Raw genomic sequence first — 71,427 nt, 5'->3', positions numbered from 1 at the left:
TGATCCCAGCGACCCTTGAACAAGTGGGCCACGGCAAAGTCTATACTAAACTCGACCTGTGAAGTGAATATAACCTTGTCCGTATACGTGAAGTTGACGAATGGAAGACAGCCTTTATCACCGCACGAGGGCACTACAAATACCTGGTCATGCCCTACGGCTTTACTAACGCCCCCGCCGTCTTCCAATCCTTTATGAACGAGGTTTTCCAGGATATGATCAACCGCTTTCTCATTGTCTACATTGATGACATCCTGATTTACTCCCATTCCCTGAAGGAACACATACAGCATGTGCAAAAGGTTCTTCAACGGCTCCTTGACCATAACCTTTATGTTGAGACTGAAAAGAGCACCTTCCATGTAACCTCGGTTAACTTCCTCGGTTTCATACCGACACCTGGAGGGGTCAGCATGGATGAGAACACAGTCACTGCCGTCGTAACTGGCCCAAACCCACCACCGTTAAGGAACTCCAATGTTTCATTGGGTTCTCCAACTACTATCGCCGGTTCATTCAGAACTTCAGTTCTACTGCCGCTCCCCTCACTGCCCTTACCAGCCAAAAGACCCGGACCCTTCAATGGACTGATACCGCCCTGACTGCATTCAACAACTTGAAATGCCTCTTCATCTCAGCTCCTGTCCTTCGCCAACCTGATCCGACCATTCCTTTTACCCTGGAGGTGGATGCCTTAAGTAGGAGCAATACTCTCTCAGCGGGTGGGAACACCTCCAAAATCACATCCCTGTGCCTTCTTCTCCAGGAAGTTATCCTCCACTGAGAGAAATTACGATGTGGGGAACAGAACTCCTCGCCATCTCACAGACCCTGGTCCCACATAGCTGTTGACTTCATCACAGACCTTTCTGAATCCTCTGGTAACACCACCATCCTTGTCATAGTAGACTGTTTTTCAAAAATGTGTCATTAGGTTCCTCTTCTTCATTTACCTACAGTTGAAGTCGGGAGTTTACATATACCTTAGCCAAATACATTTAAACTCAGTTTTTCACAATTCCTGACATTTAATCCTAGTAAAAAATCCCTGTCTTAGGTCAGTTAGGATCACCACTATATTTTAAGAATGTGAAATGTCAGAATAATAGTAGAAAGAATCATTTATTTCAGCTTTTATTTCTTTCATCACATTCACAGTGGGTCAGAAGTTTACATACACTCAATTAGATTTTGGTAGCATTGCCTTTAAATTGTTTAACTTGGGTCAAACGTTTCGGGTAGCCTTCCACAAGCTTCCCACAATAAGTTGGGTGAATTTTGGTACATTCCCCCTGACAGAGCTGGTGTAACTGAGTCAGGTTTGTAGGCCTCCTTGTTCGCACACACTTTTTCAGTTCTGCCCACAAATTCTCTATAGGTCTGACGTCGGGGCTTTGTGATGGCCACTCCAATACCTTGACTTTGTCCTTAAGTCATTTTGCTACAACTTTAAAAGTATGCTTGGGGTCATTGTCCATTTGGAAGACCCATTTGCAACCAAGCTTTAACTTCCTGACTGATGTCTTGAGATGTTGCTTCAATATATCCGACAATTGCCATCTATTTTGTGAAGTGCACCAGTCCCTCCTGCAGCAAAGCACCCCCACAACATGATGCTGCCACCCCCGTGCTTCACGGTTGGGATGGTGTTCTTCGGCTTGCAAGTCCCCCCCCCCCCCTTACCTCCCAACATAACAATGGTCATTACGGACAAACAGTTCTATTTTTGTTTCATCAGAGCAGAGGACATTTCTCCAAAAAGCATGATCTTTGTCCTCATCTGCAGTTGCAAACCATATTCTGGCTTTTCTATGGGGTTTTTGGAGCAGTGGCTTCTTCCTTGCAGAGCGGCCTTTCAGGTTATCTTGATATAGGACTCGTTTTACTGTGGATATAGATACTTTTGTACCCGCTTCTTCCAGCATCTTCACAAGGTCCTTTGCTGTTGTTCTGGGATTAATTTGCACTTTTCGCACCATAGTACGTTCATCTCTAGGAGACAGAACGCGTCTCCTTCCTGAGCGGTATAACGGCTGCGTGGTCCCATTGTGTTTATACTTGCATACTATTGTTTGTACAGGTGAACGTAATACCTTCAGGCGTTTCGGAATTGCTGCCAAGGAAGAACCAGACTTGTGAAGGTCTACAATGTTTTTCTGAGGTCTTGGCTGATTTCTTAAGATTTTCCTATGATGTCAAGCAAAGAGGCACTGAGTTTGAAGGTAGGCCTTGAAATACATCCACAGGTCCACCTCCAATTGACTCAAATGATGTCAATAAGCCTATCAGAAGCTTCTAAAGCCATGACATCATTTTCTGGAATTTTCCAAGCTGTTTAAAGGCACAGTCAACTTAGTGTATGTAAACCTCCGACCCACTGGAATTGTGATACATTTAATTATAAGTGAAATAATTTGTCTGTAAATAATTGTTGGAAAATTTACTTGTCATGCACAAAGTAGATCTCCTAACCGACTTTTCAAAACTATAGTTTTAATGACTCCAACCTAAGTGTATGTAAACTTCCAACTTCAACTGTACCTCATTTAGCGTATGTTCCAGCAGGTGTTCCGTCTGTATGAGATTTAGTAGGACATCGTCTCTGACCGGGGGCCCCAGTTTGTCTACCGGGTGTGGCGAGCCTTCTGTGACCAACTGGGGGTCCAAGAAATAGGGAAGTGCCTCTCCACACAACTGGAGTCAGTATATGGCCTGGGCCGAATACGCTCAGAACTCACTCATGCATTCATCCCGCCGCCTTACTCCGTTTCAGTGTATACTTGGTTTCCAACCCCCCATATTTCCCTGAGAGGCGGAGCCTGGTACTGTCCCAGCCGTCGATGACTGGTTTCGGCGTAGTGAGCGGGTATGGGAGACCGCTCACCGGCATCTGCAGGAAGCCTATAATATATAGAAACGCTTTGCTGACAGACGCCCCTGACCTACGCCACTCTTTCACCCCGAACAGCGTGTGTGGCTCTCTACCAGACATCCGCCTTCCCTGCAAAAAGTTCTGTCCTCGATTCATTGGTCCCTTCAAAACAGCAAAGAAGTTGAGCCTACAATCTTTGTAAGAGCTTGTGACAATCAAGAGTGGCACTGTTGTCACGCCCTGGCCATAAAGAGGCTTTTTATTCTCTATTTTGGTTAGGCCAGGGTGTGACTAGGGTGGGCGTTCTATGTTATTTTTTCTATGTTTTTGTATTTCTTTGTTTTTGGCCGGGTATGGTTCTCAATCAGGGACAGCTGTCTGTCGTTGTCTCTGGTAGAGATCCATACTTAGGTAGCTCTTGCCCAAATGGGTTTTGTGGGTAGTTATTTTCTGTTTAGTGTGTTTTGCACCAGACGGAGCTGTTTCGGTTGTTTCTTTTGTTCCTTGTTGTATTTAGTGTTCAGTTTATTAAAATAATGATATATATATATTTTTTTTTTAATTATTTTTTTTTCTGACTGATGGTTTCATAGGCTACACTCGAAATAGCCTATAGACCTACGACAAGTTAGGATAGGCTACCATTCGTCCCATCTCATTTAATAAGACCCACTTCACAGTAGGAAATAGATGCTATTTCAAGTATTTTGCTCTCTGCGATCCGATCTGAAGCACAGTTTAACAGTAGAACAGACAGTTCACCTTTTCCATTAATATTTGTAGGCTACGTCTGAATACTGTAATGTCTTTAGTAGATTATATTTCATTTAAAAACACAATACATGCCAGTGCCTTAACAGTGTACTGTATTCACACCTCTTGAACTTTTCCACTCTTTGTCGTGTTACAAAGTGGGATTCAAATGGATTTAATTGTATTTTTTTGTCCATGTTCTACAGAAAATACTCTAAAGTGGAAGACAAATTCGAATATTTGTAAATCAATAAATAAAAAATAAAACACATATCTTTATTAGATAAGTATTCAACCCCCTGAGTCAATACATATTATAATCACCTTTGTCAGCGATTACAGCTATTAGACTTTCTGGGTAAGTCTCTAAGAGCTTTCCAAACCTGGATTGTGCAACATTTGTCCATTACTCTTTTCAAAATTCTTCAAGCTCTGTTAAATTGATGGTTGATCATTGCTAGACAACCATTTTCAGGTCTTGCCATATATTTTCAAGCCGATTTGAGTCAAAACTGTAACTCTGCCACTCAGGAACATTCCCTGTCTTATTGGTAAGCAACTCCAGTGTAGATTTGGCCTTATGTTTTAGGTTATTGTCTTGCTGAAAGGTGAATTCATCTCCCAGTGTCTGGTGGAAAGCAGACTGAACCAGATTTTCCTCTAGTATTTTGCCTGTGCTTAGCTCCATGCCATTTCTTTTTTATCCTGAAAAACTCCCCAGTCCTTAACAATTACAAGCATACCCATAACATGATGCAGTCACCAGTGGTACTTAGTAATGTGTTGTTGTGGATTTGCCCCAAACATAACACTTTCTATTCAAGACAAAATGTGAATTGCTTTGCCAAATGTTTTGCAGTATTACTTTAGTGCCGTGTTGCAAACAGGATGCATGTTTTGGAATATTTTTATTCTGTGCAGGCTTCCTTTTTTTTCACTCTGTCAATTAGGTTAGCATTGTGGAGTATCTACAATGTTGTCGATCCATCCTCAGTTTTATCCTATCTCAGCCTTTCAACTCTGTAACTGTTTTAAAGTCACCATTGGCCTCATGGTGAAATCCTTGAGCTGTTCCTTCCTCTCCGGCAACTGAGTTAGGAAGGATGCCTGTATCTTTGTAGTGACTGGGTGTATTGCTACACTATCCAAAGTGTAATTAATAACTTTACCATGCTCAAAGGGATATTCAATGTGTTTTTTTACCCATCTACCAATAGGTGCCCTTCTTTGTGAGGCAGTGGAAAACCTCCCTGGTATTTGTGGTTCAATCTGTGTTTAGAATTCACTGCTCGACTGAGGGACCATACAGATGTGTGGGATACAGAGATGAGGTAGTCATTTAACAGTAATGTTAAACACTTATTGCACACAGAGTGAGTCCATGCAACTTATTATGTGACTTGTTAAGCAAATGTTTACTCCTGAACATATTTAGGCTTGCCATAACAATGGGTTGAATACTTATTGACTCAAGACATCTGTTCATTTTTTATTAATTTGTAAAGATTTCAAAAGCATAATTACACTTTAACATGATGGGGCATTGTGTGTAGGCCAGTGACAAAAAAATCTAAATTTAATCCATTTTAAATTCAGGCTGTAACACAACAAAATGTGGAAAAAGTCAAAAGGGGTGAATACATTCTGAGGGCACTGCATATCATAACCATTGCAAAATAAATTCCTTACCTTTTCTGACCATGTTGAGTTCATATTCTCGAAGTAGCCAATAGCCATACAGCAAATTACCATGCACACCTCTTATTTAATTTGGCCTATTATGATTTCAAGTTTCTGCTCTATTCATCTGACAGGGATCATGGTTTATAACATACAGTAGAATTTAACAGGTGAACAGTGTGTAGGCTACCACTGTAAGAGTAAGTAGGCCTGCTGTAGCTTTCATTTTCTTCCGAGTAGACAATGTTTCAGAATTCGCAGGCAGTGCAGCATAGCCTATGAAGATTCAGGAAAAGTGAATGCCAAACATATTGCATTTCAAACTATCTGTTTACAGGTCTTAAACAATTTGCAATTGTTTTTGTCTTTCAGAAGTGGTCAGATACAGCAAATGTCACTGCAAAAGAAAACATTATGTCAACACCTCCATAGACATTTGATCAAATTCGCCATTGCCTTTTCCTTTTGATAATGTCTTGGCTTAATTCCAATAATTCCAAAGTATAACGCAAATAAGGGCGTAATTGTCACCATAAAAGGTGAATGATGGGGGTTTTTCAGAGAGTTATAATGCTCGTTCTTCCACGCAGTTTTACATTCAGGTCTGATTTATAACGGTATGTATGGCATTATAAATCTCAATAATTTTGTGCGTGCGTAGCCTTTTCAGAAAGGGTGCACACAGATATTTTGTGTTAAATTGACGCAACAATTATAAGTGAGGCCCCTGGTGATGCTGGGCCCCAAGTGTGCTCACCACAAAGAATGCTTAATAGTGGTCACCTAATATTATAAGCTTTCTTGTAATCAGACAAGTTCAGTGGAGGTACAGTGAGCTACTGGCAGCTAGTTGCAAGTACGTTACTGTGCATTTTACAATTGCTTCCTGACATCTGGTTGCCAGTTAGGTTGCCAGTAAGTTACTGGCTATTAAGTTACTGTGAATATATAAATGACTTACTGATAGCTGGTTGCTAATTAGGTAAAGCAAAATTCACAGCAAAATCCAGGCAACTAAGTGTCATTAAGTTACTGTGAAATGCACAGTAATCTCTTAACAGTGCAGCTCTTTAATGTCAAATGCTGTTACAAAGATTGCAGAACTGACTGTTAAAAGAGGAACACCTCTTTTAACAGTCATAACCAGATATCACTTAAACTGGTACAACACTTCCACTGACGGTTGGCACAAATACACATATATTACATCACTCCCCAAATTCCTAATGAGCCCCACTGGTACATTGCCCCCCTCTACATTTCAAAGTTCAGTGATGATTGTACCTTATATTTAAAATATTGGGGAGAAACATTTAGCATTATACTAGATTATCCGCACATGTACCCTTTCAGGAACCGGCCAGTACCATGTGAGTTACTATTTTTATCTCTGGTGAGAGCAAAATTGCAATATTATGTTATAATACTTTTATTGCATCAAATGGTTGTTTTATGCAACAGAATGAGGGGTTGTTAGAAGGTTCATCTGTGGGTGTTCTACTGAGGATGGGCCTCCGGAAGATGTACAATGTCTTTGGGGATACCGCATTCCAGAGCATGAGTGAATGTTTCTGTTTTATATGGTACCAGGGAGAGATGACCCCAGGGCTAAACCTTGGTCTCTACACAAAGAAAACTGTTTTTACAGCAGATACTGTCTGTTGTGAATTATAAGTATCTTTCATACAAATCTTAACCTTGTGACCCATCCGTTGTTCGTCATGTAAACTGACAGGGGTGTATCTTGGCTATAGAAGACCTTTGTACTTTTGTCTCGGGGCTCTCAACGAATCATCTGAGGGTGATTTGTCGACCAGCCATCGTTATCGTAGAGCACTCAAACGATTCACTTATTTGTGTGTTGTATTGACCTGCTCCCTTACTAATGAGTGAATAAAGATTTAGTTTAAATATAACTCTGACTGTGTGATAAGTTTGTCTCTCCTCATTTGATAGAAAATAAATTAACCACCACACTCTGAAGGTACCTTATGTGTACATTTTATATTTTGTACCCCAGTGAACAGCACTGTACCCTAACCATATACCCACATTTTGAGAGTGTGTTGAGTAATGGCCTAAAATAGGGATGTGACAAATGGACAGTATTTGTTAACGTTTAAACGTCCATTTTTTAAAATCGGTTTCCTGTTAAAACTATATGAAAAATGTATACATTTCCACGTGAATTCACAACCAGCTATTGTGTTTTTGCTGGTGACCAGCCTTCGCTGTATGTTACAAGCTATTCATTTGCAGTAACAATACAGGTGTTGAGTAAATGAGGGATACAAAGTTGAAATTGAAAGCAGATGCTTCCGCACACGTGTGGTTCCTGAGTTATTTAAGCAATTAACATCCCATCTTTCTTACGGTCATGTATAAAAATGGCCAGTTGCCCATTATTTTGGCTACCATGGCTAGAAGAGGAGGTCTCAGTGACTTTGAAAGAGGGATGTCAAAGCAGCAGAGTGGGTTTAAAGGGTGTGTGTGTGTGTGTCAGTCACCAGATCTCAACCCAATTGAACACTTATGGGAGATTGGTAATAAAGATGTACCAGGTGGCCCTGCTGAAACATGAATGCACTTTGGGAAAATAGTCCTATTCAAGACCATGATTGTAATTGTCAAATTTCCACCCTAATAAGTGTTCAAGATGTCCAGTATTTCTGTGTTCATATTTCAGAAGAACATATAGATTCTTTAGACCAGGGGTTTGTAAACATTTTCAGTATGGGACCCAAATGAGAAATTCAGTGTTTTCCTGGGACCCAAGCTCATGAACACATACCCCCTTTTGGGGGTCCTATGCTATGTTAATATGATATCTGAGTTAGTGACTAACAAAATCAATGTGGGACCCCTGGAGGTCACAGCCCCTGTGCACGTGCCGTGCTTACCCAGTCGGTTCGGTGTTTGTCCATGATAACTATTGTACTTCCGGCGCCGACAGAGATGGCCGCCTCGCTTCGCGTTCCTAGGAAACTATGCAGTGTTTTGTTTTTTACGTGTTATTTCTTACATTAGTACCCCAGGTCATCTTAGGTTTCATTACATACAGTCGAGAAGAACTACTGAATATAAGATCAGCGTCAACTCACCATCAGTACGACCAAGAATATGTTTTTCACGACGCGGATCCTGTGTTCTGCCTTTCACCCAGGACAACGGAGTGGATGCCATGCAGCGACCCAAAAAAACGACTCCGAAAAAGAGGGAAACGAGGCGGTCTTCTGGTCAGACTCCGGAGACGGGCACATCGTGCACCACTCCCTAGCATCCTTCTCGCCAATGTCCAGTCTCTTGACAACAAGGTTGATGAAATCCGAGCAAGGGTAGCATTCCAGAGGGACATCAGAGACTGTAACGTTCTTTGCTTCACGGAAACATGGCTCACTGGAGAGATGCTATCGGGGGCGGTGCAGCCAGCGGGTTTCTCCATGCATCGCGCCGACAGAAACAAACATCTTTCTGGTAAGAAGAGGGGCGGGGGCGTATGCCTTATGACTAACGAGACATGGTGTGATGAAAGAAACATACAGGAACTCAAATCCTTCTGTTCACCTGATTTAGAATTCCTCACAATCAAATGTAGACTGCATTATCTACCAAGAGAATTCTCTTCGATTATAATCACAGCCGTATATATCCCCCCCCAAGCAGACACGTCGATGGCTCTGAACAAACTTTATTTGACTCTTTGCAAACTGGAATCCATTTATCCGGAGGCTGCATTCATTGTTGCTGGGGATTTTAACAAGGCTAATCTGAAAACAAGACTCCCAAAATTTTATCAGCATATCGATTGCGCAACCAGGGGTGGAAAAACCTTGGATCATTGTTACTCTAACTTCCTCGACGCATATAAGGCCCTGCCCCGCCCTCCTTTCGGAAAAGCTGACCACGACTCCATTTTGTTGATCCCTGCCTACAGACAGAAACTAAAACAAGAGGCTCCCACGCTGAGGTCTGTCCAACGCTGGTCCGACCAAGCTGACTCCACACTCCAAGACTGCTTCCATCACGTGGACTGGGACATGTTTCGTATTGCGTCAGATAACAATATTGACGAATACGCTGATTCGGTGTGCGAGTTCATTAGAACGTGCGTTGAAGATGTCGTTCCCATAGCAACGATTAAAACATTCCCTAACCAGAAACCGTGGATTGATGGCAGCATTCGCGTGAAACTGAAAGCGCGAACCACTGCTTTTAATCAGGGCAAGGTGACTGGTAACATGACCGAATACAAACAGTGCAGCTATTCCCTCCGCAAGGCTATCAAACAAGCTAAGCGTCAGTACAGAGACAAAGTAGAATCTCAATTCAACGGCTCAGACACAAGAGGCATGTGGCAGGGTCTACAGTCAATCACGGACTACAAGAAGAAATCCAGCCCAGTCACGAACCAGGATGTCCTGCTCCCAGGCAGACTAAATAACTTTTTTGCCCGCTTTGAGGATAATACAGTGCTACTGACACGGCCTGACACGAAAACATCCGGACTCTCCTTCACTGCAGCCGAGGTGAGTAAGACATTTAAACGTGTTAACCCTCGCAAGGCTGCAGGCCCAGACGGCATCCCCAGCCGCGCCCTCAGAGCATGCGCAGACCAGCTGGCCGGTGTGTTTACGGACATATTCAATCAATCCCTATACCAGTCTGCTGTTCCCACATGCTTCAAGAGGGCCACCATTGTTCCTGTTCCCAAGAAAGCTAAGGTAACTGAGCTAAACGACTACCGCCCCGTAGCACTCATTTCCGTCATCATGAAGTGCTTTGAGAGACTAGTCAAGGACCATATCACCTCCACCCTACCCGACACCCTAGACCCACTCCAATTTGCTTACCGCCCCAATAGGTCCACAGACGATGCAATCTCAACCACACTGCACACTGCCCTAACCCATCTGGACAAGAGGAATACCTATGTGAGAATGCTGTTCATCGACTACAGCTCGGCATTCAACACCATAGTACCCTCCAAGCTCGTCATCAAGCTCGAGACCCTGGGTCTCGACCCCGCCTTGTGCAACTGGGTACTGGACTTCCTGACGGGCCGCCCCCAGGTGGTGAGGGTAGGCAACAACATCTCCACCCCTCTGATCCTCAACACTGGGGCCCCACAAGGGTGCGTTCTGAACCCTCTCCTGTACTCCCTGTTCACCCACGACTGCGTGGCCACGCACGCCTCCAACTCAATCATCAAGTTTGCGGACGACACAACAGTGGTAGGCTTGATTACCAACAACGACGAGACGGCCTACAGTGAGGAGGTGAGGGCCCTCGGAGTGTGGTGTCAGGAAAATAACCTCACACTCAACGTCAACAAAACTAAGGAGATGATTGTGGACTTCAGGAAACAGCAGAGGGAACACCCCCCTATCCACATCGATGAAACAGTAGTGGAGAGGGTAGCAAGTTTTAAGTTCCTCGGCATACACATCACAGACAAACTGAATTGGTCCACTCACACAGACAGCATCGTGAAGAAGGCGCAGCAGCGCCTCTTCAACCTCAGGAGGCTGAAGAAATTTGGTTTGTCACCAAAAGCACACAAACTACCTGCCCTCCAGGACACCTACACCACCCGATGTTACAGGAAGGCCATAAAGATCATCAAGGACATCAACCACCCGAGCCACTGCCTGTTCACCCCGCTATCATCCAGAAGGCGAGGTCAGTACAGGTGCATCAAAGCTGGGACCGAGAGACTGAAAAACAGCTTCTATCTCAAGGCCATCAGACTGTTAAACAGCCACCACTAACATTGAGTGGCTGCTGCCAACATACTGACACTGACACTGACTCAACTCCAGCCACTTTAATAATGGGAATTGATGGGAAATGATGTAAATATATCACTAGCCACTTTAAACAATGCTACCTTATATAATGTTACTTACCCTACATTATTCATCTCATATGCATACGTATATACTGTACTCTATATCATCGACTGCATCCTTATGTAATACATGTATCACTAGCCACTTTAACTATGCCACTTTGTTTACATACTCACCTCATGTATATACTGTACTCGATACCATCTACTGTATCCTGCCTATGCTGCTCTGTACCATCACTCATTCATATATCCTTATGTACATATTCTTTATCCCCTTACACTGTGTATAAGACAGTCGTTTTGGAATTGTTAGTTAGATTACTTGTTGGTTATTACTGCATTGTCGGAACTAGAAGCACAAGCATTTCGCTACACTCGCATTAACATCTGCTAACCATGTGTATGTGACAAATAAAATGTGATTTGACAACTACAAGCTTAGATAGCTGGCAAGACCAATTTACCAATCTAAAAATTGTTAGCTGACATGGTTAATTGAGTGGCTGTCAGTGACTGACATAAGAGAAAACTACTGCTGCACAAGCACAACCATATTCTACCCTACTGTTCTACGTGAAATGTGTGGTCCTTTGTAGCTCAGTTGGTAGAGCATGGTGCTTGTAGTATCATGGTAATGGGTTTGATTCCCGGGACCACCCATATGTAAAATGTATGTACATATGACTGTAAGTTGCTTTGGATAAATGGTATATATTCTAACTCTCAGCAGTCATTTGAGACCCCAACTGTTAGTTTTTTTTAAATGTCTGCGACCCATACTTTAAGAAAGGCTGCGTTAGACATTCCAGAATGGTGATAAAATGAATGCTGAGGGCTATTATTAGAGAGCCACTCTACAACTGATCACTTAACTCAAACAGATCTACAATAGATAAAAAGACTAAATATGTTACAACTTTCCCAGGTCTCCACTTACTAATAAATAGTGAGCGCTCAACTTTCAAGCAATTTCCCCCACTCCTAGGAAGTTCTGACAAGGGCGACAACGTTTGAGGATATTTGAAACCTAAAGTAAAGGACATTAATGTTACGAGTAAAATAGGAAGCCCAGGTTTCGATAGGCGATGACTTATTAATGTGTCGTGAAAGGAGTGTGGATATTTGTCCTGGCAAGGCAGTTTTATGCACTGACTGAAATGGGAGCTGATATTTATGAGGTTACTCCGCTGGTCTCGGGAAGAAATTCCTCATTGTCCAAGCCCGAGTCATGACCAAGTAAAAATGTATCCGACACCGAGACACGCAATATGTGGTCTCGAGACCGGACTCGAGACTGAGAATACTCTGCTACAAGGAAGGCTGGTCAACAACAAAAACACAACGAAGGCTGGTCACAAGCGAAAACACAATTAAGGCTTGGTCACCAGCAGGGGGTGAAGGAGGGGGGTGAAGGAGATTGAAGTGGCAAAAGTCAGGGCAGTCCATTGGATCTCCTTTGCAGAGGCAATCAAGAGAATTTAGAAAGAAAATGATGCTAGTGTTAAAGATATGGTCATGGATGCACCACAGCCATTAGTGAATGTTTGTCAATCAAAAGAACCGGACACTGTGTGTGAAAAATAAGAAAACCAAATACCATTCCATTCACCAATCCCGTCTGTAAAATGTATGTTTTTGAAATTGTAATACTATGTCGAAATTGACACGTTGTTTCTGTGTTTTATTGACACATGGGTAATTTTTTCTATTGATCCAGCAGAAACGTAGCCTGTGCAGCCCACGCCAGTGCGCTCGTTTAGACAGACGGAGTGCCCTGTTTTTGACCCCGGCATTCTCGGCGCCTGTGGCTACATGGAGTGACTTACACAGTATTTATTTTACCCAAGTAAAAAAGCAGAATGAATCGTTGAGACAAACATATGTTGTTGCTCAAAAAAGTCACATTGTTGCTGATCATTCATAATGCAGTCTAGACAAATGATGTAAACACGTTATGCTTTTTGTGTAAATTATTTATTAGTAGACTAGAGACAGCCTACTCATACAGACATCTACTTCAGCACTCGAAAACCTTTCTCCGTATAGGTAGGGTTTTCAGTGGTTACATTCGCCAACGCTTGGTTCCCTGTGAACTACAATTCCGACGCTGTGTTTTAACGTTTAAAAACGTCAATAATTCCCGCTCTTGAAACGTATGCTGATATGCCCCTTATCTTTCATGTCAGCAAGAAATAATCTTTCAAATAAAATAGATACACTAGTGTAGCAGTTTTGCACAGATCCATACAAACTGTGTGTGCCTCCAGTTGACGAACTGCACTTCCTCCCCAGTAACCCTTACACACAGGTGTTCGGAGCACGCTAGATAGCTATACTGAACAAAAATATAAACGCAACATGTGAAGTCATGTACATCAAATATTAATAGGTTAATAGTTAATAGTTTTGCCACACAAAACACACAAATCAGGTAGATTATGTGACGCTGCCTGCTGATATAAGGCTATGGAATCAGGCCTACTCAACACTCAATCAAGTGGCTAAATTGGGCAAGGACATATTCTCGAGGCAAAACCAGAACTACAGGCCTATGTATTTTTCAATCTCTATCACACTTGTTCATTCTATTGAAAGTGTGTGAGTATATCAGATTGATGATCTCCATATTATAACTCTATTGTGTAATGGCTCCCGAGTGGCACAGCAGTCTAAGGCACTGCATCTCAGTGCTTGAGGTGTGAATACACACACCCTGTTTCAAATCCAGGCTGTATCACAACCAGCTGTGATTTGTAGTCACATATGGCAGTGCACAATTGGCCCAGTGTCGTTTGGCTGGCGTAGGCCATCATTGTAAATAAGGATTTGTTCTTAACCGACTTGCCTAGTTAAATAAAAACTGTATCACACCATTATATTAATATAAAAAAATACAGAATGATTGAGTTGTTTTGCATAGCAACCACTAGTCTCCCATATGCAAATGTGTATTACTGTAATTTTGCTTTGCCAAATTCCATGGCTATGAAAGCTCATTTTCCTCTTTGAAATGAGTAACAGAACACTTTTTGAGTAATATTTTTAAAATTATGCCTGGATCCCATTATATACAGTGTACACCAATATTCAGTGTACACTGAGTGTTCAAACCATTATGAACACCTGCTCTTTCCATGACATTGACTGACCAGGTAAATCCAGGTAAAAGCTATGATCCCTTATTGATGTCACTTGTTAAATCCACTTCAATCAGTGTAGATAAAGGGGAGGAGACAGGTTAAAGAATGATTTTTTGAAGCCTTGAGACAATTGAGACATGGATTGTGAATGTGTGCCATTCAGTGGGTGAATGGGCAAGAAGAAAGATTTAAGTGCCTTCGAACGGGGTATGGTAGTAGGTGCCAGGCGCACCGTTTTGTGTCAAGAACTGCAACGATGCTGGGTCTTTCAAGCTCAATAGTTTTCAGTGTGTATCAAGAATGGTCCACCTCCCAAAGGACATTCAGCCAACTTGACACAACTGTGGGAAGCATTGGAATAAACGTGGGCCAGCAACCCAAGTGGAATGCTTTCGACACCTTGTAGAGTCCATGCCCCGACGAATTGCTGCTTTTCTGAGGGCAAAAATTGTGAGGGGGGGGAGGGGGCAACACAGTATTAGGAAGGTGTCCTTAATGTTTTGTACACTCGGTGTATACTGTGTTAATATAGCTATTTGTCTTCTCCAACCCCCACACTTACGCACACGATGAGATTCCTCGAAGCACGCGGTCACAGGCTTTTAGACACTCATTAGCCCATATTAATACAATAAGTGTCAGCTCTAATTACACAGTGTTGTCGCGGATTTTGGGATTGGGACACCCCCTAACTCTATACATGGGGTGCTACACTCTTCCCACACAGCACTGCTTCTCACACAGACACAATATATGGATTTTCTCTCACTGTTGCCTTTGTCTCACACTGACGTACGCACACTGACATTTACACTCACATACACACTCTCTCTCTCTCTCTCTCTCTCTCTCTGTCTGTTTTGCTCTCTCTCTCCCTCAACTCCACAAGCAAGAATCACAGACTGCATACATTCACAGACTGCAATTTGAACACAACCCCCCAAGGTTCCATCATGACATGGACATGCAGAGACATAGACATGACATAGACATGCAGAGACATGCAGAGGACCATCAGCGGTTGGTTCGGGACAGGCAGCTGTTTAAGGAACCTCCCTACCCCACTCTGCGTCCGTTGGGTTGTCTCGTATATAGACAGCACACGCTGAGTTGTTACAAAATCTTAATTAAGGCTCTTAATCCTCCGTGCCGTCGCCTGGCCAATGTTGTGCACTCACGTGAAATACTGCAAAACCCAGCATGAGGGAGTGGGTGTCGAACATGGTTGTCCTCTTCTGCATTGGCATTCAGTTGGGTAGGTGGGTGGAGAGTGTCTTTTGTCGAGACTAGTCTTTAAAAACACAAATAAAATTCAACAGGCTAGGTCCAGTAGAAATGTGTTACTGTTACAGCATTGCCACATTCTAGATCAGTCCAAAACCTTTACTGTTGGTTTAGTTTAGTGCCAGAACAACATTTTATAATGCAGGGATGAAAATGTGGACACAGGTTCTGCAACACTCAGAACCTGTGCCACATTCTGTAAAATATCTGACAGTACACCAGTGAATATCTCCTTACTTGTGTCAGGCTTCTTGACAGCTTGCCACACACATATGTTTGTATGCTGTAGGCGAAACAAGGGTCTTGACTGAAAATGCCCACCCAGCGACATCCTCAGTCAATTGCTCAACTTTTTTTAGTTATCAAAGTTAGTCACTGTCCATGAAGCATTATTTTTGGCTGGTACAAACAAGCATACACCTTTGGTTTGAAATGAATTCATATAGAGATAGGTTGTGATATACTTTTGTAGGACTGCATAAGTAGACTTTACAAATTGGGCAGACATCTTAGAGATATCAGCAAACATTTGATTTCAAGTGTGATATGGGTTTAGGGGACGACCTTGTGGTACTCCACAATCAACTGCTACTGCTATGGGTTTTGAGTATTGACCACTGACACAACAGACTTCTGTCCACCAGTGAGGTAACTTTCAAACCAGGATATGTGTAACACTCTGATCTGTTTCACCTGTCCTCGCTATTGTCCCCACCCCCTCCAGGTATCGCTTGTTTTCCCCAGTGTATTTATCCCTGTGTTTCCTGTCTCTCTGTGCCAGTTCCAAGTCAACCAGTGTTCTTTTCCCGTACTCCTGCCTTTGCTATTCTCTTTTTTTCCTAGTCCACCCGGTTTTGACCCTTGCCTATTCTGGACTCTGTACCTGCCTGCCTTGACCACGAGCCTTTCTGCCACTCTATACCTCCTGGACTACGATCTGGTTTTGACCTTTTACCTGTCCACGACCAGTCTCTTGCCTACTCCTTTTGGATTATTAAACATCAAGACTCCAACCATCTGCCTCCTGTGTCTGCATCTGGGTCTCGCCTTGTCATGATAGTACGAACTGGTCATGACCAACCCAGCAGACTAGGATCAGCTCCTCCACGTTGTCTCCCTGCAGGGAGCCACCATTGAGGAGTTGTTACAGGGCCTTTTGGAAGGGCTCAGTTCCTTAATGGAACGCCACAACCATGGGTTGAAGGTTATTCTGGAGAAAATCAGGGAGTTAGCTCAGAGGCTGCCTGCCACCTCTGGAAAAAAAACAATCACCCATGAATTTTTCCCCCCCTATCTGTGGTGAGTTTGTACAGCCTATCCCGGCTCCCCAACAACCCTGCTTACCACCACCACTGCGATATTCAGGGAATCCTGGTGCCTGCTGGGGTTTTCTTTCTCAGTGCTTGCTTATTTGTGAGCTACAGCAATCTTCGTTTCCTTCAGACCGATCGAAGATGGCATATCATTACGCTAATGTCGGGAAGGGTGTACTCCTGGGCTACGGCAGTTTGGGAACAACAATCTGCAATTTGGAGGAATTTATGGCAGAGGTGACAAAGGTATGAGTCTCCGGTATCCTGGAGAAAGGCGGCCAGTAAACTGCTTGTATTACGTAAACTCCTGTAGTGTGGCAGACTACGCGGTTGCTGTTCGCACGTTGGCTGCCAAGAGTGCCTGGAATCCAGAGTGTCTTTTCGATACTTTTCTGTACGGATTATCTGAGGATGTGAAGGATGAGCTAGGTGCTCGGGAATTACCGGTGGACCTCGACTCCCTAACGATCAAAATCAATGGCCGCTTAAGGGAACGTAGGCGTGAGGAGGTCTGGTCTTGGGCACACTCGTGGACCTGCTATGGCTCGTTCACCTTCGAGGGAATCCAGAAGTTTTCGAAGGCAGCTTTTCAGAGGATTTTTCCCCGAGCTTGGTATTCCCACTCAGCCTCTCTGTGCCCATGGCTGATAGGGCACTGGACGGCCGCTCTATAGGTTAAGTCACCCATAATACTGTGCCCGTTCAATTATGGATTTCTGATAACCACAGTGAGACCATACAGTTCCTCCTCATTGCATCTCCCCATGTTCCAGTCGTTTTGGGATTTTCCTGGCTACAAACACAATCCTGTGATTGACTGGACCACAAGCTACATCCTGGGTTGGAGCCCATTTTTGCCATTCCCACTGCCTTCAAGCTGCACAGCTTTCCACAAGTAGTCTTCCTCAGGATGTTAGCAATACTGTGGATGTCTGCCATTCCCACGTAGTACCATGACTCCCTGGAGGTCTTCAGTAAGGCACGTGCAACTTCCCTTCCCCCGCACCGTCCTTATGACTGTGCCACTGATCTTCTCCCAGGCACTACACCACCTTGGGGTAGGTTGTATTCTCTGTCCGGACCTGAGACCAAAGCTATGGAGGAGTCTCTAGCCACTGGGGCCGTCCATCGGTTTGCATCTCCTGCTGACGCAAGGTTTTCTTTGTGGAGACGGACAAGACCCTGCGTCCGTGCATTTACTACCGGGGACTTAACAACCTTACTGTCAAGAATCGTTACCCCCTACCTCTCCTCAGCGTTTGAACCTCTTCAGGGGGGCTCCATATTTTGAAGTTGGACCTTCGAAATGCCTACCACCTGGCTCGGATACGTGAGGGGGATGAGTGGAAGACAGCCTTCAACACAGCCAGTGGACATTATGAGTACCAGGTCATGCCATTTGGACTCACCAATGCCCCCACCTTTTTTTCCAGGTTTTGGTCAATGATGCGCTTCGGGAAATGCTAAACCGATTTTGTGTTCATGTACCTTGACGACATCCTGTTGTTATTTTTCCCCCAATCTGCCCAAGAACATGTTCTTCGTGCCAAACAGGTCTTTCAGCACTTCCTGAAAAACCAATTGTTTGTGAAAGCTGAGAAGTGTGAGTTCCACCGCTCTACTATCACCTTTCTGGGATATGCCATTGCTGAGGGCGATGTTCAGATGGATCCTGGACAGGTGAAAGCAGTGGTGGATTGGCCTCAATCAACATCCAGGGTGTGGTTGCAACGGTTTCTTGGTTTTGTTAACTTCTACCGCTGTTTCATTTGGGACTACAGCACCCTGGCGGGCACCCTCTCGGCACTCACCTCTCCCAAGGTACTGTTCAAATGGTCTCCAGCTGTCGACAAAGCCTTTGACCTGCAGCATCGGTTCACAACCGCACCCATCCTTATCCATCTGGAACCCTCGCGTCAATTTGTGATGGAAGTTGATGCTTCGGCTGTTGGAGTGGGGGCCATCCTGTCCCAGCGATCTGCCCAGGACCAGAAGCTTCATCCCTGTGCCTTCCTGTCCCATCTTCTCAATCCTGCAAAGAGGAACTATGATGTAGGCAACCGAGAACTCCTGGCAGTTAAGATGGCGTTGGAAGTGTGGAGGCATTAGCTGGAAAGAGCAGAGCAGTTCACAACACGCCCAGCCTGGATCTGAAGGTGGCCCGGCTAACCGGCTGTTTGTCCCTAACCCATTCCGGTCCCCGGTCCCGGGTCCTGGTCCCCGGTCCCGGGTCCCGGGTCCTGGAATGGGCTCTGTCATCCAGGGTCCCGTCGTACACTAGCCTTCCTCCGACGTTTCTGGTGGCCCACAATGGTTCCTGACGTCTCTGCCTTCATCACCGTGTGCTCAGAACAAGACTCCACGGCAAGCTCCTTCAGCCTCTACAGGTCCCTGGCCTCATAGATCTCTGGACTTTGTCACTGGGCTCCCTCCGTCTGATGGCTACACTGTCATTCTGACAGTTGTCGATCGGTTCTCCAAGGCCGCCTGTTTCATCCCTCCACCCCAACTACCTTCTGCCAAGGAGACGGCCCAGCTTATGATGCAGCATGTCTTCCGGATCCATGGACTCCCAGTAGACATGGTCTCCGATCGGGGTTCTCGTCTCAGTTCTGGACAGCATTCTGCACCCTTATTGGGTCGTCAACCAGCCTGTCATCCGGATTCGATCCCCAAACTAACGGTTAGTTGGAGCGAGCCAACCAAGACCTGGAAACCACCCTGAGATGCCTGGTCTCAACCAATCCCACTACCTGGAGCCGACAACTGGTTTGGGTGGCGTATGCCCCGAACACCCTTCCCAGTTCTGCCACTGGACTCTCTCCATTAGAGTGCTCCATGGGGTATCAGCCTCCACTCTTCCCGGCACAAGAACAGGAGGTCATCGTACCCTCGGCCCAGCAGAGGGTATGGCTGTCCACACAGGACCTGCCCCTTCGGGTAGAGTCCCGCAAACTGTCCCCTCATTTCATTGGTCCTTTTCCCATCTCCAGAGTACTGAGTTCCACTGCTGTCTGTCTTGTGTTACCCCTTACTCTCCGTATTTACCTTACTTTCCATGCGTCTCGGATTTAAGCCAGTGTCTCACTGTTTGTCTTCTGCCCCTCCCCATGTCACTGATGGCCATCCGGCCTACACGGTGAACCGTCTCCTGGGTGTTCGACCACGGTACAGGTGTTTCCAGTACCTGGTTGACTGGGAGGGTTAAGGACCGGATGAGAGGTGCTGGGTTCCTGCTAGAGACATCCTGGATCCAGTCCTCATCACCGACTTCCACCGCCAACACCCCAGTCAACCAGGTATGAGCCGAGGTAGGACGCCAGGTAGCGTCCCGGGGGGGGGTGTAGTGTCACGCCCAGTGTATTTATCCCTGTTTTTCTGTCTCTCTGTGCCAGTTCGTCTTGTATGTTCCAAGTCAACCAGATTTATTCCCCCCCCCCGTACTCCTGCCTTTGCTATGCTATTCCCTTTTCTAGTCCTCCCGGTTTTGACCCCTGCCTGTTCTGGACTCTGTACCCACCTGCCTTGACCATCAGCCTTTCTGCCACTCTGTACCTCCTGGACTCTGCTCTGGTTTTGACCTTTTTGCCTGTCCACGACATTCTCTTGCCTACTCCTTTTGGATTAATAAACATTAAGAATCCAACCATCTGCCTCCTGTGTCTGGGTCTCGCCTTGTGTCATGAGAATATGGGGCAAATACTGAAACAATAGCTTTCAACACAAGGCTATTTTCTTTCAACAGAAAGGTGTTTGACGCTTTGAGTAATTACTTTTGTCCTTTAGAAGGCGTTTTATTCATCAGATAAGCTTTTTATTCAGTGGGGTTGTAAAGGCCATGTGGTTTGGGAGACCTAGTTCCCCACCGATCATTAAGGAACAGATGCCATGATGGAAAACTTGTGACAGACAAGTCGAACATGAGCGTGACATGTGTTAAACAGGCGCATCCACATAACGCTGGAGGTCTGACAAGATGATGGGCAGACTCAATCATTATTACTTTCCCTTAAGCCTGTGATGAATATTCAGTACTGCTCTTTTTAAAAGACATAAATGTCAGGATGCAAATGGTTTGAACAGATTGTCAGTGGTCAACGCATCCAATAGTATAATAATCTGCATGCCATTGTCAAGTATTTATAAGCTTTTACTGAGATTTGATAATCGGCTTGATAGATATCTGAGAGGAAAGATCACGTAGACTAAGCATGGACCAAATGCATGCTAATTTTTAAATGAGGACTCAGTTCCCACAATGTGTTATCACAAGCTCCGAGCTGGGTAAGGATTACATGATACATCTAAATGTGGACCTGTATCACATTAAATGGATACTAAAATTAATTGAATCATTCATGAATCCTACACACTTTCAGAAAGTTCTCTTTCAGTCACTGGTACTGCTCACTTTCATACACCCCAGCCCATCCCATCTTACAAAGGTGCCAAAGAGAGCGAGTAAGGCCTGGGGAGGGACATGCCAGGGGGGTGCCCCCCCCCCCTTAATTACCCTACAGAACCGTGCGGACCACAGGGGCTGGGTTAATCACTTTAGAGGCCCGGGGGAGAGATGGGAAGTAGACAGTAGCGTGACAGCCGGGGGAGCACTGGCACGACTAATCCCGTTAGACCAGGGAAAAAGGGGGACGCCATCGCTCCTACTAGGCTGAGAAAAAAATGTTTTTCCCAGGAATGAGTTCACCTGTATGGTAACACAGAAAAGTTGGCCTTTTGATGCCTATTAGAATTAGACAATTACACCTGGCACATACAAATGTTTTTTTTTTAAATCCTGGGCATCACTTATTGATGATGCATGAAAAGAAATCGGTGACAGTGGCATTGCATGAGATCCTCTTTCATGCCATAGTAAAGCAGCCCTTTTAAACCCAGCGTAACCAGCCTCTCTAACAGTGAGAAGATGAGAAGGGCTGCTGTTAGAAGGAAAGAGCTTACTTCATCTGCTATTGTAAGCGCACCCGAGTTCAACCTTAATGTAAACCTTTGCAGGCGGGATAAGAATGGGATGCTCTCTATAAAAATATAACCTGCTGGGTAATCCGGCAGATGGCCACAACAACGGACACTAATAGAGGGGCTGGCCACTGCAGAGGTAACAGGGAACGTCCGATCACCAGCCACTCTCCGGCCTGGGAGATTTGAAATCAAGATTCGTCACTCCCCTTAGCAACACTGGGAAACTGAGCAGTCAATTTGCATCCATCAAGTTTCTACTTAATCTCACACTCCACTTCTCTCCATTCTCTCCTTTTTGTAATCTTTCTCTTTGTTGTAGGGATTAGGTTGAGTGGTAAAACAGTGATTTGATGATCTTTCCAAGGTTGTGCGCACCCCTTAAACCACAAACAAGCTGAGGCATTCTGGGAGTCACCCTCTTTGAAGACAGCGCTCGGGGAACTGTGTGAGACTTTTGATACAGTTGAAGCTCTGGGGAATTTTATTCCATCAATGGTCTGGTTTGCTCTGAACTGGTCTGGGAAAATATAAACTTGGTAAATAATGAATAATGCACCAGGTTTATAAGGCTCTTACTTTTTTGTGTAAAAGTACAGAGCTGACATTTAATTACAGGTATGAATGTTTTTGTATAATAAACATTGGTTACCCAATGGTTGTCTTTTTCCATCATATAATTTTTACCAAATTCAGTTATTCAATATCAGATTTGACTAAATATTACTGAATTTGAATCAATTCAGAGTTATTGGTTTTGTGGGTTGCAATAGCACAGAAATTGGGCTATTATGCAAACATATCAAATATCTACATTTGCCCTTGTCAACTATTGTTTTTCACTGCAAACAAACGTTTATCCACACTATTCCATTTGTACGAAAGATGCCTTGTATGGAATTCATGCACAGGTGTCACAGCAGTACATCTAGTCAAATAGGAGCCTGTCCATACAGTATATTAGAGACCCCATGCAGTATGAAGTCCTTGACTTGTTTGAGGTCTATTTAAGGTAATCTACTCACATTGTCACCCTGTCACTCTTCATTCAACATTTCAGCATGATGCAAACGTTTGCAGTTTGTTGATAGCTAGAAACCTAGAATTAATTTTTATTTTTTATTATCGAATCTCAAAAATGAATCATTCAAATAGTGAGCATTAAACGTGAGCACAGTGCCACTCAGTGGACAGCTTGCTGATCTGCATATCATATCAAATGTATTTCTGGAATACATGTGAAGAGACATGTTTACATTGACAAGCAATTCATAATTATTGTCACTGGTTGCATCTTAAACACAGTCGGGCTGGAACGTACCCGCTATGTCTGTTCAGAACCAGTCTAAGCTACAGCGAGAACCTCAAGCCTTTCTAATGGTTTCTAAATCCAGATCAAATCATAAATGAGGTTAGTGACATTGAGAATACAGTGTTGGTGATCTATGTCAGATGAAATGGTAACGTTGGTGTCTGATAAAGAGAGATTAGACAGCTCTGTAGGGAAAAGGGAAATTCACTACTTGGTTATTTGGTCCGTGTACCTTGGAGTGATTTCAGCTGAATCTCAGTTCATTAGGACACTAATTTGCCTTCATTTTAAGTCCTGTCCACTCACCTACAGGACTTACACTAAAATGCAAGTGGGTTCTCAGCCTATACCCACTTAATGCATACTGAAAATACGACTCCCATAATTCATCTGTATTGCATCATCACCATTGTGGGATAGCTGGGCTGGAGGAGCGATGTGTCCATGGTGTGAGGTCACTGTAAAGGACAGGGTCAGTCGGACCAGTCGTTCTCTTCCAGTTCGGAGTCATCCTCCGAGTCGCTGTACTCCACTGCGATGCGACGGGACAGGATGGTGGCCACATCGTTCCCCACAGGCTCCCGCTTAGCCTGCTGCTCCTGCTGCTCCTGCACCTTTTTCAACTGGATGCCTGAGGAACACAAACACACAGTCTAAACTCATTTGCACTGTATAAAACAACTCTGCCATCTCCAGAAGAAGAGTAAACGTCTGAGTACAGCAAAACTCACCCATGCGAATAGCTGACAGAAGGTCACTTCGAGGCTGGGTGTCCTGTCTCTTCCCGTCACAGAGTCCTGCCAGTTGGGGTGGGGCAGGGGGTACTGGTGGTGGAGGGGGACCTGGGGGAGGTGGAATCATACGAGGTCCTGGGGGAGGTAGGGGTGGGAGACCATAGCCTGTGGCCCCTGTCCTAGGTCCAGTAAGGGGGGTGGGGGATACCATGGGAGAGCCAAAGGCTGTCTGTGCGGATGGGATAAGAGGGGCTGGGGGAGGGGGTGGTGGTCCGGAACTGGCATAGTACTCCATTATACTGAGAGAGAGAAAGTCAGAGAGAAGGTTTTGAGCTAACAACACATTGGTATTTACAAATCAGAGAGTTACTAATCTGCATTCCAGATTTCTTGTACTGAGAGTTGTTACAATAACAGTACCTGTAGTCCGCAGGTGGAAGCGTCATAGTGCCATTTATTCTCTCAGTGGAGCGATGCAGAGGTGGGGAGTGGTGTGTGCGGTTGAGAGTCCCTTCTCTGTAACTGACTCCGATGCTGTGGTACTCATGCTCTACAGACTCGTGAATGTCTGCAGGCGGGTAAGGGTGAGCCAGGGCATGGTTGGATGCAGAATGTGGAAGGCCTGGAGCAGTTGGGTAGTCTGGCAGGTCATGACCATATCTAAACAACAAAAAAGTCATTGTGATGAACTCTTTACACTAACACGAAAAGTTAATATGCCATCTGCAAAACAAATGGGGAAGGAAGCTGATTCAGACGACAATGGTCCTAATCACTGACCTGCTCTCTGGGGAGAGGGAGCCCTCAGACGACACCCCCCGGTGGAGAGAGTGAGGGTGGCGGTGGTCTGGGCGGAGCTCTTTGTCGAACGCCATCATGTTCCACTCCTGACGGCGGTTTCTGGCTTTACGAACCTTCTTCACCTCGCGCTGAAGTGTGCCGTCAACACATCGCTTCTGCTCCTGAGAGAGGAGGAGAGAGAAAGAGAGGAAAAGAGAGAGAGAGGGGGGCGAGAGAGAAAGAGGTCATTTTGCTGATACTGTAGGTGTGGAGTTATACAGGATATTGTATACACAAGTTGCCCCAAAGAAATGAGTCGTTATTAAGAAGCAAAAAGCCTGAGGCTTTCTGAAAGGGTGACATTAAAAGGCTCTCACGCGTTGTCTTCTTCTCTCCTTCCTCTTGTCCTCTGTGTCCTGCAGCATCTTCTCCTTCCACAGGTCAAAGAAGTAGGATGGGTCCGTGTAGAACTTCATCCCATCGGTGTGGTCATCTCTGTGTCAAAAGAGAGACTAGTTAGCTATTGGTCACAACTGGAGGTTAATGCTCGTCTGGTGGTTGTATCTGTACAGTGTACCTGTAAGCAGAGAGAATGCTGAGAGAAGGAGGCTTGTCGCTGGTGTTGTACATGTCCTCCACAGGGTTGGACGTGCTGCTCTTGGACACCACCTGCTGGTCCTGGACTGTAGAGCTTTTAAATGCCTTGCGCATGTTGATGTCCTGCAGAGAGACTGGAAAGCATTAGAGTGAATGTGAGATTGATAGGAAGATGAACAGGAATAAGAAGATGCTGAGATAGAAAATAATAAGTAGATTATGGGCCAAGCAGAACCAAAGACGAGCAGGAGAACTAATGACTTAGTTGTCTTTCAACATTAGAGAGAATATTTTTATTTTTTCTTATTCCCTGACCCCAAACTGACCCTCCTCCACAGTGGAATCCAGCTGGGTGACCTTGACAGCCAAGCGGTCGATGCGGTCTTGGAGACCGTTGGCACGCACATAAAATGTGTTAGCCTCACTAAAAAGCTCTCCAAAGACGTCCTCCGCATGTTTACCTGAGTTATGAAGAAAAGAGGAGCCAAGGACAAATTCACTTTTTTTAACCAAATCTCTATTTTTGATGTAAATGAAGTGTCCAGACACTATTTTTTTACAATTTCACTTGGTTTTGAGAAACTTGCCCCACCACCAGTAGACTTCCTCATTGCTATTTCTGCAGTTTGGGGGCTACGGATAAACATTAACAAAGGCTCCAAAAACACCCAAATTACATCCTTTTACAAATTGAAAAGCTCTCAGTATAGTGATGCAAGTCTTTAGATGTTGTACACATGAAAATGTGTCATTTGGAACTTTATCCGCAACATTGTATTCCATTTTGTTGGACTCGAGCGATACTTTTCCATGTGCAACAGTGCGTAGTGCAGTTTCGCGGGGCCCGCCAGGTCTATCTATATATTTTTTGTAGGATTATTTATTAACGTTTGGTCATGTGGCAGAGAGCACAAATTGCTGTTTTATAGCTAATATCATGCTATTTTACGCAGTTTGCCATCAAAATAGTGCAGTTTTAAAGATAATTTCCTGTAGTAATAATCATTCAAAAAAGGAATGTCTATGACATGTTCATATGCTATCTGGGGGGCCTAACCTCCGGGTTTTTAGGTTGGGCAGTGGTGGAAGTACTACTTAAGTCGTTTTTTGGGGTATCTGTACTTTAGTATTTATATTTTTGACAACTTTTACTTTACTACATTCCTATAGAAATAATGTACTTTTTACTCCATACATTTTCCCTGACACCCAAAAGTACTCGTTACATTTTGAATGCCCTTGGCCATCCCCCCTACTGCTTCTGATCTGGAGGACTCACTAAACACAAATGTTTTATTTGTAAATGAGGTCTGAGTGTTGGAGTGTACCCATGGCCCTCCATAAATAAATACAAGAAAATTGTGCAGTCCGATTTGCTAAATTTGAGGAATTTGAAATTATTTATACTTTTACTTTGATACTGCAGTATATTTAAAACCAAATACTTTTAGTATTTTACTGGGTGACTTAACATTTTCTGTTTAAAGGTATCTTTACTTTTACTCAAGTATGACAATTGGGTACTTTTTCCACCACTGAGGGTGGTTTCTCAAAACCAAGTGAAATCGCAAAAAAAAATGTCTGGACACTTTGATAAGATGCAATTTACATTAAAAAAAATATTGAGATTTGGTAAAAACATTTGAACATGTCCTTTAATACAGACATTCACCTGTGTCTAAATGCTCAGACAAAGTCATTGGAGAGGTACATGTCGTAGTACACAGAAAAGAGCAAAGAGATTTGTTGAGGTCAAGTTGAACAGACAGGAGTAACGTAGCGATGGAGATTTGCACATGTCTGATGGGCCGGGAAACCAACCAAATGATTGAGATTTGCACATTTCAAACACTGAATGAAGAGCATGTGATTGTGAAATCTGTCTCCATACTCTTTCTCTACCTCTGTCCCTCCCTCACTCACTCTCTCCTTTATCTGTTACACTAAGCTCTACATTAAGCTCTAATCTCCAGTGACTTCATAAAACCCTACCCCACACAAACAAACACACACAAACAGCATGCAGATACACACACTGTAATGTGGATAGAGATATATATATATATAGGACAGATGTCTGGTAAATTCTCCTACTCTAATTCTCTCTCTCACTCCCTCCCCACACTCAAACACACACGCATGCACACACAGACTTACACACACTTCTGTCAATATCAAATGTATTTTACCAAATAGAATTGAATCAATAAAAACACTTAAATGTACTGACTTAATGCATCTGCCTAAGCTGATCAGTTTTCCAGTGTAACACCGATGGATGAGGCTGTATAGGTCACTATTCTAGAGTATGCTGGCGTAAGGCTGGTTAAGTGATAGGTGACTGCTTAATGCATATGATGAGGGGTTGTGACTGTGTGGAAGATATGTCTTACTTAGACTGCTGAGCTGGCGTATGATGGCAGAGAGGGTGTTGTTGGTGACACACTCCAGCTCACTGCCAATCCCCTCGGGCAGCCCCCCTCGACAGAGGTGCCGGGGCTCTATGTTCCTCTTGACCAGGGGCATGACCTCCCCTCACACCGCGCCACACACCACCTGCTGGGACACACAGCCGCTGACAATGACAGCCACGTTCCGCACAGACAGACACAAACAATCAATTCAGACCAGATTAAATCATGAGGCAGAGACAATCGACCCAAACCTCTCCGGATTACATTACTAACCAAATCCCACTCGACTTACGTAATGCCATCAGGACACGTACAGGTTTCATCAGGCCACAAACTACTCTTTACTTCACCCAACTGGCCTTTCATTTCATTCATGGAAAATTCATTAGCGGCAATTCATTGTATTACTCAACACCCCTTCAATCAAGACTTGTTTCCAGACCTATAACTGCATGAAAAGAGTTGCAGATAGCATTCCATCACAAGAGAGTCCCACTGAGTGACTATAGGCTCAAACTATGCTTATTGTAAACAACCAGGAATCAAAACCCATTTCTGGGCATTTCAAGATTGTGTTGTTCAACAAGGCTAAAGCCCACTATACCTCTGGGAGACGCGGGTTTTAGCATTCAGTCAAGCATACTCAAATCAAATGTATTTATATAACCCTTCTTACATCAGCTGATATCTCAAAGTGCTGTACAGAACCCCAGCCTAAAACCCCAAAACAGCAAGCAATACTCATGCAACTGTTTAATAATTATGCTATTATAAAATTATGATTTGGCTTATCTAAGGGAAGGATATATGTGTTAGGTCTTATTTGACACAAGGACTATGCTAAATTTGAAAGTTAGGTGCCTTTCTGCAAATATTGTGAATGGTGGCACATGCCATACAAGACTGGGATGAAGTTTAGCCATGTTAAAATCCCTAAACAATAGAACAAACAGAATGACATCGATTATCATGGCAAGCTTGAGCACACATTTATTAACAAACCTTAAAGGGCAAAGCATCTAACAGCCTTGAGCAATAGATTCCGCACGCAATTACAAGCAAGCATAGCAAGGTTGTCCCAACCAAAATCTCTGTGGTGATTAGGAGAGACAATAAGTCTCAACTGTGCGAACAGTGAGGGCATTATTGATAGGCCTACTATGTTTCAAACCACTTTAGAGCGATGCCAGATCTTGATACATAGTAATAATTAAGAGCCTGCAACTCCAGGTGGACCGGTTTATTATCAAAGAGCGGTGGTCTGTGACCCGTGACTGAGGGTTTTTAAATAGCATCATCCTAATTGTAGTATATATATAATATATACTTAAACAGACATAACAAGGGAGGGAAGACATAGGGATATGATGAACAACATGATAAAGACGGACCGCTCACCAAAAGTGTCCTTTTAGGAGTATTCAGCTGCGGTCCACCGATCGAGTTGCCATCCTGTCCCCTCATCTCACCAGAGCCGGATTCTTTCTGTGAGGAGCAATCTCCTGCACAAATCAGCATCCAGGCTCGGAGATTTAATTAGCAGATTTATTTGTGTCGTCCAATCAGGTTCGCCAAAAACATCCATCATGACAACCATTGGCAGTTTGACAGCAAGACGAGTGAGTTATCGGGATAATGATGCAAACACAAGCCTACATTATTTCATAAATTGCATTATTAGGCGTATGCGTCTTTGGTTTAGCCCAGTTATTCTCAAATGTATTATAAACGCTGAAGAATGTGTCTGAATATATTACCACTTTCGGGACGTCAATGAATAGTTTCAGAAGAGAATGGATGCAGCCAGGGGGTGACAGCTCATGACCCCCCAGCCAACTGCTGGCATCGCAACCCCACGACGGTCACACCCCATTGTCAGACGACCTATTTTCTCACTTGTAGGCCTATGAATTCGTTTTTTGGTACATTCAAGCGTTTTTTGTCTGGCAGCTCTCCAAATATTTCATCTCAAATTGTCACAATTAGTGAGCTTTGTGATTTAGATGTAATAATTGATTATGACATTTTACAGTTGAATGACAAATTGTTATAAGATTTATTTTTCAATGTTACAGACCGCATGATCGGCGTTGTAGTTATGGAAACTCCTCTTAAACTCTTATTCTTCTACCAAATTGATATAACCAGTGCAATTCCATATTGCACACAGGTGAGTAATTATCTATGGATACCATTCTCCATTTGTTTTCTCTCCTTCTCTTCAGTCCAGCTGGATACAGTCTCTCAGGAGAACCACAGGAGTGGGTTCCAGCCAGGTACCACCTTGTGGTTTGTTTGGGCATAAGCACCACCCTTTCAGATGAGCCCATCCTGACAGATGGCACATGAACCATGGGAGTGGGATGGAGGTCTGGGGGCTTAAAGGCACAGTGATTCTGGCTGCTGTGGCTTTAATGGAGGTCTGTAGATCACAGTACGAAAGACATCATCGGTGCGCTAATGCATGTTCTGATGGCAGGGAGGGGCCTCAATATGAACTCAATGACAAAATGGGTTCGCTTTTTGAAGAGTAACATATTGGGGCTTCTGTGATTCAAACAGAGCCCTAATCTTTGGCCAGCTCAACCTTATTAACCCTAATACAGTATTTACCCTCAATGACAATGCCACTGTTGACCTCAATGTTTTCACACATCACTATCACTGCACCCATTTACACCCCCAGCCACTAATACCTCTATTATCCATGACACTGAGCCCCCAGACACTATCACATTTATCTCTTTGTTTTCCCCTGGGATGATTATAGCTAGGTCTGCTATACCACGCCATTACCCCACAATTATCCTAGGGTTCCCTGATTCATTACCAACTCCATGTAGTTTGGGGCTACTAGTTGTGTGTGACTTGTAGCTTGTTTCCAACTGCGTTTTCTATGTTTTGTGTATGTTATTTGTAAGTGGTGCAAAGATTTTCCTCTTGTAGGACAATAAACATGATTCTGAATGATTAGGCCTATAACGGTCTCCCTAATAAAATAGCCTAGCCTAATGCTGAAGATGCATGCTTCAGATGGACACATGGAAGTATGGAATTAAGTCTAAAAATGGGAGGTAAAAACACAATGTAACTTCAATTGTAAAAGCCGCAGTTGGTAAAAGACGTCTAGCTAGACGCGCAAACATTCAGCACTGTGGACATTCAACCCCCAGAGTGAATTCTATTCATGTATAGAGATCACAGTGAAGAATGTGTCAGATAAAGAGTGGTAAATGAGGGAGTCATGATATCATGTGATGGGGTTATGTACAGAGTTAGACAGCTGCATCAGAAATACTTAACAGTAATATAACTCTATTATGGACAAACATCCAAAATAGGTCAGCAATTTGTGATGTTTGTTTAAAGTAGCACATATACAGCATGTTTACAAATAAATACCATACATTAAGTCAAAATAAAATGTGAAAGCTTGAATTATTGGTCATTGACCAATTGCAATTATTATCCTCAATATTTGTATTCATTTGGCTGACTCAGATTTACTTTCCATTTTCTAGGCTTATTAATATTTTCATATTTGAATACCCAAATACTCCCCACTGGAGTCTGTAAAAGTCAAAGCCACAAATTATATGATCACTTCAGTGTGTCTGGGTTTAGTATAGCCAGATGGCGGGCAGGGAGATGGTAGAAGACGGCTTTCCTCTTGTGAGGTATACAGAGTAGGCATTTGAGCCATATAAGGATGCATTATGGAATGGTGAAGCATGGAGGGGTGAACCAGGGTGGAAAACACCATGGAGGGGTGCATGGTAGAAGGTTGAGCCATGGAGGGTTGTGGGCAGGTGGGAGTTTCCTGCCTCTGTAAGGTTTGGTGGACACATGAGGATCCAGTTGGACAGGCTTGGCTGGCATTGGGAGGGTAGAGAGATGAGGTGGAACAACAGGACGTCCCTGTCATGGGTACAGCCTCCTGCTGCTGCTGCTCTCCACTCCCACCCTGGGGATCAGCAGCACCTTCTGGGCTTTGGGAGATCTCCTGTTTACGACTCAGACAGACACCCATGGCCACCATGGAGCCCAGAAAGATAAAGGCCAGAAACAAAGAGCCCACAATCACAAAGGGAACATAGACAGGTACTAGAGTGAAATTAAAACACAAATTAAGAGGACAGGGGGCAGGAGAGAAGTGGAAGGGAAGATAGAGTGAAAAGGAAAGACATTTTAAGGATTACCTTCCTGTGTACATATGTTGTAGTTGTATAGACTATGCACATTCATGTGACTCCCCTGCTCTTCAGTTCTCACAAGGCCAGGGATGTGTCCATATTCCAATTTGCTCAAGAGTAGAACATTCTAATAGGGTAAGTCAGTAAACTGTGCAAAACATGCAACACTAAAAACAAACAGTTCATTGAAAAGCTCCTTGGCAGCAGATCAAGTCTTAACATGATTCTCGGGATGTGCAGGAGTAGGCTAACTGCACATTGAAGAGTTTAATAAATGCTTGGACATGAGACCACACTTCAAGGCAATTTGGTGGGTTGGATGGATTCAAGCACACTGCATTAGGCTTTCTCATTCACCAATACATTTTAGGCTACAAGGAATCTCACGGTGTGTGTTATCAAGGAATAACCTAACCACTGGGCACAGACGTAAACGGACACAACCTTGATTCAACCCGTGTGTGACCAGCGAGAACATGCCGAAAAAGCCTAGGCCTTATATAGCCAGCATAATAATAACCATGCAAGGATCAACATCGAAGTATTTGGTCCTATTTCAATAGCCTAGGCTACAACTTACCTGCGCTCTTGGCAACTTTCTTGTCATCAGAAGTGCCAGGCTGTTGAACTTGCTCGTGGTTGTTGCAGTTTCCCTGATCCAGTCTTGCTCTCATGAGTGCAACAGTAGCGCAGCCCACAAGCTCTGCAGCAGATCACCGCTTCTCTCTGATCATTGCGCTCGGGACAGTGGAAACCCTCTCGCCAAGTAGATTGCGCGTCCTTCCAACCATGGCAATATTCACCATTCGTCCTCTGGTGCGTCATACCCACTTGGAGAATCAGACTGATGAAAGTCCCAACAGCAAAACGCACGGTCCTCATTCCAACTGGAGATAGGAATCCCGTGTCCGTATGTTGTTATTACAAAATACATTCTGAAAGAAAATAAAGTAGACATATCCAGAATAGGCTAATAAAAATAATCATACAGGGAAGGTATGTAAAATGAACTCATAGGCTTACCTTTGGATTCACGCCGTGTGATGCATCAAAACATGAGTTCGTTCTGCTCTGTGGATCTGTTCTCATCATAATTTGTATCATGGGACACAGTAATTTTAGACCACTAATGGAAATCCTTATAGATGCTGATCAAATAGCCTGTCATAGCTAGGCCAATTGAATCTTAACATTTTTGCTGGGCACTTTAGACTAATAGGTCTCCGAAGTGTATTTTTCCAATGTAGGCCTATCACAGTAAAAATAGGCTTAGTGATTGTATATCAATAAGGCTATGCCAGCAGCATATACCCATGGTTGGTCCTGGTCGGTCCCTGGACGGGAAACCAGGTGCGGCTGGAAGTGGTGTTCGAGGGCCAGTAGGAGGCACCCTTTCCTCTGGTCTAAAAAAAATAAAATATCCCAGGGCCAGTGTTGCCAATTTAGCAACTTTGTCGCTATATTTAGTGAGTATTCAGACCCCTCTAGCACACATTTTTTTTTAAAGCGACAAATCAAGCGCCTTTTCCTGGTGTTATTGGAGACTTTTGGAGACTGACGTAAAAGCACATATCGTTCTTACTCTTCTCAACGAGCAGCGTTGTGCTGCCGTGGGCCCCACACCGTCCCATAGTACTCACAGGCGGCCCAGTCCTTATGTTGTGCGCAGCAGTCCCTCCCAGCTGCAGTCAGAGCAGGAGATGTTCGCCCCTCCTTGTCCAGACTGCAAATTAATCCTACATGCTGAATGCCACCGCTGGCTGATCCCGCCCTGGTTTACATTCAGGGCGGGATGTAAATGTAAAAGACTAAACTAAAAAAACAAACACGGATAAAGGAGGAGGGTTGGAATTGTGACATAAAAAAAAAAAGAATGACAGAAGGTTCATTTGTAGTTCTAAACATATTTAGGGTGTTTTGTTACTCACTTTCTGTCTCTCCCACGATGTTACTCCTCTGTCCTACAGCAATTACATGCACATGGCCAATTATGCAAATTAGGCAATATCGTCATTTAGCGACTTTTAGGACAGCCAATAGCTACTTTCCTTACTGAGGAGTTGGCAACACTGCCCAGGGCAGTGATTATGAGCATTTATCGTAAGAGTAGGGGTGTTTACCCCGGTGTCCTGGCCTTCATAACATCATGGCTACCTAATAATTTACAATTGGCTCATTCATCCCCCAGGTTGTTTGTGTAAATGAGAATGTGTTCTCAGTCAATTTACCGGGTAAAAATAGAGTATATAATTTGACTAAGATGCTATGCAAAGAAATAGTTTGACTCTGACTGTATCCTTGTAAACCATGTCATTGAGGAAATAATCTCAAGGATATTAGAACGCAGCCACAGCCGCGTTCGAGCTAAAGGATTGCAACTGTGGCGCTGTTACGCCATTTTGACTCCCATAGCCCGTCTATCCTAATGTAAAACAGGGCTTTGAGCCAAAATGGTAATTGTTTCCCAAGATAGTCTTGCGTTGGTCAGCTGATCACGGCTCATCCCCTTCGGAAATACATTTTCTTAAGGGCCCTGGAACATTGCACAGTAAGAAAAGGTAATCAAACCGAATCGTATTATTCGAACTTATTTTGCTAACATGAATGTCAATTCATTGCAACTGGCTAGTAAATGATGATAGACCACGCAGATTAGCTAACCTTAGCTAGCTAACGTTAGCTGTTACCTTTCTGGTCTGTCAGTGTCACCTGACTGACTCTACGACTAGGTTAGCTAGCTAGTAACTAACGTTATATGGTTTGCTTGTTTGTGACAAACAACAAACTGCGTTTCATACTTTTTTTTGTTGCTTTGTAATATGGTATGTAGAGGCTAATTAATTAATTAGCTTCATGAATCCTAGCTGGTTTGTTTCCTGCTTTTGCGAAGCAGATGGTAGAAAAGCTCTCGGGTCAGGTATTAGGACCTGAGCAAGCTAGTTTACCTAGCTACATGCATGTCTCTACCAATTAATGAAATGTGTTTTGATTCTGTGTGTTCATGGTGAATTATTTTAAATCCATTAAGTAATTTGATTTGTTGAAAAAGTTAAGTAATATAGCTAAGTGTCATGCACCATGATTATAGTGAAGTGTCACATGATTGATCTCTCTGATTTTCCTCTGTACACTTTGCAGATGGACACTTCCAAGCTTCCTAAAATCCGTGATGAGGAGAGGGAAAGCGAGTTTGGATATGTACATGGAGTTTCTGGGCCAGGTTTGTCTAAACATTAGACTTTTACTATGGTTACTCCATGGATATCAGTCTGAAATAAGTGTCCGTAAAAAGACGTGATAGTCTCTACAAGCCAGAATGTTGAATACAATGATATGTAAACTTACTTTAACGGTTGTCCATGCTGTTGGTCCTTTTGGTGGTAGGAAGTGGAGATGGGTAAACGACACTTTCCCGTGGTTACCCTGACATTTTGCGGCGCCGGAATGTTCTGTTGCTTGTATTTTCCATCTCCTGACGCATTTCACGCGGTGCACAATATGTAAACATTAACCGAATGTAACTGACTGTTTTCTACCGAACGGCGTTCCCTCGTAATCAGCTGGAAGTGCTTGTGAAATTTGCCAGCTGATTGCGTGGGACAACGTTTGGTCTGTGCTTCGGCTAAACTCAGCCATTGTTTACATATTGTACAAGTCGCGTGTGAATTGCGTCGGCATTGAAAATACAAACTGACATACACACCAGTGTACTTAAAGCCGGGTTAATAACACTATTCACACGCGCAAATAACATGTTTTCTGTCCTCTGTTCTTTGTCTAACATGTTTTAACCAACAGTGGTGACAGCTACCGCCATGGCAGGAGCGGCCATGTATGAGCTTGTGCGTGTGGGCCACAGTGAACTGGTGGGAGAGATCATCAGGCTGGAGGGAGACATGGCAACCATTCAGGTCTACGAAGAGACCTGTATCCTTTTCAGTCATACCTGCTCACTGCTAAACAGTTACACCCACCTTCACTTAATGTTGATGGTTCACTTACTCTTGTGTACTTCTATTCCGATGTGTTCTAGCCTTTCCTCTTATCGGGCATATAGGCTATGTGGTTAGGTTTCCTGAATGTACGCCGCAGCTGGAGTGTCTGTCGGAGACCCTGTCCTTCGGACAGGAAAGCCCCTGTCTGTAGAGTTGGGGCCGGGAATCATGGGGTCCATCTTTGATGGTATCCAGCGTCCCCTCAAAGACATCAATGACCTCACTCAAAGCATATATATCCCTAGAGGAGTCAACATTGGGGCCCTCAACCGTGACCTCAAGTGGGAGTTTACACCTGGCCAGAGTCTTCGAGTAAGAAAACAATGTATTTTCATTGTGAGTGTGTGTGTAAGGTGTGTCCCCACTGAAATATGATCCAACTCCTAAATCTACATATTATGTCCTCTTCCTCCCCCTGTCCATCTCTACCTCAGACCGGCAGTCACATAACAGGTGGGGATATCTATGGCACGGTGTTTGAGAACTCCCTGATCAAGCACAAGTTGATGCTCCCACCCCGGAGCAGAGGCACTGTCACCTACGTGGCCCCTCCTGGAAACTATGATGTCAATGTGAGTCACCCTCCGCCTACTAAATGTCTTTGCAGCTGAATAATGGAAAATGGATGTGAACGGCTTAAATCCCATTCTCTTATCTCTGTTTTGGTCAATTGTGTTTGTGTATCGGCAGGATGTGGTGCTGGAACTGGAGTTTGAGGGTTTGAAGGAGAAGTTTACCATGATCCAGGTCTGGCCAGTGCGACAGATTCGCCCGGTCACAGAGAAGCTGCCTGCCAATCACCCCCTGCTTACTGGCCAGAGAGTGTTGGATGCTCTCTTCCCGTGAGTTATACCTATCTCTACTTTATTTTCCTTTTTTTCTACTCACTCCATTTTATGTCCTTTCCTCCTGACACTTCCTTGGAGTGAACCCTCTAAAAAGCCATCTGCTTCTGGCTCTGTGCTTGTTCTCACAGGTGTGTCCAGGGAGGCACCACCGCTATCCCAGGAGCCTTTGGTTGTGGCAAGACTGTGATCTCACAGTCCCTGTCCAAGTATTCCAACAGTGATGTCATCATCTATGTGGGCTGCGGAGAGCGTGGAAATGAGATGTCTGAAGTGCTGAGAGATTTCCCTGAGGTTAGTGGCCATACGCGTGTCAAATTGTAATAATTGATGACGTGGTTCATGAGATTACAGGGAATTTCACTACTAGGGTGTCTGGTATAGCCAGCCGATCACCAGTTTGATGTGTACTCAGTCTGATTAATGGTGTTCCTCCCTGCTCCATAGCTTACAATGGAAGTGGATGGAAAGGTGGAAAGTATCATGAAGAGAACAGCGCTAGTGGCCAACACTTCCAACATGCCTGTCGCTGCTAGAGAGGCCTCCATTTACACAGGTACCAGGCAATCACATTACAACACTGAATGAAAATATACACGCAACATGCAAGAATTTCAAAGATTTTTCTGAGTTACAGTTCATGTAAGGAAATCAGTCAATGGAAATAAATTCATTAGGCCCTGATCTATGGATTTCATATGACTGGGAATACAGATATGCATCTTTTGGTTATATATATATATACAGTGCCTTGCGAAAGTATTCGGCCCCCTTGAACTTTGCGACCTTTTGCCACATTTCAGGCTTCAAACATAAAGATATAAAACTGTATTTTTTTGTGAAGAATCAACAACAAGTGGGACACAATCATGAAGTGGAACGACATTTATTGGATATTTCAAACTTTTTTAACAAATCAAAAACTGAAAAATTGGGCGTGCAAAATTATTCAGCCCCTTTACTTTCAGTGCAGCAAACTCTCTCCAGAAGTTCAGTGAGGATCTCTGAATGATCCAATGTTGACCTAAATGACTAATGATGATAAATACAATCCACCTGTGTGTAATCAAGTCTCCGTATAAATGCACCTGCACTGTGATAGTCTCAGAGGTCCGTTAAAAGCGCAGAGAGCATCATGAAGAACAAGGAACACACCAGGCAGGTCTGATATACTGTTGTGAAGAAGTTTAAAGCCGGATTTGGATACAAAAAGATTTCCCAAGCTTTAAACATCCCAAGGAGCACTGTGCAAGCGATAATATTGAAATGGAAGGAGTATCAGACCACTGCAAATCTACCAAGACCTGGCCGTCCCTCTAAACTTTCAGCTCATACAAGGAGAAGACTGATCAGAGATGCAGCCAAGAGGCCCATGATCACTCTGGATGAACTGCAGAGATCTACAGCTGAGGTGGGAGACTCTGTCCATAGGACAACAATCAGTCGTATATTGCACAAATCTGGCCTTTGTGGAAGAGTGGCAAGAAGAAAGCCATTTCTTAAAGATATCCATAAAAAGTGTCGTTTAAAGTTTGCCACAAGCCACCTGGGAGACACACCAAACATGTGGAAGAAGGTGCTCTGGTCAGATGAAACCAAAATTGAACTTTTTGGCAACAATGCAAAACGTTATGTTTGGCGTAAAAGCAACACAGCTCATCACCCTGAACACACCATCCCCACTGTCAAACATGGTGGTGGCAGCATCATGGTTTGGGCCTGCTTTTCTTCAGCAGGGACAGGGAAGATGGTTAAAATTGATGGGAAGATGGATGGAGCCAAATACAGGACCATTCTGGAAGAACCTGATGGAGTCTGCAAAAGACCTGAGACTGGGACGGAGATTTGTCTTCCAACAAGACAATGATCCAAAACATAAAGCAAAATCTACAATGGAATGGTTCAAAAATTAACATATACAGGTGTTAGAATGGCCAAGTCAAAGTCCAGACCTGAATCCAATCGAATCTGTGGAAAGAACTGAAAACTGCTGTTCACAAATGCTCTCCATCCAACCTCACTGAGCTCGAGCTGTTTTGCAAGGAGGAATGGGAAAAAATGTCAGTCTCTCGATGTGCAAAACTGATAGAGACATACCCCAAGCGACTTACAGCTGTAATCGCAGCAAAAGGTGGCGCTACAAAGTATTAACTTAAGGGGGCTGAATAATTTTGCACGCCCAATTTTTCAGTTTTTGATTTGTTAAAAAAGTTTGAAATATCCAATAAATGTCGTTCCACTTCATGATTGTGTCCCACTTGTTGTTGATTCTTCACAAAAAAATACAGTTTTATATCTTTATGTTTGAAGCCTGAAATGTGGCAAAAGGTCGCAAAGTTCAAGGGGGCCGAATACTTTCGCAAAGCACTGTATATTACTGAGTTACAGTTCATGTAAGGAAATCGGTCATATATATATATACATATACACATATACACATATACACATATACACATACACATACACATACACACACACACACAGTGGGGCAAAAAAGTATTTAGTCAGCCACCAATTGTGCAAGTTCTCCCACTTAAAAAGATGAGAGGCCTGTAATTTTCATCATAGGTGCACTTCAACTATGACAGACAAAATGAGAAGGAAAAAAAATCCAGAAAATCACATTGTAGGATTTTAATGAATTTATTTGCAAATTATGGTGGAAAATAAGTATTTGGTCACCTACAAACAAGAAAGATTTCTGGCTCTCACAGACCTGTAACTTCTTCTTTAAGAGGCTCCTCTGTCCTCCACTCGTTACCTGTATTAATGGCACCTGTTTGAACTTGTTATCAGTATAAAAGACACCTGTCCACAACCTCAAACAGTCACACTCCAAACTCCACTATGGCCAAGACCAAAGAGCTGTCAAAGGACACCAGAAACAAAATCTTGGACCTGCACCAGGCTGAGAAGACTGACTCTGCAATAGGTAAGCAGTTTGGTTTGAAGAAATCAAGTGTGGGAGCAATTATTAGGAAATGGAAGACATACAAGACTACTGATAATCTCCCTCGATCTGGGGCTCCACGCAAGATCTCACCCCGTGGGGTCAAAATGATCACAAGAACGGTGAGCAAAAATCCCAGAACCACACTGGGGGACCTAGTGAATGACCTGCAGAGAGCTGGGACCAAAGTAACAAAGCCTACCATCAGTAACACACTACGCCGCCAGGGACTCAAATCCTGCAGTGCCAGATGTATCCCCCTGCTTAAGCCAGTACATGTCCAGGCCCGTCTGAAGTTTGCTAGAGAACATTGGGATGATCCAGAAGAAGATTGGGAGAATGTCATATGGTCAGATGAAACCAAAATATAACTTTTTGGTTAAAAACTCAACTCGTCGTGTTTGGAGGACAAAGAATGCTGAGTTGCATCCAAATAACACCACACCTACTGTGAAGCATGGGGGTGGAAACATCATGGTTTGGGGCTGTTTTCTGCAAAGGGACCAGGACTGATCCGTGTAAAGGAAAGAATGAATGGGGCCATGTATCGTGAGATTTTGAGTGAAAACCTCCTTCCGTCAGCAAGGACATTGAAGATGAATCGTGGCTGGGTCTTTCAGCATGACAATGATCCCAAACACACCGCCCGGGCAACGAAGGAGTGGCTTCGTAAGAAGCATTTCAAGGTCCTGGAGTGGCCTAGCCAGTCTCCAGATCTCAACCCCATAGAAAATCTTTGGAGGGAGTTGAAAGTCCGTGTTGCCCAGCAACAGCTCCAAAACATCCCTGCTCTAGAGGAGATCTACATGGAGGAATGGGCCAAAATACCAGCAACAGTGTGTGAAAACCTTGTGAAGACTTACAGAAAACATTTGACCTCTGTCATTGCCAACAAAGGGTATATAACAAAGTATTGAGAAACTTTTGTTATTGACCAAATACTTATTTTCCACCATAATTTGCAAATAAATTCATAAAAAATCCTACAATGTGATTTTCAGTATTTTTTTCTCATTTTGTCTGTCATATTTGAAGTGTACCTATGATGAAAATTACAGGCCTCTCATCTTTTTAAGTGGGAGAACTTGCACAATTGGTGGCTGACTAAATACTTTTTTGCCTCACTGTATATATACTGAGTTACAGTTCATGTAAGGAAAGGAAATCAGTCAATTGAAATAAACCGGTCAGTATGTGGTGTAACAACCATTTGCCTCGTGCAACGCGACATCTCCTTCGCATAGAGTTGATCCGGCTGTTGATTGTGGCCTGTGGAATGTTGTCCCACCCCTCTTCAATGGCTGTGCAAAGTTGCTGGATATTGGCATGAACTAGAACACTTTTTCCTACACGTCGATCCAGAGCATCCCAAACATCCTCAATGGGGTGACGTCTGGTGAGTATGCAGGCCATGGAAGAACTGGGACATTTTCAGTTTCCAGTAATTGTGTACAGATCCTTGTGACATGGGGCTGAGGTGAAACATGAGGTGATGGCGGTGGATGAATGGCACGACAATGGGCCTCAGGATCACGTCACGATATCTGTGTTATAAAATTGCCATCGATAAAGTGCAATTGTGTTCTTGTCCATAGCTTCTGCCTGCCCATACCATAACCCCACCACCACCATGGGGCCCTCTGTTCACAACATTGACATCAGCAAACCGCTCGCCCACACAACGCCATACACGCTGTCTGTAATCTGCCTGGTACAGTTGAAGCCGGGATTCCTCCGTGAAGAGCACACTTCTCCAGGTGGCCATCGAAGGTGAGCATTTGCGCACTGAAGTCAGTTACGACACTGAACTGCAGTCAGGTCAAGACCCTAGTGAGGACGACGAGAATGCAGATGAGCTTCCCTGAGACCATTTCTGACAGTTTCTGCAGAAATTCTTCGGTTGTGCAAACCCACAGTTACATGAGCTGTCTGGGTGGCTGGTCTAAGACCATCCTGCAGGGGGAAAATCCTGATTTGGAGGTCACGGGGCTGGCGTGGTTATATGTGGTCTGCGGCTATGAGGCCGTTTGGACGTACTGCCAAATTCTCTAAAACAACGTTGGTGGCTTATGGTAGAGAAATTAACATTCAATTCTCTGGCAACAGCTCTGGTGGACATTCCTGCAGTCAGTGTGCCAAACGAAACTGCACATTTTAGTGGCCTTTTATTGTCCCCAGCACGAGGTGCACTTGTGTAATGATCATGCGGTTTAATCAGCTTCTTGATATGCCACACCTGTCAGGTGAATGGAATATATTGGCAAAGGAGAAATGCTCACTAACAGGGATATTAAAAAATGTGTGCACAAAATATGAGAGATTTGCTTTTTGTGATTTTATTTCTGCTCATGAAACATGGGACCAACACTTGTTGCGTTTATATTTTTGTTCAGTATTGCTGGAGTTTATAGTTGTAAATCATTTTTGTTGGTAGTTGTGCTAATTTCTCTCCTTTGTTCTAGACGGTTGGGGGATGAGTCACCACTCACTCATAACCTTGTATTGACTCTTGATTCTGTGCTTTTGAGTCTTACTTGTGTGTGCCACTGCAGGAATCACTTTGTCCGAGTACTTCAGAGACATGGGCTACAATGTCAGTATGATGGCCGACTCCACCTCCCGATGGGCAGAGGCACTTAGGGAGATCTCAGGACGATTAGCTGAGATGCCTGCTGGTGAGTACACTGAGCAAATAGCAATGGAGGATGGTTGTCTAAACCTATCACAGCAACATGTCTGCCATTTTGAGCCTGTCAGAGCTCTGTGTGCTGCTTGTCCACAGACAGCGGGTACCCTGCCTACCTGGGAGCCAGACTGGCCTCCTTCTATGAGCGTGCTGGCAGGGTGAAGTGCCTGGGCAACCCAGAGAGAGAGGGCAGCGTCAGCATTGTTGGAGCGTGAGTACCTCATCATTCTACCAGCAGGGAGAACCTCTATCACCCTCCCTCCTGACTCTAAGAGTCAGACGGGTTCTGACCTGTACCAGTCCTGCAACACCAGATACCTGGACCATGTAGTGTAATCCTCATTGGAACATACAGTATGATACAGTGATGGCAGACTGTAGTGTCTGAATAACTTGGCCTTGTTATTTTCCCCTAGTGTGTCTCCCCCTGGTGGAGACTTCTCGGATCCTGTTACTTCAGCTACGCTGGGTATTGTACAGGTAATGCCTCAATTGTATATATTAAAATTTGGACAATTTAAACTTGTACCCTTCCTACTCCTCATTCCTGTTTTTATCTCCATCTGACAGGTGTTCTGGGGTCTGGATAAGAAGCTGGCGCAGAGAAAGCATTTCCCCTCAGTGAACTGGCTGATCAGCTACAGCAAGTACACGCGGGCGCTGGACGAGTACTACGACAAGCACTTCCCTGAGTTTGTGCCGCTTCGCACCAAGGCCAAGGAGATCCTGCAGGAGGAGGAGGATCTGGCTGAGATTGTGCAGCTTGTGGGAAAGGTGAGGCAGGGGCCAATGTGAATAAAGGTTATGGGTCGATTTTATACATACGGCCTAGGTTGATGGTGAGCATGTGTATGCACGCACTATGCACTCATTTCTGTGCCCCCTGCCATGTCAACAGGCATCTCTCGCTGAGACCGACAAGATCACATTGGAGGTTGCTAAACTACTCAAGGATGACTTCCTGCAGCAGAATGGCTATACTCCATACGACAGGTAAATACACACACATCTGTGTGTCATAGACATACTACATTGACTTAATCGTCGGTTATTATGCGCGTATTGATTAATTGATTGACTTTTTCGCCCCTTCCTGAAGGTTCTGCCCTTTCTACAAAACGGTGGGCATCCTCTCCAATACGATTGCGTTCTACGACTTGGCGCGACATGCAGTCGAGACCACGGCTCAGAGTGACAACAAGATCACCTGGTCCATGATCCGGGAGCACATGGGAGAGGTCCTCTACAGGCTCAGCTCCATGAAGTTCAAGGTACATGCTTGTTCCGCCTATTGCTTTAACCAACTTCCCCAATCCCTCTACCACCTCTGGTCTTCTTTGCACATCCAATGTTGGACTTTGTCTTTGAGTGTTATTGCATTTCGCTGTGTCTCCTAAACCCAGTGTCTCTGTATACCTCTGTTGTTTCAGGACCCAGTGAAGGAGGGCGAGGTCAAAATCAAAGCAGACTACGCCCAGCTACTGGAGGACATGCAGAACGCCTTCCGTACCCTGGAGGACTGAGCTCTCACCTCCCCTCTGAGGCCCCCCAGTCCCTGTGCTGTGCCGTGCAGTATCTCAGTGGCCCCTGTTTTGTGAAACCTTGCTGCAGTGACCGTCACACCTCAGTCATTCCTAAGTGTTCATTCCTCTACATTCCAACACTATGTTCAAGCCCCCCGTTTACAACCCTTGCTCTTTTTATTTCACCATATTGTCTTGTATGAGGCTACTGGAATATTTTCTCCCGAGTTGCGCTACGGTCTAAGACACTGCATCTCAGTGCAAGAGGCGTCACTACAGTCCCTGTTTCGTATCCAGGCTGAATCACATCCGGCCATAGGGCGGCGCACAATTGGCCCAGCGTCGTCCGGGGTAGGCTGTCATTGTAAATAAGAATCTGTTCTTAACTGACTTGCCTAGTTAAATAAAGGTTAAAAAATGTAACTTGAATTCATTGATACCAAATCTCATCATTAGTCTATTAACATTACAATACCATCATCCCTGACCACATCGCATGGATGTGCTGCTCCTCTCCCTTCAGCCCCCTCGTCATCCATGATGAGCACACGACTACAGCCGTTTATTGCAGGCCAATATACATTGGGCCCCAATCAGGTGCTACACTTGCACTTAACTACTAGCTGCAACACATGGCCTCTCAAGTGGAGTGTCACTTTCATCTCCCAGGTGTGACCACCAACAATAGATTGTTAACAAAAATGGGAATGTACACATGGTTAAAGGGACAGAGGCACCTTGTTTATTTCAGGTTGAGGCCCTCTTCCTCTCCCCGCCTCACAGATGTGATTTTTGCTATTCCATCTCTCTGGGTATATTGATGTTGTTGACGTTAATGTTGTTTTTGTGTTGTGTGGATGTGTGCGACGGAGATGGTGTGTATGTTAGAATCGGTTGTCTCCACAAAGGTATATTTATGTCACATGTATTGTATGGAGTCTAAAGAAAATAAATGAATTGGGAACAATATGCCTGGTGTTTTATTCTGGATGGAGATAGTGAAATAATATTGACTTAAATGTATTGGTGACATGCGCCTAAGATATAATTACAGCTAGCAACCTTGATGTCACCAAGGACAATCATTTCCCAAACCATATTTATCTTTCATGTACTTGTGTTTTTATTCTTTCATTAACATTTCTTGCATGAATCCAAAATGGAAAGAAGTTATGGGCATAGAAGCTCCTTATTCATACTGTTACTGTTTCTAGTGCAACCATTTGAACCACTAGAGGGCAGTCAATCATCATAGTAGCTGTTTCCTCAAAAAATAATCCTATATTGAAAGAATGCATTGTTTCTTTATAGCGAAGCCAAAATACGTAAATAATTGAAAATAGTTGGAAAACAATAAGTATTTTCGAAATTGTATCAATCAGTTTATATAAATCCTAAACAAACGTGCAATGTAATTATATTAGGCATCAGTTTCCCACGGTTTAACATTTTGTTTTGAAAAGGAACACACAGGACAACATAAATAATTGTCCTGATATGGAGTTGGTCACTCAAAGATGAGGTTGACTTTTGATTGGAAGAAATATGCCCAGAAGCAGTCAGGCAGAAACCGTAGCAAGTTAGTAAATCTGTCTTGTACCACTGAGAAGGTGAATTATTTTGATACGTGAACAAACCGGGAAATAAAGGGGAACTGTTTCACCAAATTCAAGACAAGGGGTCCTATTAGTTATATTGGGGTTGATGCTCATACCTAGAGACCATCCACCCGCTGACTTGGTTTTAGATGTTGGTCCAATTTAAGTGATAATGCCCGAGAAACCGGTGTTTGGAGGTTATATTGGCACGGGTGTTGTTAGGCCCGAGACGAAGTCAAGGTCGGGCAAACTATGCCAATATATTCTCCAAACACCAGTTTCGAGAGAATTATCACTTTTATACAACGGGTTACCAACATGTTCAAATAATGATTGACATATTTTAAGTAAAAGCATAATTTTTTATGAATTTATTCATACTATTTCATCCTTCCACAATATATAGTCCCGTCACAAATCTAGGGTTCTATTGGTTTGGTTGCAAGAGACTCGACCCAGTCGTTCAGTCTTTTTGTTCTGTATCTATAGACGCGACCCAGTCGTTCGTTCTAAATGTTTCATTGCCGGAGTCTATCTGGCAATAGTCTTTCTCGTGACAGACTGAGTAGCATAGAGATTTGGTTCTGTGTGCCAATATTAGTCTGACACTGTGTGTATAAATTACAGTTCCTCTCCATCTAAGCTGCCAAATGAACAAACTGTCCCAGTGGCAGCGCTATCTGTGTGGTTTAGTCAGTTTATTTATTACCAGGTAAGTTGACTGAGAACACGTTCTCATTTACAGCAACAACCTGGGGAATAGTTACAGGGGAGAGGAGGGGGATGAATGAGCCAATTGTAAACTGGGGATTATTAGGTGACCTTGATGGTTTGAGGGCCAGATTGGGAATTTAGCCAGGACACCGGGGTTAACACCCCTACTCTTACGATAAGTGCCAGGGGATCTTAAATGACCTCAGAGAGTCAGGACACCCGTTTAACGTCCCATCCGAAAGATGGCACCCTACACAGGGTAGTGTCCCCAATCACTGCCCTGGGGCATTGGGATATTTATTTTTTTAGACCAGAGGAAAGAGTGCCTCTTACTGGCCCTCCAATACCACTTCCAGCAGCATCTGGTCTCCCATCCAGGGACTGACCAGGACCAACCCTGCTTAGCTTCAGAAGCAAGCCAGCAGTGGTATGCAGGGTGGTATGCTGCCAGTAGCGCACAGTGCTAGCAATGCCAAGGGCCGGGGGTCCGATTCCTGCTGGGGCCACCCATAAGTAAAACATATATGACTGTTTGTTGCTTTGGATAAAAGTGTCTGCCAAATATCATACAGTATATTATCTCATTCTACTTGACGCGTTCTTTTGGGGGGTTTCCTCCCCTCACATGGATACATACCCACAGTTCACTCTCTCACCTGACAAGAGCATCTTCTCACTTCTTCAGGCATGGCAGCTTCTCTTTGAAATGCGTCAATGTCCCAGAGCAAAGCCCCTCCACCACACCAACTACTGCCGTGATGATGCCCACCATTCTGACCTATGGAGGGAGACCTGGTGAGAATCAAACTGAACAACAACAAAGACTACTCTAGAATTGTGCCAAATGCCATATATTGTACTCATATCAATGTGCTTTGAACTGGTTTGTGTCAAGACAGTTCTATTTATACATGTCCAGATAGTTTACAGAACTGACCCAGTTACTCTGTTTCGTCTGGCTACATGTGTTTTTACACTGCTGAGTTTGTATCCTCAAGCAGCACACTAGCATTCAGTACTGTCCCAGGTCCTCGTGGATGCTGAGCTTGGTCCCACTCCCATCCACAGTGGTGCCATATATGGGGAATGAGGAGACGGTGGTAAACGCCGCAGTCCACTCTCGATACGTTCCTCAGCATCATGGATGAGTCCCCAGCAGTGGGGTTCCTGGAGAGGAATGCCCGGCCTGCAAACGCATCGTCAGACGTCTGGTTGCCCTCCAGTATCGTGTGCCTTTCCAGTCTGGTTGCCATCCAGTATGGTGTGCCTTTCCAGTCTGGTTGCCCTCCAGTATGGTGTGCCTGTCCAGTCTGGTTGCCCTCCAGTATGGTGTGCCTCTCCTTGTGCCCATGGACCACCCACTGCACCCCCATCCCCTCTGGGTCACATCCAGACGGCACGCAGGAGAAGACCACATCGTCTCCCGACATTGCCTTCTATTTCTCGGGCTGCTGTTGCACCACAAGGCCCCCTTCCTCCACAACTCCCTCCTCCACCACAAGGCCCTCTTCCTCCACCGGGACAACAGTAGGGACATCAGTAGACAGTGAGGTGTTTTCTGTCTCAGAGCCAGGCTCTGATAGTGCTGACACTGCCACTGTGTCTGTTATAGGGCCTTTGGTATGGGCAGCATCTTGAGTGGGGTTAGGCAGAGTAGCACCATTGCAGACTAAACAGAGAGAGAGAACCCCCCCTGTCAAACAGAGAGGCACAATTTAGACACACACACACACAAACACACACACACAGCTCCAGTCTGGCAGCTCAAAATATTCTGGGTAGAGTAGTGACACTAAATCTTCTCTAAAATTAGAGATCCAAAAATCACATGGATTAAAGTATCACTGTGCTGCTGTGCTGAGGTACAGGGCCCAGCACAAACTTTCCATCACAACACGAGTGATTCAGGCAGAAACCAAACAAATTCAAAATCAATTCAGAGAAGTTTGTGGGGCATTAGACAAACACATCAGATAAACACAAAACACCTGAATCATCAAACATACTCTATTGATTTGATGTAAGGTTGCTAGTGTTTGTTAAGGCTGCTTAGGCCTGCAGTATATTCTACAGTATACTATACAGTGAACATATTGTGAACATACAGTGAACATTTAATAGAGTAGCCGATAACAGTGATATAACTGATTATTAACAATGCCATCAGTGTAAGAATAAAGCATGTGTGTATGGCGTGGTGTGGGTTTTATGGTAGTGCCTCTGTCTCTCATCTCTGGGCCTGCATTGCTACAGTATGTGTTGAGATTGCGGTTTGTGTTGGTACTAGTATGTCCACCTGTGTGCATGTGTATGTATGTGTATTTGTATCACAGGAGGTTGGTTGCACCTGAATTGGGGAGGACGGGCTCGTGGTAATGGCTGGAGCGGAAAAGGTGGAATAGTATTAAATACATCAAACACATGGTTTACTGGTGTTTGATACCATTCCATTTGCTCCGTTCCAGCCATTATTATGAGCCGTCCTCCCCTCACCAGCCTCCACTGGTTGGTATTTATACTTATGTGTACATGTTTGTGCATGTCTGAGTGTGTGGACATACGTGTGATGATGTGTGTGAGTGAGATGACGGGTGAGCAGAAGTTCTTACCTGCAAGTGTGGCGACCAGTAGGTGAGCGAGGATGAGCGGGGGTCGGGAGAAAGACAAGAGGCCCGTAATCCTCTCAGATCTCAGCAGCACTGACAGATATGTTGAAGAGGAGTGCCTCTAAATCAGCCCCCCGCCCTCTGGTGACCCTCTGACAACCCAACACACTCACATAGAACCTAACACCCTCACCCACTAACATGCCCTCATACACACACACCCTCTACACAGATATTGCCCTTCCAACAGTTCACTTTCACTTGGCATGCAACTCTGCTAGTAAAGACAACATGGACACTAAGGATTTACACCGAAATAATCTGAGAATAGACAGCCTAGAGACGTCACAGCCAATCTAACAGTGTCAAAATAAAAATAAAACCTGGACTTACAACAGATCCACAGTATGTGCTGCATATCGAAATGATTTGCATAAGCAATACCTTATTTATCTTCACATTTTGATGGGATATCAAAGGAAAGGTTAACATCAAGCTGCTTTACTGAAACGCCACTCATGGAAGAACTGCATTAAGATGATGACTTTATTGGTCAATTGCACGCAAGGTCCAACCGAAATGTGTCTTCCGCGTTTAACCCAACCCACCGAAAGACACAAGCACACACATATACAGATTTTTAAAACGTGTATTGTCCCGTGTTTGTACGAAGAAGAAGATGTTTTGATGACATTTAAAATGTCACATGGATCTGGGGCCCTCCAGTGGTAGCTTTAAGTCCTCACACAAAGGCAGAAGCCATACAATACCCTCCGTAACTCTATTATGACTCTACACATAGGCCGACACTAGTTCATTCTACTTTTGCTGACAACAGTTGTAAACAATAGTCAGACGTTGCCTTTGTTATTGTCTGCGACTGACTGCATTAACCCTATCAAAATAGATTAGAGAGTCTGTATCTGATTGAGCTTATGGTCCAGGCAGTTGAACTGCTGCTTGGTTCTGGACTACAGCTTGACTAATGGGAGCATACCGCATAGGGCAGAGGGAGCTCCATCCTGTGTATTGATTCAGTCCGTCTACACAGCATCATCAGAGTGGACATTACTGTAAAGACAAGATTCAGCTGTCTCCCAATATCCAAATTAACCTGTAATGTGTGTGTGTGTGTGTGTGTGTGTGTGTGTGTGTGTGCATGGATATTGTGTGATAATTGGGAATTTCTTTCACAAATGAAATCTATAGCAGCCTATAATAGTGAAATCTAAATAAGCACACTTCCAACATTTTATTTCACGTCAATGATTATAATGTTTTTTCATAACCCTATAATCAAAATCCATGTAAACTGGTACAAATTACATAGTTGTTTGTGTACATTGTGAGTTGCACTCACAATTGTCTGTCGGTATACAATGCCTGTTTTGGTTGTTGGCTGCTGATTGTTGCGATACACACGCCTGGGGCTTGGTTCACCCAGACACCCCATTTAGGTTTGAGTTATAATTAGTCACCTCTGAATATGCACATTTTTATTTGTCAAAAGTCAACTATCATTTTATTTAGTTTGAGTATAACGTTCAGCTCACACACCCTCTCTGTATCAGACCATTTACATTAGAAAGCACTGCTTTATTACTCTACCTATACAAACATGCACAGGGCATAGATAAACATAGAGTTGGACTCCTGCTTCCCATCAGGCAACCGCTTGACTCTTCTAGAGTCTTCTCTGTGAGTGGAGGGGGGGGGGGAGGTCATATTGCTGGCTGAAGGAAATATGATGCCGAAGGGTGGGGCTGTACCACAGATCTTCCCACTCCCTCCTCTTGGGTGACTGCATATCATCTGTCTGGCTCCCCCACTAACCCCCACTCAACAGTGTAGATTATCAGGGCTGTTTGTTGGTCTTTTTAACACCTCAGCATTATCATCTGTGGAAATGGTCAACAATACCCACACTCTTCATGTAGCTACAGTAGCATCAGGCAAAGGTGGCAGCAAAAGAAAACAGCACACCAGTTTACCAAGCCAACAATTTGGCAGCAGTAAAACCAAAATGGTATCAGAGTAACTAAAGGCCATTAAAGCAAGGGCTAGAGGAGGGTGGTTGACCTATAACTCATGACAGCACAGGGTGACGGTAGCGTAATGTCAGGGGTGAGGTCTATGCTCAATTAAGTAAGTTCTATGCTCAATGAAGGCAATTTCTGTATAGTCTAATATCAGGTCTTTCTACAGACTTTGATAAACAGCCTGGTCTCATAGACTAGACGTAACATAGTAAATGTAAATCTGGGACACTCAAATTAGTATATGTTACATTTGGTATGTTTACATAAGACAGACGTTGGTTGATCGGGGTGGATGGGTGGGCATACATTTAGCAACCCAAAAGTTCTGAGTTTGAATCTCACCACAGACAACTTTAGCATTTTAGCTAATTACAACTTTGCAACTACTTAGCATGCTAGCTAACCCTTCCCCTATCACTTTAAGATAACCCTTCCCTTAACCCTTTAACTTAAATCCTCATCTTAACCCTAACCCCTAGCCTAGCTAACTTTAGCCAGCTAGCTGACGCTAGCCAACTAACCACCTAGAATTCATTTTTGCAAATTTGTAACATATTGTACATTTAGAACATTCTTAATGTATTGTACTTTTTGTAAATTCGTACCATATAATACAATTGTAATTTGTAGCATATCATACGAAATGGGTGATGGACATCCACAAATTAATACATACCATACGAAACGTAACATATCATACTCAATGGAACATCTCGGCTTTCGAACAGAATAATAAAAAATGCTCTGAGACCAGGTTGTGATAAATTATAGATAAGCAAGTTATTCAATGTCTCAGGTGCAGAACATTGACTTTGGCAGGACGAACAGCCTCAGCCATATGCAGCACTAAGCGGAGGTAAGGGATATGTGGTGAGAAACAAGTACATTTTGTTAATGACCAACAAAGCGTTTAGCCTCCTGTTTACATCAGCACATTTAAAAGAATACCATCCCCCATGCTGTATTGCAATTCCAATAGACCATTTGATCTATTCAAATTATCCCGGCGCAGTGGTGACACTGTCCTCCTAAGAATCTGCGAAATGCATACCACCTCCTAACGCTGCCACACGCTGTCGCTGGCTGCCACTGCAAGGCATGCCAATTTCCTTTTTCAATACTGTCACCCAACCCAATCAGGCTACTCCTCTCATAATAAACCGTGTGCTCCTCTTCAATGACCGATGTTGCTTTCCCAGCGAAATGATGAGGAATAGAAGATAATCAAGCTCTTCCCCTAAAACTGCTGGATTACAGGATATTAAACGATAAAAAAGTTTTTAACTGAAAGGGATATCACACCTGCCAACGCTTACCGGATACCCTGGTACCTGGAATTCGCCGCCACGTAATTAGTTCGGACCGAAGTTTATTTTAGTGTGATGAAACGGATCTCCTATTTGACAGGGAAAGTCTGAAATATATTACAGGAAAAACATAAATGAAATAAGAAATAATTGATGTTCGTATAACAAGGATCTGTAGCCTAGTCTTCGAGGGAAAGGTGTATTCTCCCAAAAAAACAACAGTCCAGGTAAATGTAGGCTATGCCATTTTTATTTTCTCAAAAGGTAAGTTAGATTCACACAATTTTCAACCTGGTCTCAAAGCAAAACATATTATATTTGACTAAAATCCGTGCGACTCCATGTAGTATGATATTGTAGCGACCCAGGTTTATAAGCGCAGATATCTACTCTGCCAATTGAGCATGCTTTTATGGCACAGTTGATGACGCGCTGGGCTTGTTTCATTACAATATGTTACTTTACATTAGGTTACATTACATTGGTCATAGTGGTCATACAATATAATATGAATTGTAGGACGTATAGTATCCTACATCTTGAATATTTAGTATGATATATTATGTTCTACTGCTTTATATGCTACATTCAACTGCTTTGGTAGGGTATATAAAGCTTGACTGCTTTAGTATGATATATTTCATTTGACTGCTTTAGTATGATATGCTACATTAGGCTAGGGGTTATCTTAAAGAGTTAGGGTTAGCTACCATGCTAAGTAGTTGAAAAGTAGCTAAAAGTAGTAATTAGTTACAAAATGTATGATATGTTACGAATTCTAGCTAGGTGGTTAGGTGGCTAACGTTAGCTAGCTGGCTAAAGTTAGCTAGGCTAGGGATTAGGGATGCGTTTAGCAGTCAGTTTAAAGGGTTAAAGTAATGTGTTTATTGGTATGCGGTATCCCATTCCTTTAGAATATTGAATTGAAACATTGATTTGTCATATTTAGTTAATAAAAAAGATATTAATTTTTGTTCAGCTTTCCCTTTAAAATGTGACCTATAGTCTACAGTTATTTTAAGTTCACTTATTAAGACATAAAATATTGTAGGTAGTCAATATTTAGACTGTTGAAGAGCTGGGCTATATTTGAAGTAGTATGTCAGATGACAAAGCCAACACTGGCAGTCATTCCAACAATGCACGTTCCATCTCCCCATATGATAGGCGTGCTTGGAGAACCGGGTTTAGTTGGCCCAGATAGGTCTTCCCTAGGGACATGGTGGCCTTATTTCTAAAAGCCAATTTTATATTAGAGGAAAGTAATTGTATTGTAAAACTTGTTAAAATCAAAAGCTATTTTAATTGATTCCATTAACGACCTAAAAAATGGGTTTATTAAACCTCTTGTCACTTTCATGAGGCAGATGTTGGTCTAGTAGGCATATCCCTAGTTGGTTTGTGTGTGTGTGCATGTGCTGTCAATGTGAGTGTGTAATGAGTACCTTTCAGATAGCTTAACCTTGATGTCTTCATTATGATGAACAACTGTCTTTTTTTTCCTTCTTTTTTTAACCTTTATTTAAATAGAGGTCAGTTAAGAACAAATTCTTATTTTCAATGACGGCCTAGGAATGGTGGGTTAACTGCCTGTTCAGGGGCAGAATGACAGATTTGTACCTTGTCAGCTCGGGGGTTTGAACTTGCAACCTTCCGGTTACTAGTCCATTGCTCTCACCACTAGGCTACCCTGCCGCCATCAATACAACGGTTTCCTTTAACTCCATCAATTAGACCGTCTAAGATAGTACTCAAGTCAACTGTGATTGATTATTGGCACCCAGATATACCCCTCATCTGGTGTGCCAGTCAGTCCCTGAATCAGTCCTGCGCACCACTAAAGCAACAAGATAGCTTTACATATAGGAGGCAACTGTTGACATCTGGCCTTGACAAAGGTGATGTCACCATGCAAATGTAAGATGTTGTGTAACCTTAACCCCAGTGGTGGAATAAGATTTCCAACACCGTCCATATTACTGAAGCACTTCACTGAATGAAGAATGAAGACCACTCTCCACACACCATTACCACACCCAGAGAACAGCTATTAATAGTTTGACTATGTCTTTTTTACTGTTGCAGTTTTTTTTTGCACAGGACCTTCAAGTGGATCCGTGAACAGCCAGAATGAAATGGGAGAAGTTTAAGCCTCCAGAGCCAGATGATCCCATGTGCTGTTGTGAGTGTGACGTAGACCCACATGGATGCTGCTGTGACTGTGACGATCTGGATGAAGCTTGCAGCAGGTGAGAGGGGTGGAATGAGGAGGAGGATCATGGCAGGACTCAGCAGTCCACGTTCAGGTCTAACCCCCTGCCCTCTCTGTGTTCCCCTCTCTGTCATCCCTAACCTCATGTCTTTTCCAGGTGGCTAAAGGGGGAGCCTCAGAAACCTGACTGTGTGTTGCCTGTGTTTGGCGCAGTGATGGACCGGCTGAGGGTGAGACTGTTACCAGGGGACAGGCGGGTGGAGCTCTCCATGGTCCCAGCTCTAGTGTTGCTTCCTCTGCTATTGCGTCTGGCAGCCCTGCACTTCCTGTTGGGCTTGGTCATTCTAACAGCCCTGCCTGGCCTGGTGCTGTTGTACTACTACGCCACACACCGGAAGAAGGGCCGCACCCTCTTCTTCCTCAGCCTGGCGCTCTTCTCCCTAGCCTACATGTACTTCCTCTTTGTCACAGAGATCTTACCTCGTGGGGATGTAAGTCACCTGCAGCTTGTGACCGTGACAACGGGTGTGGTTCTCACTCTCATCTCCCTTGTGCGCACTAAGAGGGGGCCAGGCTTTGTGCAGCCTTCCCTAGCTGCCATACACAGCACCAATCAAAGCCAACTGCCTGACAAACACTCTGCCTCTCAGAATGAAGTGGACCAGTCGATGATGCCAGCATCCCCAGGCACACCAGTGGAACAGCAGACACAGTCCCTGACAGCGAAGGGGGGCACTTGTCCTCTGTGCAAAGTGGTGCGTCCCCCACGGGCGGGGCATTGCCGGATCTGCGGAGGCTGTGTCCAGCGCCTGGACCACCACTGTATCTGGTGGGTTTCATTAAATGTCTTTCTGTTGTGGAGGACGTGAGTATTATTATGCTATTATTTGTGCAACAACAGGATGACTTATAAAAAATAGCTTTCTGCAACAGGAAGGTGATCAAACCTTATCATATCTGCCTACATTTCCCTACTACAAAAACACACAATATTTTAATCTCTCAGACCCTCACACTTATATCCGCTCAACAATACTCTTCTACACATAATCATGATCTCACTAAGTGTCACACTGTCAGGCCAAGAAGACGTCACTAAAGCAGACCAGGCTGTAGAGACATGTGCAGGGCCCACAGGGGTTCACCCTTCAGCAGGGTGAGGCGACCTCAAACCAGGACAATCTGTTACTTATGGCATTTAGATAGATACACAACCAGATACACAACCAGACACAGAGTATGTGCTCATTACCTCACATTCATACTAATTGTGCTTTCACATGCTACCACAGCAGAAGTTGGTCATTTCAACTGAGGGTGTATTGTCTGTGTTGTGTCTGTCACTGCGGAGGCAGGATAAACAGCTGTGTCGGCAAGGCCAATCATCGCAACTTCCTGCTGACCCTGCTCCTCTTTCTGTTGACCTCTCTGTATGGGATCAGTCTGGTACTGCGGAGCGTGTGTCCCCGACAGAACCTACTCACCGCCCTGCTCTACTGCCCTGGTGTCTACAATCAGTACAGGTACACTACCGTACCTGGTATTTTGGTTAAAAATTGTACACGCAAACAAAATGACAATTTATTAGTTTATTTGTGATTCATTGAAACAAGCACCACTTCATTGCCTACTTTTAGGCACCAGGTACCCATTGGGCAAAAACTGGTTGAATCAACGTTGTTTCAACCAAAATGATTTGTGTCCAGTGGCTAGTTACCAACTGTTTTGAGTTACTTGAAATAAGTACTAAAAGATTTTGTTTAAAAAATATTTTAACTTAAACCAACTGAAATAGAACTGAAAGTGTTATGTTGTTTTCGAAGTGTAACTATGCGGATGTCTTTACAGCTCAGCCCTGTGCTTCACCTGTGCTTGGTACAGCAGTATTGTCACAGGAGGTCTGCTGCACCTGCTGATGCTGCAAATTATCAATATCAGCTACAATTTGACGGAGCGGGAGGCACAACTTGCTCTGCGGAAGAAAAATGGCCAGAGTCGCCTGCGTGGCCTCGTTGTCGACACAGGGGTCTACTCACGTGGCTTCTGGCAGAACTGGGCTGAATTCCTGACCATGGGAGAACCTGCAGATAGACACCCCTCTGCCCTCACTGACTTGGTTTAGCCTTGGCTTAACACCATGCCACTCTGCCCAACTAGTTCAACACTGCTGGGTTTCAACTAGAAACACCTTTCCTCTACCATGCTGGTGGGCTGTGTGAGCATCTCTGAACTTTCAACTGCCCTTGGGTCACGCAAACTTATTGCAACTCAGAGATGTTTGTTTTTAATCGTTAAATAGACCTCTATATTCCGAACACTTGGGTAGAGACAATAACAATGTTCCTCCAGGTGGTCATGGATACGACTATTAGTATTAGTTATAACATGGTGTAAATATAAAGGGCTGCTCTGCATATTTAATAAACTTTTAATAATTATTTGATTTAATACAGTTTTAACCTCTGACAAATATGTTAGATTTTCCAAAAGGATGTAAAGATTCTTAACCATGGCATACTAAATATCAATGGATGAATGGACACGCATGACTTAGAGAACATGTTTATGACACTGTAAACTACGCATTGACATTTAGCGTGCCTGACCATTAAAGTGACACAGGCGAAGATTACTTTAAAGGGAAGAAAGCTGTGACAGACATGAGCCTCCTCTCACCCACATACATAGTTCAATTTGATATTAAGTTTGCATGTACAGTAAATGTATTTTATTTCAACTATCCTGTTCACTGTAGAAGACTAAAACTCATTTTCCTTTGTCTTGTTTATCATGCCAATAAAGCATATCAAATCCAACTGATGAGAGTGAGAGACAATGCTGGTTAGGGGGCCAACCTTTACGCAAGTAGGCCAGGGCTTCTGGGTTTACTAAGAAAGTGGCTAGAGAGCTCAGGAGGCCTCATCTGTGGCATCACCGCAACAAACCTACAGAATGAGAGAACTTGGTTACTGTTGAAGATATGCACATGCTCTGTCCCTCTCATAAACTCAAATTCTTATTTGCTGGTGTGCCTTATGTTTCTTGGTTTTAAATCCTCCCCTTAATCTTCGGCGTTGAATCTGTCATTTCCTGTCAGTGAATATTGTTCAGAGACGTTCTCAATCACCCTCAACATTGATGTAGTTCAGATCACGAGTGTCATTATGAACAAGTCTCTGCTCGTCCACTTCTGGTCCACTGCACCAGTGGTCGTCCTGATCCTCTGCTCTGGTAAGAGACCGAAATTCCAACTTGAGAGACTCAGTGTTGATAAATGTGTTATAAGACATGTTGTGTAAGGGAATTCTCCCCCATGTGCACACAAGAGACCACAGGAAAACTTCTTTGATCAGAGGTTAGTTTGTTTAATAAGGATTGCAACCCGGAGTACACACTTACAGTAATTTGCAAGCGAGACACTCCGTTCTCAAGATGGTGTTTTCCTTTTTTATCCCCTACTATGGTTCATCCTGCCCAGGGTGATGTCCCTTAACTTTAATACCATAAACTCTGATCATTATCAGTTGCTAATACAAAGTTGTCTCTGCTAGGCAGAGTTCAGTTTATTGTGTTATTGGCAGTTAGTTTACCAATCCTTCTTCCTCTTATTGCTAAAATAGCATCAACAGGGACTCTTAGTTCCCTTCATCCAGCCGATACCGAAAAGTATAGTTTCAACACACAGGCATATGACTTTATACAGTTGACCTCTTCATGCACTTGCAATGTGTCTACCACTGATTCTTAATCTCAAGCAAAACATCATTGTAATTTTGTAGTCACACTATAATGTACAGATATGAAATTCCTTTTAGGTGTGATAAGTTTATATATATATATATATATATATTGTATATTCTGTTTCTATAGTGTATGAATATGCTTAAGTTTGTGAGCTAATTAGTATATTGGCTATAATTCCATAAGTGGGAGAGGACATAGAAATGAATAACAAATACCACTTAACGATGTAAACAAACTAAAGACTGGAAATCCAGTAGATTATCAACAGGGTCACTGTCCAACTGCAGTATGTACAGCAATTAGGAACAAACTCAAACAGAGCTGAAATAACAGGAACATTTTCAATATTCCACTTGAAAAAAAAAAATCTAATACAATTTTTCATGGGAAAAGAGAACAAAAAGTTAGTGTATGTCGATGTCAGATCCTTCCACACGATAAGATCATCCACAAATATTGTCATAACCTACAGCAGTCATTTAAACTCCACACATCCATCCCCCTCCAGGTTCTTTTGCAGACCGGGTTGAGAACTTCTGGTAACATCACGGCAAAGACTGGTTATGCTGTGACACGGTTCTGCGAGCTGTCTAGAGAAGGGGGGATTTACAGGTGAGATGGCCGTAGGATTCTGGTTTCTAACACAAACTACCCTGTTTTCGTGGAGAAGGATTATATCGACGATGCATGGATACACGTTAAGAGAGACACAGAAGGATGATGCTGGGCTGTACTGCTGTTCTCTCACAACCTTCCCGCTTGGGACTCTGAAGGAGCACCTTTATTTGGACACACAAACAGATACTTCCGCCAAGCTCCAAACCAGGCTAGCGTGCACTACACACCCTTTTCTGCTACGCCAAGTTGTTCTGACATAGAAGCATAGGAAGTCTCACGCTAACCTATACTCTCAGGTTCTAGATGGCACCTTTTGTTCTAAAAGGGTTCTTCGTCTGTCCCCATAGCAGAACCCGGTTTGGTTCCAGGTAGAACCCTTTCCACATAGGGTTCTACATGGAACCCAAGAGTTATACCTGGAACCAAAAAGGGTTCTATGGGTACAGCCGAAGAACACTTTTTTCTAAGAGTGTACACGTCAGCTATTTTAATACCGATTTCTAACGAGCTCTCTCGGTTTTGTCAGCCAGTGAACCTCTCATAATGACTGTCCATTGCGAGTGGGATTCTGGGAGTGCTGGGAGGGACCATAAGGACACCGGTGCTCTGTAAGATGAGACCCACAAATCTTACCCTAACAGCTCACTCACTTCATAGCTATATTTGAGCCTGGTGCAGAGGTCTTAAAATGAAAGTCTCCAATGCCCTCAGGTGGCTATAAATCGGGACTGCAGTGTAGCTTGGTGGTTTCGATTGACGCATCTTGTGATGCCAAGCTGCTATTGCAACCCCTTTTCCCCTCCAAGTGTTTAATGGGACGTTCCTATATTCACAGCGGTGTAGAAGACCAGCGCAGGACCCTGTGGACGTGGCAGTTCATCGAGGGGGGCTTCCACGAAACAACCCCTCCACCCTCTAGAAGAGCCAGGCCCATGCTCCACCACCACAGGGGAGTAACAGTGAGGAGGAGGACAGGGACATGGATTACTTCACGGTCACAGCGCTTCCCCTCTCCCAAATTACACCTAGTGCCTCCTCTGCCTAAGGGAAGAGAGAGAGAGAGAGAGAGAGAGAGAGAGAACTGCACTCTCATAAACACTGAATTAAATACAAACAGACATGCATTCATAAAGATACAATATATACACACTGACACAAAAGCAGTAACATTCACACACCTGACCTTTATTTGGTTTGGGACAACCATTTCAAAAATCAATCAATTACTATGAAATAAGACTAGCATTGTGTTGTCATTTCCAGTGTAGCATTTCCCCTACTCTGAAGTCATGATTTAATGGCTATGCTTTCTAAATCTCTTTTGTTCCAATAAGCAGAATTCAAAACACACAGAATGGCCCTGCAGCAATTTAAACACCTCACTGCTCTTCACGCTGGACCCAGTCACTGTATCCTCCAGCATAGTGACGAGCTCTAGGGGAGAAAGAAGAGAAGGAGATGAGCACATCGGTGTAGTTACAACTCATATGTATGGGCACGACGCTCAGATTATGATGCTAGCAGACAAAAAAAAAAGTGATTGTAAACGGTCGTCACCTGCTGAATCCCAGAGCCCACATTATGTCAAGTGCAGTAGCACTCCGTCTACCTCTCTGGCAGTAGACCACAATGCTGCTATCCTCCTTATGAGGGGCACGTACTCCAAACCTCTGTTTGAACTGGTCTGAGCTCAGTCTCAGAGCCTCCTGGAGTTCCCCAACTGTTAGTAGTAATAGAAGTATTTCACTTTATTGCCCCACAATGGGAAATTGGTTTAGAGCAGTTAAAAATAAAAGTACATGACAACATGAATCATAACAGAAAATAAATATGAAACAAACAAAACATGACAGAGAAAGTGTGCACAGTGCTGCTCTAGGAATGTTACAAACATGTCAAAATAAGTGGGCCGTTGTGTGTTACTCACGAGGGACATTGGTGGAGCCAGGAATATGTCCAGCCTCAAACTCATCTGGATTGCGGACGTCAAACAGTTGAATACTGCTGCTGGGAAACATAGTCTTCAACTGCTTGTACGACACCTCTGAATCTACACAAAACACATTCAGAATCAGACAGTCAGCCATATACACCGTGATGAACACCCGCTTTTTCCCCTCAGTGCAGCCTCAATTCGTCGGAACATGGACTCTACAAGGAGTCGAAAGCATTCCACAGGGATGCTAGCCCAGCACGTAAAATATTATATCTTGCCCATTCACCCTCTGAATGGCACACAATTCATCCCTGAATTTAAGGCTTTTAAAATCATTATTTAATTATTATTATTTATTTTTTACATTTAATCAGGTCTAAGCGGTGTCTAATTCTCTCACACACACAACCATTCAAAAGTTTGGGGTCCTTGTTTGAAAGAAAAGCACATTTTTTGTCCATTAAATGACATAAAATTGTTCAGAAATTCAGTGTAGACATTTATAAATGACTATTGTAGCTGGAAACGGCAGATTTTTAATGGAATATCTACATAGGCGTACAGAGGCCCATCATCAGCAACCATCACTCCTGTGTTCCAATGGCACGTTGTGTTAGCTAATCCAAGTTAATCATTTGAAAAGCCTAATTGATCATTAGAAAACCATTTTGCAATTATGTTAGCACAGCTGAAAACTGTTGTGCTGATTAAAGAAGCAATAAAACTGGCCTTTAAACCAGTTGAGTATCTGGAGCATCAGCATTTGTGGGTTTGTTAACAGGCTCAAATGGCAGGAAACAAAGACCTTTCTTCTGAAACTCAGTCATCTTGTTCTGAGAAATGAAGGCTATTCCATGCGAGAAATTGCCAAGAAATTGAAGATCTCTTACAATGCCGTTTTCTACTCCCTTCACAGAACAGTGTAAACTGGCTCTAGCCAGAATAGAAAGAGTGGGGGGCCCCGGTGCACAACTGAGCAAGAGGACAAGTACATTAGTGTTTAGTTTGATAAACAGACACCTCACAAGTCCTCAACTGGCAGCTTCCTGAAATAGTACACACAAAACACCAGTCTCAACAGTGAAGAGGCGACCCCGGGATGCTGGCCTTCTAGGCAGAGTTGCAAAGAAAAAGCCATATCTCAGACTGGCCAATAAAAATAAAACAGATTAAGATCTGCAAAAGAACACAGACACTGGACAGAGTAACTCTGCCTAGAAGGACAGCATCCCGGAGTCGCCTCTTCACTGTTGATGTTGAGACGGGTGTTTTGCGGGTGCTATTAAATGAAGCTGCCAGTTGAGGACTTGAATCAGCAATACAAAATTGGGTTTAATTATTTATTTACTAAATACCCAACTAATCACACATACACATATTTAAATCAGAACTTGATTACAAATTACGTCATAAAGGAAAACGTCCCTAGCGGGCGGAACAGATATGAAGGCTGGTTACACAAAAGAAAAAGGGGATGGGTTTGAGTGAAAGAACGGGAAGACTGAGGGACAAAGGGCGAAGCTGTGCTATCGTAAATACAGTATCTTATGCATTCTAACGACCCTGACAAAGTGAGTAACTTTCATTATTGAAGAATAAGTAAGGTCCTTTTAGTTAGTTAAAGTTTGTGCTGCTGCCATGTTCCTTAGTACAATTTCCTGTCAGATCTATTCTCAGTTTGATGCATTTCCGTTATTTATCCCTTTTGCAATTGTCAGTCATGCTTCTATGTTAACAAGTGTTTGTGTCTCACTCTTGTATTTCCCTAGTAAAACCACAACATTATCCTGCAAGCTTTTTCCATGTGCTCCTGTGTCTGCATGGAAAACACCAGTACTTGGATTCCCACATCCTGACTGATGCACCATGGCGGTAGAAACAGTCCTGAACTTAGCCTAGCCCATCCACCTAATACTGTCCACCTAATACTTTATCAGAGGGAGTCATAAGTAGAAACCCATGTGTCCTTTCCAAGGGGGTGTATTTGTGTACACATACATACAGAGAGGAGGAAGCAGTCATTGACCTCCATTACACAAGCTACTGGACTCTTTGGGACCAATACAAACACTTATTTTCCTTCTGTACATATTTTTTTACATATTTTTTTTAGTTTGAGTGGCAGCCTAAGGAACATGTTTCATAAATGTATAACGTACCTGAACCCCCCCCCCCCCCCCCCCCAAAAAAATACAACTTCCAGTCATTGTGCTCGTGCAAAACTCAGCAAAAAAAAAAGGAAACGTCCTCACTGTCAACAGTGTTTATTTTCAGCAAACTTAACATGTGCAAATATTTGATTCAACAACAGACAAACTGAACAAGTTCCACAGACATGTGACTAACAGAAATGGAATGGTGCATGTTCATTAATTGTTTATGGTTCATTGAACAAGCATGGGAAACAGTGTTTAAACACTTTACAATGAAGATCTGTGAAGTTACTTGGATTTTTACGAATTATCATTGAAAGACAGGGTCCTGAAAAAGAGACGTTTCTTTGCAACTGTCTCTGCGTGCATTTTGGAGAACTAGAAAATGGTATCCACACGTTCATCTGACAGAATAAATAAAAGTAAAACATTAATTCAGGGTGAGAACAAACAATTCACTAAATATGATATTTAATAAATATATAAAACTACATTAAAACTAATGGATGATGCATTAAAACTAAAGGATGATTTACCTAGGTGGGCAGAGACACAAGGGACCTCAAGATTTAACCAACCCTGTGAGCAGGTTTGGTGCTCTTATCTCTTTATACTTGAACAGAGAAATGAGATATCTTGGAAGCTTGTGCAGCTGGGCTTAGACAAAAAGGGGGAAAAAAAGGGAGAAACGAAGTGATATGGGAATTTGGAGAGGTCCAGCCGACTTCCTGACAACGGATGTAGTGAGGAGTATTAAACCTGTCACCTGTGATAAAGTGAAGGGCGCTATGGTACACAGCATCCAAGGGTTTTGAGAGTAAAGGCTTCTGCAATCTGATAAATGGTGTCACCATAATCAAAAGCTGGCAGGAATGTTGCCTGTACAACCTGCTGTTAGGGAGAGGCATGATCTATAAAATAAATCAACTGCCTTGCGCGCCCAGTCAGTATTTGGCCATGATTACTACAAGTTTAGATAGACGGCTAGACAAACTAACGATCAAAAACATGGTTAGCTACCATGGCTAATTGAGTGACTGTCAGAAGGCAGGTTTCAGTTGACCCTGGTTTATTAGACAAAAGTAGTGTCGCCAAAAATACATTTTGCAACGTGTGTAATGGAAACGACAGATCAACAATATTCTGATCTGTTCAATAGGGGTGGATTTTTTAATTTGTCTAACTTTCTTTATTACGTCAAATCATGATGGAAACAGTCTTTTTCGATTATCTTGACATTCAAGAATGGCGTCGCCTTGCTTTTTTTGGTTGGCTGGATGCAAGTTTCACCATCCAATTATTTCAGGTGGTCAATCATTGGTGTGATAGGTTGGCACATGAGAATTATTAGAATATGTCAAATATTATTCAATTATTGCAGTCTATCCATGCTGGCTTTCACGGGCTACCTGAGACATGAAACAGATTGGTGTGAGAGCATACAGGCTGTCGCCAAATGTATTAATGCACAATTTGCCTAAATGTGTAATGGAAACCCTTCAACTACCTTTTTTTTTTTTTTTTTAAATACAGTTTTTATTTTTTGGGGTGGGACATCATTACGTCCAGCTGTTTATCATCGACACAAAATTTAATTGTAATTTTTTTTAATTCAAACACTATTCAATGGACAAGTAAATGGAAACATATCTACTGACTGACATAAAAGAAACTGCAGATGCACAATCAACATTTTTTAAATTGCACCTGGTGTATTCTACCATTCTCCCTCAACAATAAGTGGAGACCCCAATTGGGGGCCCCCTAGCGGCCTGGATTGTGTGTGGTGCACTACATGACCAAAAGTATGTGGACACCTGCTCGTCAAACATCTCATTCCAAAATCATAGGGATTAATATGGAGTTGGTCCCCCCTTTGCTGCTACAGCCTCAACTCTTCTGGGAAGGCTTTCCACTAGATGTTGGAACATTGCTCCGGGAACTTGCTTCCATTCAGCCACAAGAGCATTATTGAGGTCAGGCACTGATGTTGGGCGATTAGGCCTGGCTCGCAGTCGGCGTTCCAATTCAAGCCTAAAGATGTTCGGTGGGGTTGAGGTCAGGGCTCTGCAGACCAGTCAAGTTCTTCCACAACAATCTCAACAAACCATTTCCTTATGGACCTTGCTTTGTGCATGGGGGCATTTTCATACTGAAACGGGAAAGGGCCTTTCCCAAAACTGATGCCACAAAGTTGGAAGCACATAATCTAGAATGTCATTGTATGCTGTAGTGTTAAGATTTCCCTTCACTGGAACTAAGGGGCCTAGCTCAAACCATTAAAAACCGCCTCCTACACCAAACTGTACAGTTGGCACTATGCATTGGGGCAGTTAGCGTTCCACTGCTCCAGTGTCCAATGACGACGAGCTTTACACCACTCCAGCCGACACTTGGCATTGCGCATGGTGATCTTATGCTTGTGTGCAGCTGCTCAGCCATGGAAACCCATGGCAGCTGAGACATTATTGGTCCTAGACGTTTCCACTTCACAATAAGAGCACTTAGAGTTGACCCAGGCAGCTCTAGCAGGGCAGAAATTTGACAAACTGACTTCTTGGAAAGGTGGCATCCTATGACGGTGCCACGTTGAAAGTCACGGAGGTCTTCAGTAAGACCATTCTACTGTCAATGTTTGACTTTGGAGATTGCATGGCTGTGTGCTCATTTTTAATACACCTGTCATCAACGGGTGTGATTGAAATAGCCACATCCACTCATTTGAAGTGGTGTCACACTTTTGTATACAGTGGGGCAAAAAAGTATTTAGTCAGCCACCAAGTGTGCAAGTTCTCCCACTTAAAAAGATGAGGCCTGTAATTTTCATCATAGGTACACTTCAACAATGACAGACAAAATGAGAAGAAAAAAAATCCAGAAAATCGCATTGTAGGATTTTTAATGAATTTATTTGCAAATTATGGTGGAAAAATAAGTATTTGGTCAATAACAAAAGTTTACCTCAATACTTTGTTATATACCCTTTGTTGGCAATGACAGAGGTCAAACGTTTTCTGTAAGTCTTCACAAGGTTGTTGGTATTTTGGCCCATTCCTCCATGCAGATCTCCTCTAGAGCAATGATGTTTTGGGGCTGTTGCTGGGCAACACGGACTTTCAACTCCCTCCAAAGATTTTCTATGGGGTTGAGATCTGGAGACTGGCTAGGCCACTCCAGGACCTTAAAATGCTTCTTACGAAGCCACTCCTTCGTTGCCCGGGCGGTGTGTTTGGGATCATTGTCATGCTGAAAGACCCAGCCACGTTTCATCTTCAATGCCCTTGCTGATGGAAGGAGGTTTTCACTCAAAATCTCACGATACATGGCCCCATTCATTCTTTCCTTTACATGGATCAGTCGTCCTGGTCCCTTTGCAGAAAAACAGCCCCAAAGCATGATGTTTCCACCCCCATGCTTCACAGTAGGTATGGTGTTCTTTGGATGCAACTCAGCATTCTTTGTCCTCCAAACACGATGAGTTGAGTTTTTACCAAAAAGTTATATTTTGGTTTCATCTGACCATATGACATTCTCCCAATCTTCTTCTGGATCATCCAAATGCTCTCTAGCAAAATTCAGACAGGCCTGGACATGTACTGGCTTAAGCAGGGGGATACATCTGGCACTGGAGGATTTGAGTCCCTGGCGGCATAGTGTGTTACTGATGGTAGGCTTTGTTACTTTGGTCCCAGCTCTCTGCAGGTCATTCACTAGGTCCCCCAGTGTGGTTCTGGGATTTTTGCTCACCGTTCTTGTGATCATTTTGACCACACGGGGTGAGATCTTGCGTGGAGCCCCAGATCGAGGGAGATTATCAGTGGTCTTGTATTTCTTCCATTTCCTAATAATTGCTCCCACAGTTGATTTCTTCAAACCAAGCTGCTTACCTATTGCAGATTCAGTCTTCCCAGCCTGGTGCAGGTCTACAATTTTGTTTCTGGTGTCCTTTGACAGCTCTTTGGTCTTGGCCATAGTGGAGTTTGGAGTGTGAGTGTTTGAGGTTGTGGACAGGTGTCTTTTATACTGATAACAAGTTCAAACAGGTGCCATTAATACAGGTAACGAGTGGAGGACAGAGGAGCCTCTTAAAGAAGAAGTTACAGGTCTGTGAGAGCCAGAAATCTTGCTTGTTTGTAGGTGAGCAAATACTTATTTTCCACCATAATTTGCAAATAAATTCATAAAAAAATCCTACAATGTAATTTTCTGGATTTTGTTTTCTAATTGTCTGTCATAGTTGAAGTGCACCTATGATGGAAATTACAGGCCTCTCATATTTTTAAGTGGGAGAACTTGCACAATTGGTGGCTGACTAAATACTTTTTTGCCCCACTGTATGTAGTGTACATGCGAAATTGTGCCCCCTCCCAAAAAAATCCAATAACATTTAGGTAGTGGTGAAATCTTGAGTTTATGTCACTCTGTTGGCGTTCACTTTATCAAAAATGACTGAGCACTTATTGACCTCCATTACCCACTCCATTACTGACTCTTTGGAACTCATACAAATAGACTTGTCTACAACTATGCACACTTTTCAATTTAATACATTTAGTGAATTGTTGGCTAATTTGTATCGGTATAGTGTCCCAGATACCCTGGCTAGAAAAGTGCATTGCATATTTGAAAATCGACAATATGCACAGTACTAGTTAGAATGCCTTAGACGTTGCACCTGTTACGAGTCAAGAAATAGCCTACCTGTGATCGGTGGTTCCTTGTAGTAGACTGCCTCAGGTTTCACATCACACAATCGGTCGGGCGTGCCACCACAGTGCGTCTCCTCTGCCACGACCACCACCGACAGCGCGCATAGCACGAGAAGCATCTTTGAACGTCGCTTGAAACAATGTCCAGAGTTATTAGTCTACGTGTCTAAGTGCATGCTTTCCCTCTATGTAGGCTATCTCCCCGCCCTGCAAGTGTCATTGGTGACTCAAACTGTTCAACATTTAAAGCTGTTAAAGAGCGACATCATTTCAAATAATTTTATCACTGGCTGTGTCTTGCCCTTGTCCAGCCCAATGACTTTATATACAAAAAAAGTCAAATCTACGTAAGTAAGAAAGCCTATTAAATAAAACGGAAGTGAAGTCACATTCAACCTAAAGTTAGACATGCTCTGGTACTTTGGCGACTAAGAAAGTATTTTTTAAACCTCCCGCTTTGCGCTGGATGTGTCTATGTGTTGTTCATAAAAGCATAATATATGAGCAGAATTATTGTTTTACCACAATTAGCCACTAAATCCCTAGTTTGAAAGCAACAGTTTTCTTGAAGCTGAGCCATGACTTTTTCGGCACATGGGCCAGATCGCTTGCAATTAGATTGACAGCTAGCAAGAAGCCTGCCGAGCGTTATCCAATGAGGTTGCAGGGCAGGCCCAACGGCTCAGCAGACACAGCAGAGAGAGCGAGATGACGAGAGAGAGCAATGGCGTGAGGCACATACACTACATGACCAAAAGAATGTGGACACCTGCTCTTCGAACATCTCATCCCAAAATCATGGGCATTAATATGGAGTTTGTCCTTAGGCTTGTCTCGCAGTCGTCGTTCTAATTCATCCCAAAGGTGTTCGATGGGGTTGAGGTCAGGGCTCTGTGCAGGCCAGTCAAGTTCTTCCACACCGATCTTGACAAACCATTTCTGTATGGACCTCAATTTGTGTGGGGGGCATTGACTAGCACAGGACTAGTACAGGACTCGAAAAGGCCCAGTGCACTACTTTTGTGATATTTTTTAAACTATATGTATTTGAGTGTTTACCAGTATTTGTAACTTGAGTCTGATAATTATCTCTTCAAAACAGTTAATTTGATAATACTTGTGGAATATAAAAGTACTTGTTTGATATATGTTTTCCAGTTTCTTGAAATACTTTGCAAATGCAACGTATTTCTATATGAAAACTGAAATGGTCTTTTCATTCCTTTTTAGTAGACACTCTTATCCAGAGCAATTTACAGTAGTGAGTGCATATTTTTTCATACTGGTCCCCCCCTTGGGAATCAAACCTACAACCCTAGCATTGCAAGCGCCATGCTCTACCAACTGAGCCACATCATCACAAACCACTTGATGTCTCAATGTACTCAGTTACTGTATTGTGCGTTGTTTTTCTTCATGGTGATAGAAAGTCTGCAGGTACAAACCTCGATGACCAGCCTATGTACAATACAGTAATGTACATTTACATTAAGTAGTTTGTATGGATAGTAAATTAATACTGCACAAAAAGTGGTTGTTTTCCATGTTATTTGATCAAGAAAAATATTTAATTTGATGTGGATGTTTTGTGTCTTTTCCCATAACTTTGCACATTTTTATGTAAATGTTTGAGGACAGGATTTAGTTATTTCTGGATTCCATTCTAATGACAAGAAAGGGACAGGGCAACAACTCTTACAATTCCAACTATTGAATCCTGCAAGATACTGTTCTTAATTATACAAGTACCCTTTTGCCAAAGCAGAGATGCTGATTTTGTAAATGTTTTTGCCTGTGCTACAGAGGTCTATATTGGTCAGCTAATACTAGTAAAGGCCCAGTGCACTACTTTTGTGAAAAAATATTATTTTAGCACCCCTACTTCCTGCAGCCTCGGTTCCCATCACTATGAGTCATTATGCTCAGTGCCCCGGGGTACTGGGGGTGGAGTGGTGCACTCGTGACGGAACCACTTCCTGTAGCCTGAACTATTCCAAGGTTGAAGGGGGTTTTCAATTTTTTAGACATCAACAAAAGAGCACCTTTCTGGTTATATACCCTCAATGACAAAATATATGATTTAAACATGTATTGGCTACAAATGTTAAAGATTGGTTAAGTACCCTATGTTTTTTTGTGTTGATCATAGGCTTTATAGAGCAGCCGTTTCTCCACTTATAATGGTACCTTAAAAAAAAAAAAATTGGCTCAAGTCATGTGATCATGACAATATAAACATTAATTTGCGTAATCTTTAGTAGGTATTTTAAGCTGTAACTAACCAACTTCAACTATTCATGATGATGTGTGGCGCTGTTTCCCAGGTGAGCGATGCCACGCCCAAAGTGCAGCAAATATGCGATAAGGTGAGCATAATTACTTCATTTAGCCTGCATAGTCTAGCTGTCCAACTGAATATACTCTTCTTTCAACATAGAACACTCATGCAAGCTTGATGAAGTGGTAATCATCAACCTTGACGGTTATTGAATAATTACCTTGACAGTGTTATTCCATTCCAAACCTATAGGACTCAAGGTGTGCGTGCGCACAGGCTACATAGCATACATTTGGAACGCTGCCCGATTTGTCTTTTACATGTTTCTAGATGAAGCCACATGCAGAGAAGAAAGCTGGGAAAGAAGTTTGATGTTTTCACCACCAAAACATTCACAACCCAAGTTGTTGCTGGGACCAACTTCTTCATTAAAGTGAGATTGTGTATTTTAAAGTCGTTTTCTTTCTACTTTCTAGCCTATGTTTAGAAAAAATAAATGTCTCGGTTCCATTACAGCTTTGTTTCCCAAACTCGGTGCACGTTTTGTTTTTTGCCCAAACACTATACAGCTGATTAAAATAATGAACTAATCATAAAGTTTAAATCATAAAACAAAACGTGTACCGAGTTTGGGGAAACCCTGAACTCCAGGGGGGAGTCATTTTGTTTTTGAGCACTGTGAGAGCTGTGACTCCCTGCCACACCCCCTGTATGGGTTTCGAAGCATTGACTCTGCGTCACAAATGTATAGGGCGTGAACATTTACTGTACGAGATTTGTAAACACTAAATTGGTCATTACTCAGTACGTATGAGCCTTGAGAGTCCCGTCTCTCTATCACCTATGCGTCACTCATCGGGCCCTAATCCTTCCCTCTCTCATAGGTCCATGTTGGTGGAGATGAATTTATGCACCTGCGCGTCCATAAAACACTACCCCACGCTGGCGGGAAACTGGAGCTGCATAGAGTACAGACTCCAAAAACTCACAATGACCCTATTGGTTTCTTCTGAATACCTGTAACTCCCTGCAGAGGATGCCATCCCCATAATCCAGCCAACAGCCTCCATGCCTGCTCTGGATCATGTGTACCCTTGTTTTTATGCTCACCTGTATTGTACTATACTGTATTGTATACTTACATTGGTAAAGGTCTGTCTTTACTAAAGGCCATTGGCGCCTTTTGACTAAATGTATTTGGACTACAATGTAAATAAACATTTGGCAGCTGACTTTTCTTTTTCTAAAACAAAAAAACACTCAGCGAAGTGCTTATTCTTTCATTTCTGTGTTTTGGAGGTTTGGAGGTTTTGAAATTTCTCTATCACAGCAATTACTATACACCTATTCCATAATCCCTAGTAGTGACTGACATGTTTCTCATGATTGCGTGGTACCACATCAGGTAGGGATTATGTCAGTTAAATAGATCAAAACAGACACACATGCAATGACTTTGAGTTGGTTCTGGACATCAAAATATAATTCTGGCAACAGGAAAGGGGAGTGTCAATTGTGGTGTGCAGTCTTCCTTTTCTTTTTGCAGAAAGCATTTTCCCTCAATTGGGTGTCTGCTGTATGCAACCCAAATGAGGGCCCCACCCATTGTAAGAG

The 71,427-nt window shown here is 43.4% G+C and overlaps 4 protein-coding genes and 2 pseudogenes across 7 annotated transcripts; 3 read left to right on the top strand and 3 right to left on the bottom strand.

Annotated features, from left to right (window-relative positions):
• Positions 1–22,629: 22,629 nt before the first annotated feature.
• Positions 22,630–29,181, bottom strand: LOC139419593 (actin-binding protein WASF3-like). 4 transcript variants are annotated; one of them, XM_071169567.1, is made up of 9 exons: positions 29,106–29,181; positions 27,687–27,849; positions 25,620–25,754; positions 25,274–25,427; positions 25,074–25,191; positions 24,697–24,878; positions 24,337–24,576; positions 23,914–24,215; positions 22,630–23,813 (listed from the first exon to the last, which is right to left on the bottom strand). In XM_071169567.1, exons 2-9 carry the CDS (start codon positions 27,817–27,819, stop codon positions 23,656–23,658), a joined length of 1,422 nt encoding a protein of 473 aa, XP_071025668.1. In that variant the 5' UTR covers positions 27,820–27,849; positions 29,106–29,181; the 3' UTR covers positions 22,630–23,655. The 4 variants fall into 4 exon arrangements, with proteins under 4 accessions (XP_071025668.1, XP_071025667.1, XP_071025670.1 ...); XM_071169566.1 differs by having other exon boundaries at positions 27,687–27,852; positions 29,106–29,177; XM_071169569.1 differs by having other exon boundaries at positions 27,687–27,868; positions 29,106–29,162.
• A 2,009-nt stretch (positions 29,182–31,190) lies between these two features.
• On the bottom strand, positions 31,191–33,620 carry LOC139418621 (protein shisa-3 homolog; annotated as a pseudogene).
• Positions 33,621–34,014: 394 nt separating this feature from the next.
• On the top strand, positions 34,015–44,868 carry LOC139418620 (V-type proton ATPase catalytic subunit A-like). The gene is made up of 15 exons (XM_071168223.1): positions 34,015–34,458; positions 35,039–35,120; positions 35,699–35,827; positions 35,993–36,207; positions 36,330–36,467; positions 36,586–36,737; positions 36,872–37,034; positions 37,188–37,296; positions 42,243–42,365; positions 42,473–42,587; positions 42,793–42,856; positions 42,947–43,150; positions 43,275–43,369; positions 43,476–43,647; positions 43,807–44,868. The coding sequence occupies exons 2-15, from the start codon at positions 35,039–35,041 to the stop codon at positions 43,897–43,899; spliced, it is 1,854 nt and encodes a 617-aa protein (XP_071024324.1). The 5' UTR covers positions 34,015–34,458; the 3' UTR covers positions 43,900–44,868.
• Positions 44,869–52,238: 7,370 nt separating this feature from the next.
• LOC139418615 (palmitoyltransferase ZDHHC23-A-like) lies at positions 52,239–57,392 on the top strand. The gene is made up of 5 exons (XM_071168217.1): positions 52,239–52,390; positions 54,264–54,412; positions 54,533–55,204; positions 55,731–55,898; positions 56,224–57,392. Exons 2-5 carry the CDS (start codon positions 54,294–54,296, stop codon positions 56,495–56,497), a joined length of 1,233 nt encoding a protein of 410 aa, XP_071024318.1. The 5' UTR covers positions 52,239–52,390; positions 54,264–54,293; the 3' UTR covers positions 56,498–57,392.
• A 2,509-nt stretch (positions 57,393–59,901) lies between these two features.
• LOC139419592 (thiosulfate:glutathione sulfurtransferase) lies at positions 59,902–68,147 on the bottom strand. The gene is made up of 4 exons (XM_071169565.1): positions 67,528–68,147; positions 60,665–60,787; positions 60,295–60,457; positions 59,902–60,171 (listed from the first exon to the last, which is right to left on the bottom strand). The coding sequence occupies exons 1-4, from the start codon at positions 67,652–67,654 to the stop codon at positions 60,117–60,119; spliced, it is 468 nt and encodes a 155-aa protein (XP_071025666.1). The 5' UTR covers positions 67,655–68,147; the 3' UTR covers positions 59,902–60,116.
• A 1,676-nt stretch (positions 68,148–69,823) lies between these two features.
• Positions 69,824–71,036, top strand: LOC139418619 (cystatin-B-like; annotated as a pseudogene).
• Positions 71,037–71,427: the final 391 nt, after the last annotated feature.

The sequence above is a fragment of the Oncorhynchus clarkii genome, chromosome 10 (genome assembly GCF_045791955.1).
Source record: "Oncorhynchus clarkii lewisi isolate Uvic-CL-2024 chromosome 10, UVic_Ocla_1.0, whole genome shotgun sequence".
Lineage (NCBI taxonomy): Eukaryota > Metazoa > Chordata > Actinopteri > Salmoniformes > Salmonidae > Oncorhynchus > Oncorhynchus clarkii.
This window is presented reverse-complemented; position numbering and strand designations above follow the sequence as displayed.

Coding starts and splice junctions, on each gene's coding strand:
- LOC139419593 (XM_071169567.1), bottom strand. CDS start 27,819: ATGCCCCTGGTCAAGAGGAACATAGAGCCCCGGCACCTCTGTCGAGGG. Junction 25,755..27,686: donor ACGCCAGCTCAGCAGTCTAA/GTAAGACATATC, acceptor TTCATAACTCAG/GTAAACATGCGGAGGACGTC. Junction 24,577..24,696: donor TCCCTCTCCCCAGAGAGCAG/GTCAGTGATTAG, acceptor TTTGTTGTTTAG/ATATGGTCATGACCTGCCAG.
- LOC139418620 (XM_071168223.1), top strand. CDS start 35,039: ATGGACACTTCCAAGCTTCCTAAAATCCGTGATGAGGAGAGGGAAAGC. Junction 35,828..35,992: donor TCAGGTCTACGAAGAGACCT/GTATCCTTTTCA, acceptor TGTACGCCGCAG/CTGGAGTGTCTGTCGGAGAC. Junction 42,366..42,472: donor ATTAGCTGAGATGCCTGCTG/GTGAGTACACTG, acceptor GCTTGTCCACAG/ACAGCGGGTACCCTGCCTAC.
- LOC139418615 (XM_071168217.1), top strand. CDS start 54,294: ATGAAATGGGAGAAGTTTAAGCCTCCAGAGCCAGATGATCCCATGTGC. Junction 54,413..54,532: donor CTGGATGAAGCTTGCAGCAG/GTGAGAGGGGTG, acceptor TGTCTTTTCCAG/GTGGCTAAAGGGGGAGCCTC. Junction 55,205..55,730: donor CTGGACCACCACTGTATCTG/GTGGGTTTCATT, acceptor CTGCGGAGGCAG/GATAAACAGCTGTGTCGGCA.
- LOC139419592 (XM_071169565.1), bottom strand. CDS start 67,654: ATGCTTCTCGTGCTATGCGCGCTGTCGGTGGTGGTCGTGGCAGAGGAG. Junction 60,788..67,527: donor CAAGGAACCACCGATCACAG/GTAGGCTATTTC, acceptor TGTTTTGTGTAG/ATTCAGAGGTGTCGTACAAG. Junction 60,172..60,294: donor TGGGCTCTGGGATTCAGCAG/GTGACGACCGTT, acceptor TTTCTCCCCTAG/AGCTCGTCACTATGCTGGAG.